At 46.5% G+C, this 69566-nt stretch overlaps 4 protein-coding genes across 6 annotated transcripts; 1 reads left to right on the top strand and 3 right to left on the bottom strand.

Annotated features, from left to right (window-relative positions):
* Positions 1 to 14513: 14513 nt before the first annotated feature.
* NDFIP1 (Nedd4 family interacting protein 1) lies at positions 14514 to 32048 on the bottom strand. The gene is made up of 8 exons (XM_027902105.1): positions 31909 to 32048; positions 22292 to 22379; positions 21435 to 21565; positions 20506 to 20593; positions 20210 to 20334; positions 18511 to 18577; positions 17819 to 17924; positions 14514 to 15942 (listed from the first exon to the last, which is right to left on the bottom strand). The coding sequence occupies exons 1-7, from the start codon at positions 31951 to 31953 to the stop codon at positions 17821 to 17823; spliced, it is 648 nt and encodes a 215-aa protein (XP_027757906.1). The 5' UTR covers positions 31954 to 32048; the 3' UTR covers positions 14514 to 15942; positions 17819 to 17820.
* Positions 32049 to 38260: 6212 nt separating this feature from the next.
* On the top strand, positions 38261 to 41356 carry GNPDA1 (glucosamine-6-phosphate deaminase 1). The gene is made up of 6 exons (XM_027902093.1): positions 38261 to 38505; positions 38582 to 38683; positions 39876 to 40058; positions 40479 to 40663; positions 40770 to 40944; positions 41214 to 41356. Exons 1-6 carry the CDS (start codon positions 38382 to 38384, stop codon positions 41309 to 41311), a joined length of 867 nt encoding a protein of 288 aa, XP_027757894.1. The 5' UTR covers positions 38261 to 38381; the 3' UTR covers positions 41312 to 41356.
* A 3448-nt stretch (positions 41357 to 44804) lies between these two features.
* Positions 44805 to 51663, bottom strand: RNF14 (ring finger protein 14). 3 transcript variants are annotated; one of them, XM_027902074.1, is made up of 8 exons: positions 51249 to 51663; positions 50561 to 50742; positions 49898 to 50055; positions 49043 to 49570; positions 47652 to 47880; positions 46885 to 47057; positions 46174 to 46304; positions 44805 to 44907 (listed from the first exon to the last, which is right to left on the bottom strand). In XM_027902074.1, exons 2-8 carry the CDS (start codon positions 50712 to 50714, stop codon positions 44844 to 44846), a joined length of 1437 nt encoding a protein of 478 aa, XP_027757875.1. In that variant the 5' UTR covers positions 50715 to 50742; positions 51249 to 51663; the 3' UTR covers positions 44805 to 44843. The 3 variants fall into 3 exon arrangements, with proteins under 3 accessions (XP_027757875.1, XP_027757866.1, XP_027757884.1); XM_027902065.1 differs by having other exon boundaries at positions 50561 to 50723; XM_027902083.1 differs by lacking the exon at positions 51249 to 51663 and having other exon boundaries at positions 50568 to 50679.
* A 772-nt stretch (positions 51664 to 52435) lies between these two features.
* HSPA4 (heat shock protein family A (Hsp70) member 4) lies at positions 52436 to 69050 on the bottom strand. Its single transcript, XM_027902054.1, has 19 exons — positions 68893 to 69050; positions 65182 to 65239; positions 63367 to 63507; positions 63046 to 63168; positions 62487 to 62586; positions 61957 to 62090; positions 60370 to 60614; positions 59918 to 59994; positions 59494 to 59645; positions 58696 to 58802; positions 58223 to 58356; positions 57578 to 57759; positions 57099 to 57185; positions 56447 to 56599; positions 55852 to 55977; positions 54807 to 54914; positions 54377 to 54496; positions 53829 to 53990; positions 52436 to 53614 (listed from the first exon to the last, which is right to left on the bottom strand). The coding sequence occupies exons 1-19, from the start codon at positions 68997 to 68999 to the stop codon at positions 53417 to 53419; spliced, it is 2514 nt and encodes an 837-aa protein (XP_027757855.1). The 5' UTR covers positions 69000 to 69050; the 3' UTR covers positions 52436 to 53416.
* Between the last annotated feature and the right edge of the window lie 516 nt (positions 69051 to 69566).

Below are 69566 nucleotides of genomic sequence, written 5' to 3'. Positions count from 1 at the left end.
ATCCCTCCCACCCATCCTTGCTGTCCCATGATCCACATGTCAGGATGTGGCACCAAAGGGAGCCCTCAAGGCTTTCCACTGGCTGCTTTTTTATTTTTCTGAGCCCAGCCGTCAGGCAGACAACGTTGCTCCTGTGTGGGAACCACACACAAAGTGTCCTGACAAAATGATGGCATCGTCTAAAACACACAAACATGCTCAAAAGAAGGAAAACCATGAAATTAAGGATAACAAACAACAAAGAGAAACTCATACACAGAATCTGTTAGTGTTTATGAGTCACTAAGGCCTTCCTGTCTCCTCTTATAAATTGTGGGAATCCGCTGTGGTCCATCCTCTCCTTGAAAACCACAGAGGTGCTATTTTCCTCACAGCCCAGCACTGGGGGCAGGGGGAGTCGCTGCACAAATGAAATTTTTTTTTTTCTTTTTTCTCTTTTTTTTTTTCTTTTGCCTTCTTATTTTTTTCTTCAAAGTAGGAAACCAAATCTGAGGAGCAAATGCTGTGAGGCGCGTAAACAGAGGCGACTGCAGAAGCCTTGGCGATGAGATCATCGAGCGCCTTGGCCCGGCGCTGTTTTCCGACAGCAAAGGGCTTAACAATGGAATGGATGGGAAATGCCAGGAAAAGTTAAAGAGCTTTGGACACGAGGTCTTTGTAAAAGCTCATTCTTTATTATTTAACAAACAGCTTCTCCCCATCCTTCTTCCTGTCTCCCTTCAGCAAATGAAGATTTTCTTTCTTAAGTCTGTTTTTTTTTTTCCCTTATATTTTTAACCTCTCCCAGCATATCTGTCCTGCTACACATAGGCGGCCACACCATGATGGGATGCTGGGATGCCAACCACTGCATCACACCTTCATGACCATCATCACCTAGTGGAAGGTGTCCCTGTCCATGGCAGGGAGTTGGAGGATTTTTAAGGTCCCTTCCAACCCAAACCGTTCTGTGATTCTTTGATCAGCCTGAGTTGTGCTCTGACGTCAGAGCCAAGATTTCCCTGCTGGGGGGTTCCAAGAGGGAACAGTCCCACCCTTGGGCAGGGCAGGTACTGAAGCACCCACGTGTTCCCAGAAGGAAAGACCATCACATCTCGGTCAGGCAGAGCCCATGCAAACACTTTCTGTATCCTGAGGGAAGGATGCTCAGCCCCTGCTTCCTGGCTAAAACTGGAATGCACAAACTGGAACCAGGAACAGCTAGCTTTTGTGGATTTTTATGTGAAAACCTCACACAACAGGATCTCAGCTTCAAGAGAAGCCACCCAGGCTCACTCAAACCAGGGCCAGCCTTGAACAGCTCATCCAAGCTGCAAGTAGAGCACTGGCTAAACACATGGGCACATTTAGGGACTCTCAGAACCAACTTCACATGTAGATATAAAAATATAGACAGGATTATAAGATTAGGACGAAATTCTTCCCTGGGATGGTGGTGAGCCACTGGCACAGGTTGCTCAGAGAAGCTGTGGATGCTTCCCTGGAAGTGTTCAAGGCCAGGTTGGATGGAATTTGGAACAACTCAGTCTAGTGGAAGGTGTTGGGAGCACTCAGCAACACACCTCCACTGACATGTGCACAGATCAGTGCACATGATCCCTTCTGTCAGCTCAGAAAACACTTCTGCTCCCTCTGGATTCCTTGGTTTCCACACCACAAGCACTGGAAATAAAATTATTATAATAATGATTATGCTCCAACAAAAAGGTTACCCCCAAAATTACATACTTCAGAAGGAACAAGGGAGTTAAAAACCCTGAAATGTCAGCTGCAAGTGTTCTAATTTTATGTTTGCACTAACTAGAGGACATGTCTCAGCAGCCCCTTTCAGCACCAATAACCTCCCTGCCAGAGCAGCCCCAAGCCGGGGGACAGGCAGGGACCCTGCTGCCAACAAAGCTAAAAACATCAACAAAAAAGAGAATTCAGGACTAAAAATCTAAGAGATGGAGTGGAACCAAAGAAGGATTTTACAGCTACTTTGTACTGCTGCAAGTGGCTGCAACAGGAGCAGAGCATCTTGTGGGTACACCCAAAGAGAAGATGGTGTCTGTGCAACACAGGGGCCTGGAGGTGGATTTTCCTGTTCAGACTGAATCATTCTTGACATGAAGGGAACAACTTTTTCACTCCTATCTTCGCTGTAAAGCTCCTTGGTGGGTACCATTGCCTACAAAGGCAGCCTCAGCATCAACTGGTATCCAAACAGTCCAAGCAGCTCTGCAGCTGTGGACACACATCTAGCCAAGACACAGCAGCCCTGCTTGGAGTGTTCAGCTTCACAGAGAATGTCAGTCATTTGGAAATGTGATGGAAATCTCCCCATTTCCTCAGGAATATTAAAGAGATACTTCAGGCAAAACCACAATGTAAATTTTTTCAGCATCCAGGAGTTAAGGGTTTGGGGTGCTGGAACAGGCACATTTCAATATCAGGTTTTTTCAATATATGATTCACTTGTACACAATTGAGAACAGAGCCAGGGAGCCTGATCCTGTAACCCTGCCCCCAACTCCAGCTGCCCCCAGCACCCACACCCATGGTGAGCCAGCCACACTCAGAAGCCCTGATTGTGGCCACGTGCATCAGACATCAGAATAGAACTTGGGCAGGGGCTCCTCACCTCCTGCCTGGCACCCAGCACCAGTCTCAGCACCAGCTCCTCTCACCTCCACCTACTTTCGGGCTGGAGTAACAAAATCACTCCCTTTTCTGCCTCAGTCAGAGGCAGGGATGCTGGAGCACTGCTCATACACAAAATAACCCTCTTCCTCCTCTTCTAGTTTTTATTTGCTTCTTCATATTTCCTACAAAGTTGGCCATACGTTGTTCAGTGCCTGGAAACTCATCCACTGGCAAACACATCTCCTGTTTCCTTGGCAAGCAAGAGGATGGGACAGACACAAGGGTGACGTTGCTGGGGACCCTCACCCAAGGTGCTGAGCTTGTGCTGCTTATCCCATCCTTGAGCCAGCCTGAAATCCTGGCCATGCCCCCAGGCCATGCTGGCCCTGCCAAAATGGCTCCTAAGTCCCAGATTTACATAAGACCCAGTGGAAAAACCCTGGTGTGGGACCCCTGGGATCTGCTGGTGTCCCAAACTCCCTCTCACACGCGGCATCAGACACATCCTCATGTCAGTACCTCCAGACCATGTGGCAGGCACTGGAAAGGCAGTGCTGACAGAGACCAGGAATAAAACAATAGGTACCACTCATCGCCCTGAGGGCTTCCTCATTCTGGGACCCGATTTCCCTGGAAAACAAAGAACAATTCCCTGCATCATGTATTGATGGGTCTTGGATTTGGTCCGCAGTACGAACACACACACACAATTTCTTCTTTTACATTTTTGCCTGATGATTTGCATGACAAGCCTAATAAAAGCAGAGACAAATAACCCAAAACACACAAAAATGTGATACTGTTTCATATTAACATCCAAAGCACTTCAGTGACTGTGGGAAGGAACTGCACTAAAACATCAGAACAAAAAATTTAAAAGAGAATTTTAAAGATAAACCATGCATGGAAAAAAATATATACGTAAAAGGGGATTGTATACATATATATGTGGTAGGATAACGTGGTGCTGCCAGGGCTGCTCCATGTGGGCAGCCTCAGCCCCAGCCACCTCAGCACATCTGAGATCTATCCCTGCCTTTGAAACCACCACAACAGGACCCTGGAAAGGCACAGGGTCCCCATGATGGGGCTTGGGGCTGTCGCTCCTCATCCTGGGGTGCCCACAAGGTACTGGGCAGTGAGGGCAATGACGGTGAAATGGGTCCTTCCAGCATAGCCCTGCACATCCCAATGAACCTTCTGTGGCTCATCCCCTCCTGCCCCATGGTCAGGGCCACCACCCCTTCCTGACCCACAGCCTGTCACTGTGACCTATCAGAGAAGTCAATTTTCGGGAGCTGCTCCCCAGGGCATCATCCCAGCAGTTTCCAGCAGCAAGAGGCTGTTACAGCTGTAGCCCCACCAACACAGAGCAGCAGCGTGGCCTCGAGGAGCAGGAGCCATCCCTGTCCCCAACCCGGGGCCAGCCCTCGCTGAAAAATAACCCCAGTGCTGTGAGGGAGAGCAGGGCCACGGTGGGGTGAAAACCATCCGGCCTCAGCAGAGCAGAGAGGATGTTCTGGAGAGGTTTTTCTTGGCAGGAGTGATGGGGCTCTCGCTTCCTGCCTGGCGGGGGGACATCCCCCCCCAGGGACCCCGAGGCTGCGGGGACGGAACATCCCATTCATGTCCTGCCTCTCGGCCTCACTCGACTCCAGCCCAGCCGGAGGAGAACAGGCTCTACCCTCCAGCTGCATGGGTGTGCTGTCCAAAAAAACAAAAAAACCCAAAAACTACCAAAAACTGCCAACAAAACATCCCTACTGTAAAGGGAACACAAACAGCACGCGTGCTTTAAGCCAGGAGGGCTCTTCTCTTCCCTCTCAAGTATATTGATGATCTACCTGTGGGTCTGGCAGGCTTTTTATTATCAAATTACCCCGATGGCTGTGGGAAACAGGCATCAAAATTTAAAACTGTGATCTATACACGAACGGCTTCATATAGAAGTGGGAACAGCTCTTCCAGAAGCTGATAGTGGACTGAAAACAACCTTTTCCAACTGCGATTGTGCCAAGCAGCTGCAAGAAAGAAATACCGGCAGGAATGGAAAAATGTTTCCACGTATTTTCCTAGGCCAGCTGCCACGGCAGAGCCCGGCACAGGGGCACAGTGAGCCCCCCCACAGGTGTTTGCAGTGGTCAGGGGTAAATGTTTAAGGCATCTTGCTGCAAAGAGCAGCCACCGGCAGAGCCAGGACAACCGGAGCTGGGCGAGTGGAAACTGGCCCCTGCTTTGCGACGCAGAATCCAGTAGCTCAACTTGAAACCACTTCCTCTACCTCCCAACAATGCACAGAGGAATTTCCACAAATCCCAAGGCTGCCCTGACTTCCATTTCTAAACTTGGAAAAAGAAATACCAGGACATTCCTTTGTTGTTCCAGCTCACTCACTGTTTGATCTGGGGTTTTTGCTCCAGCTGAGCCAATTAAAGAATCCCAATTTCCCCTGGAAAAAAAAAAAAAAAAAGCACAAACCAGTAACAAACAATGCATTTGCCTCTTTGATTTTTAGCTAATTGTTTTTGAGTTGAACTGAAACCTGCCACCTCATTTGGGTCCATGTGGTTTGATGCTTAAATAGCATTTTGGCCAGAGAGATGAGCATGATAGAGGCATTTCCAGCTGCATTCCTGCCCCCTGGAAGGAAGCAGTCCAGTTCTGCATTTATTGAACATGGCTATTTGGGATCACAGGAGCAGCTTGAAATATAAACATCCCCCACCCCAAAACCACAGCCAGTCCCCACCACTGCCAGCACAGTCCAACAGTGCCTCACTAGCTGCCAGGGCAGAAACTCCTCAGCACTTCCACACTCCTTGGAAACATTTCTATTCTTATTTTCTATATATTTTCCACATTTATAAAAATTCTATTTCTTTTTTATTTTATTCACTTGTGTTTTCAATGGATTTGCCTTTTCCCCCTGCTGTGCCACCCCTCCTGATCCCTGCTGCCTGGGTCTTCCCTTGCCATGCCCCAAGAACCCTCCACCGTCCCCAGGGGTGTTTGGATGGAAAATACCATTTCCTTGAACTTACAAAGGATCTGTCAGTATAAATCACTGCACTGAAAAACAAGATACAAGCTCCAAGGTGAAGCTCTATCCTGCAGGATGCTCCAGGAGTTCTGAATGGCCCCTAGAGAACATCAAAGGAGTTTCAGCAGCACCGAGGGCCAGATGCAGGTGCCAAAGCTGATCAGGGATGAACATCTAAAGTGTTCAAAAAAACATGTAGATGTGGCACTTGGGGACATGGATTAGTTATGGCCTTGGCAGTGCTGGGGTAACAGTTGGACTTGATGATGTCAGAGGGCTTTTCCAGCCTAAATGATTCCATGATTCTACCTTGACTCGCAGAGAATATAGCTGCTGATCACAAACCTTCCCACCAAAAATAATTCCAGCAGCCTCCTAACCACAAAAACTGCAAAGCTGGTAGGGTGACTCTTGCCTGAAGTGCAAGGAAACATCTATTCTCCTGACAGGAAGAACAAGAGAGACAAACCTTGAACTTGAGGAGGAAGGACCAGGTTCCTGTTGTTCAGCTGGAGCAATTAATTGCATGTGTACCAAGAGAGGCCAAACAGGGAAACACACGCGTGCTGGTTGTGGAAAGCCAGTACAGAGCCAGTGCCACTGGCCGGGATTGGTGGGACAGCCTCAGAGAGAGGAGGTGACTCCATCCCCTCCATCACTGAGCAAAGCTGGTGGCTGCAGACCATGGCTATGGCCCAAATCCCTCTGTGAAGCCCAGAAAACAGCTGGAATGAGCCTCCAAGCATGGATGCAGCGTGGACAACACACCATCAAGCCCCCAGCAGGCTGGGACCCCAGTAAATCATAAGGAAGATGTTGCAGTGCAGCATCAAAGTGATGTTGGGCATCATTAGGGAAATTTTCTTCTCACGCTGCAATAGAAGCAAAGCTCAGACTTCTGTCTTTTGCCTTTTTTTTTTTTTTTTGTAGTATCTTATCATGCAAGAGCTCATTAGCAAGGAATTCCTCATGCTGTTTATTTTCCATTTGCCCATATGTTCCCCACAAGCTCAGCATCATCACTGTTTTAAGTTTATACTTAGCAGCAGTAATTGGAAGGGATGAACAAAGGCATGAAGGAAAGCAACACACGCACAGACAAACTGCCCAGATGTTTTGGATTCCTGCATTTCCCCAAGAAGCAGGATCTTTACTGTTTTGATCATGTCATCACAGTACAGAGCTGCAGTACCAAACTCAGCTGGCTCCTCTCTCCTGACTCCTGGCCACAGAGACAGGAATTCAAGCCACCATGAGTGACACAAACCCACTCATAACACAACTGAAAGTGAAAACCTGGGATGTGCCTGTTCAGCACCAGTGCCTGCAGTGGGCTTGTCCCAGGGATGGATTCACTTCAGACTTCAAAAATGCAGGACAAAGGCCAAACTCCTCAATTCACACAACCTGACCCTAAAGCAGACCAAGAGCTCACCTGACTCTGTAGCATCATTTGAGCGTTTTGTTATTTCACGTCCTTGTTTCTCTGAAGTTTTATGTACATTAGAAATCAATTTCAACTTAACCAAATTAAATCAGCTTTAGTAATTACAAGAAGAAGGTGAATGGTCTTAAAATGAAAGAAAATAAGGTAGATTTACATGAGGTGTTAGGAAGAAATTCTTCCCTGTGATGGTGGTGAGGCCCTGGCTCAGGTTGCCCAGAGAAGCTGTGGCTGCCCCATCCCTGGGAGTGTTCAAGGCTGGATTGGATGGAGCTCTGAGCAACCTGGCCTAGTGGAGGGTGTTCCTGCCCATGGCATGGGGGTAGAACAAGATGAGATTTCAAGTCTCTTACAGCCCCAGCCAGTCTGTGATTCTACTTAACATGAAACATGGCTTTGCACTAGTTAAGTTAAAGCGGTGTTTGTTTGCTCATAGATAAGGCCTTGGTTTTCAACACAGTTATTGCAACTCTTAGATACTCTACAGAATGAAAGGAATTAAAAAGAGAATATTCTGGCAGTTGTGCAGGGCCCAAGGAGCTGTGGACGGCGAGAGCTGATGAACAAGGGGATGGGCATTGACATTCCAGTTCCCCGTCTTCCCTTCCATTCAGAACATGGCAGCAAGAACAGGAGGGAAGATTAATGAGAGGAAGAACTGTGACCACAGCAAATAGAATGACTCATGCCCACTCCACGGTCTTCATTTCTAATCTGGAACAGTAATTTTCTGCTGGACCGGATTAAATATATTTCCCCTCCTACTGAACCCATGGCCACAGGGATCCAGCAGCCCACACTCAGAGCACCAACCACTGCCTGGGTGAAGCCAGCCCCAGAATTATCCCAGTTCTGCCTCAGCCATGCACCAGGAACACAGGCTGGGGACAGGGGAAAGGAAAGTACTGCAAAGAAATCCCTCCTGTTCCCTTTGGTTCCAAAAGGCAACAGTCTCCTCCAAACACCACTGCTGCAGGACGGCAAGAATCAGCAGGATATGCGGAATTCATTAAAGGGAGAGCACTAAAAGCAGACTAAAGACTGGAAATCATGTTCTAAAGCACAACTCACATTAAGATCGGAAGGGGAACTTCCCAATTTGATGGCAGAAAGCAATTTACTTCAATTAGCAGGGACATAACCAGAGCACTCGCTTAATAGGAGTATTGCATCTCCAAAAAAAAAAAGCAGCTCCCTTAATTGCATCCCTTGGCACTTCTGTGCTTCCACAGCCCATTTTAGGAGAGATAAGGGGTGAAAGAATCCCTTAAATCCCTTACTCCTTTCCTTTCAAATCTCCAGGGATCTGAGCCCTGTCCCAATGAGGAGGACACACGCTGGGCCGAAGAGGAGATGGCTGAAGGGAAAGGCAGCAGGAAGAGCCTTTCTCTGCCTCCTCCTCCTCCTCCTCCCAGCAGAGCCCTGCCTGCTCTCTCCTGCTGTCAGCTGGCTCAGCCTCTGCTAACATATGGATGAGTCATTCCCAGCAGCTTCGGGAGGTTTGGGGTGATAGATCCGGATTGCCTGATCAAAGCCTGTCTATAAACCAGCAGTGCCAAGGACAAGGGGCTCAGACACCACCCCCACCCTGCTCCCCACATCACCCTGGCCCCGGGTTTTTCCTGGGTGCTTTGGGGCCACTTTATGTCCTTTGAGCAGCAGATTGAGAAGGCTGTAAAATTCCTCCAAGAAATCAGGAGCTTTTTCTCTAAACAAACTAAAACCAGCAAGATGACGACACCAGCATAAACATCCACAAAAGGCAGGAATCAAGCACAAGGAGCTCATCCAGAAGTGCCAATAGAGAGTTCTGCATCCCACACCATGGGAAACCATTCCCTAGTAGACGTTTAAAATTGAAACACCTGCCCATGCCAAGGAACAGCCCCACGGTGACCAGGTAACTCCTTCGGGACAGGGCAGCCCCTGCCCAGGGCTCACTGCCCAACCACCAAACCACCCTGGCACCAGCCAGCAGCACCAGGATCTTTGCTCTGCAACCCCAATGCCCTGTAAGTACTGGGCCATGGTAGCAGTGGCTGGACAAGGTGGGACTGTCTCTGCCTCTCTGTGCCAGCACTTCTGCTCATGCATCAGCTCCTTGCCCTAGAGAACAGCCAGGATACAACGCCCTGAGATGTGCTTCCCACTCTCTAATAAAAGTGCTCCAACATATTGGACTAAGTCACTTTACCCAGTCAGTGCAAGATCCAACTCATCTCTCTCCTCTGACAACTGGAAGAGAATTTACCCTTCCCAGCTTTGCTGTTCTCCTGTGGCCAGTCCTAGGCCTGACCCTGAAGCCAAGGGCTAGTTTGAGGAGGCACCAGCCCAGTCCCATCAAAAGCTCCACCACCCAAACAAGTTCCCACACAAAGGGACAAATCCCACAGTGCTCTATGTCAGTTCGAGGATTTTGTGCTGCTCTCACTTACCTCTGTGCAAGGTGCAGAAATCAAGCAGTAACTCAGGCACGTCCTTACACAAAACAGGAACACATCCTATGGCAAAGAATGGTGCTGATGCAGGTTCCAGCTTATTTGAAGTCCCAGAGGAGGGCTGGGGCATAGGGGAGAGGGTATCCCCCCGAGTAAGGCTCCTACAACCTGTTGAAAGCCCAGAAGCCCCAGAACAAACAGCCCCCAACTATGGCCGGTGCTTTTGCCCCCACCCTGTGGGAGGGGTGATTGCAGATACATCACACCTGCCCACGGGCCCGGGCTCTGGCCAGAGCTGCTGCCCTGGGAGCACTGTGGGGCTCAGGTGCAGTGCCTGCAGCTGATGCCTTTCAGCTGTGACACAACACGGCCTCACAGGGCATCCTGCAGCATGGCATGGCATGGCACGGCACAGCACAGCACTGCACAGCACCCTGCAGCACGGCACAGTCCCCCACACACTGCGTGGCCTCGTGTGGCAGCACCACTCTCACACTCTCTCCATTTTTGCCCCATCCCTGGAAGTGTTCAAGGCCAGGTTGGACACGGCTTGGAACAAACTGCTCTAGTGGAAGGTGTCCCTGCCCACGGCAGGGGGTGGAATGAAATGGGCTCTAAGGTCACTCCCAATCCAAGTCATTCTGGGATTCTATGAATTTTTAGCTGCTCCATGTTCCCACTGGAAGTGTCAAAGCCAGTGGCAGGTGTCACATCTGCTGCTGCAGCGCTGCCCACCAGCCCCTGCACCACACTGTTCTCCTTTTGGCACCAGAGCCTCCCTCAAAGGGGCAGCGGGAGGGCACCCTCAGCTCCTCCGTTCCCTGACACCCACAGCAGGATCAGCTGTTGTGGGGCAGGACGATGCTGCACAGGGGACAATGTCACAACCCCGATGGAGCAGCTGGGGCAGCAGCTGCCTCACTGCCAGCCCAGGACCTGGTGTGTCCATCCCAGGCAGGAGTGTTTGGTAAATGACCACTGCGGCAACCTCAGGGCAGCCCCAACTTCCAGCTGGCCACAGCACAGGGGCTGCCTTGGCATGGAAGCAAATCCTCCAAGTGAAACCCAGGGCACAGCACAGTAACCCACCCAGACCCCTTGAATCGGTACAACGTGTGGGAGTGGGATGGCAGAGAGAGGAGCAGGAACAAAGATCCCAAAAATACTAAAATGGCACAGTCTGTAGGCAAAAGTTACCAGAGGCACTGTGATGAGGACGGGCAGCCTGTGGCAGGGAGGGACGGCCCCACACCCGCTGCATCCCGGGGCTGTTGCACATCTGCAACCCCTTTGCTTTCCTTTTTTCTTTTTTTTTTTTTTTTCCTCCTCCCAGATCACTTTAAAGGTCCAGCTTAGGGCATAATTAGCAAAGCAGTTAAAGTGGCGACCTGGCGAGGGCAGTGACCTTCAGCGGTGGCAGGAAGCGGCAGCGGTGGGTGGGCTGGGGGGGGGCACAACACCGGCCAGGCGCCCAGGAATCAGCACTGGGTTGTTAAAAGCTCCTTCTCCAACCCCCATCACAGCCTCGGTGCCTTCATCTGCTCGAAGAAAATGGGCATTTTGGTGAAATCGTGATGCTGAGCACCCGTCCCACAGGCTGCACCGGCATCACTCGCTCATGAGCACGATGCCCCATCCTCTCTCCATCCCCACCTGGGCAGCACCAGGGACAAACCATCACCCACAGCCAGGAGCTTCCCCACTATCAGTTGTCCCCCAGCACCAGCACGAGCCCATTGTGTCCCTGTTGTCCCTCAGCACGGGCTGTTGGGCCCATGGGACCGTGTTCCCACTCAGGGCTGTCTGCGGCCGCCGCGCTCCCTTATCACCACGGCGACCTTTGCTGGTCGCAGATTAGGGGCTGGAGCCGGTTGGATTTGTTTGATTTCTGTTGATGGTTATTAGGCAGAGGAAGTGCCAGAAGGGATTTTGACCTCGAGTTTAAACCTATTCCAATTAGAGCCACTGAGCCTTTAATTACTGCGCTCCGGCCACTTCAGTTAAAGCAACAACAAAAACAAACACAAAATCTAGTCAAAGATGGGTTTTTCTTCCCATTGTTCTCCAATCTGCCACCTACTTTGTCCATGTGCTGTGCGACTGTGGTATGGAGCATTTTGGTTTTTGCCCACCAAGCCCCTCATGCTGCCCTCCAGATCCAGCAGTGACACCACTCCAGGACGATGCCCAGAGCCAGGAGTCACTGCCCTCACCTACCCCCTCACCCACCACCTACCAGTGCCCAAAGGATGCTCCAAGAACAATCTCCTGGTGCCCAGGTGGCTCCAGTGAAAAACACCTGAGGTTACAGCTCAGTGGCCCATTAAAGCTCACCGAGAGGTGATGGATATTTTGCAAACACCGATTTCCTACTTGGCATAGCCTCTGTTAAGTCAATTTTTTTTAAAAAAAGCAAGTCCACAGCACTGTTGTACTTTGCTGCACTTGGCCCTGGGACATGGACTGTGTTTCACTCCCTGGGACACTGCACACTTCGACTTCTGGCACAGACTCTTCCTGACACTCCAGAGCCTGGGCAGAAATCCCTGCCTTTTGCTTAATTGTTATATCCATTGCTATGAGGTTTTATTAACATATTTTAAGTTTAGCAAAAGGGGGCCTATGTCCACGTAAGTCCTAGGATTCGAAATTAGTTTCTAGGATACATTCTGCGATCGATTTGTTACGTACAGTGACTAAGCCCTTGTGTTATGGTAATTCCCTTCCCTGATGGGCTTTTGTCCATTCCCCAAAAATTTTGGGAAAAAAAGGTAGAATGGAAATCCTTATTGTGACCAGCACAGCACCTCTGTCCTGAGCTGAAATGGGATGGGGTAACAGCCCAGTTGAGCAACCAGTTGGAGCAATGAATGGATTTGGGCATTCAGAGGACCCAGGGGGGAGCACAACGACCCTGCCAGTACCTACTGAGTTGTGTTTTATTTGATTAATAACAGGTATCACCACTAAAACAGCCCTTGTAAACGTTCCATGTTCAAGGAGTTTTTAAATAGGTTCCTTAATCCAACTGCTACTGGTTTTGGAATATTGTATGTATTTTCAAACACATTTGTTTCTCTTTCCTTCTCATGAAAGCAATGCCATCTTTTAAACATGAGGCAATGAAAACAACAGTAGGTACTATGAAAACTTTATCATGTAAAGAGACAGCAGCGATTCCCACGGTCCCCCTGGGCATGGGTTGAGCTTCTGACCGAAGTTTCCTGGCCCGCTCAGGTGTTTGCCACCAGCCCCTGCTCCAGGATGTCCGGCTGTCCCCTCGGCCATCACATGGATGTGAGAGGAGCAGAGTGCATCAACCTCGAGGAGAGGTCAAGGCAATCCAGCCCGTGAATCACTTCCACTAACGAAGCCACTGAACGTGAGTCAGTCCTTGGCTTTGTGTGGCCAAGGCACAAAGTGTTTAATTCATTGGAGCATTTCTCTTGTGAGAAACAACTTCTGCAGTAAAGCCTAACGGTTTAGAGAAATCATTCCTAAATCCAGCAATACTTATCAACTTCTTGGAAATATAACTGTGTTATCTAGAGCAAGAGGAGAGGGGGAAATGTCTGTTTTAAGTAACTGGGAAGTCTCCCATGGACTGGTTTTATTTCTCAGCATAATCCTCTCTTTCACATGGATGACCTGGACAATTAGCACTGATATTTTTACTGGAACAGGTGGAAGAGCATCAACAACGGGCAGATCCCACTCCTTTCCTCTGTGGAGCTCCTACCTTCTCCATAGGCACATTTGATTTCCTCCAGCATGTGCTGTTCTCTCTTTAGCTGAGCCTTCTCCCTTTGGGTTGCTTTTTCTTCTTTCATAGGAACTGGAAATAAGATCTCAAAATGTGCTTCCTACTGATTTGGCTTGGAAATGACCTTAAGGCTCATCCAGTTTCAACTCCCTGCAAGGACACCTTCCACTACCCCAGGTTGCTCCAAGCCCTGTCCAACTGGCCTCGAACACTTCCAGGGATGGGGCAGCCACAGCTTCTCTGGTCAATCTGTGCCAGGGCCTCACCACCCTCACAGGGAAGGATTTCTACCCAATATCCCATCTGCACTCTGTCAGTTTAAAGCAGTTCCCCCTTGTCCTGTCACTCCAGGGCCTTGTCAAGAGCTTCATGGCTGGCTGAGCTCTCTTCCCACATGGCACAGTCGCTCCACAGGTGTGTCTGCCCTCAAAGCCTCCATCCCCCCACCCGGCTGACAAGGTGTGGGCAGGAAGGCCAAAGGCATTTACCTGGTCACTGCAGGTGACCACAGACCTGCCACTCAGGTGGTGTTAAGCAGCTGAGCTGTCACAGACCCAAAATAACTACTTGTGGCTTCTCCAGACCCCGCCACCCACCCATCTCTCCAGGTGCTCCCAGAACCACTGTCTGCAGAGGAACAACACGGCTTCAAGCCACCAAAGGAGGAGAAACAGGAATGCCAAATATTCCAGTTCTCTGAATATACAAGCCCAAATAAGGCCCAGATGCCAGGAGAGCAAACACAAGGCTGATCGACCAAGTTTGGGCAAATGTGATCCAGAGCTTCCCAGCGCTGCAGATTTTGCCTTGCAGGATAAAATTCCTAATTCTGTATTCACTTATTTCTGTTTGAAGAGAAATCTGTGGAACCTCCATCTGTCTCCGTCAGACCCAACTAACTGCTTGTTTGTGGGGACTGTGCATTTGAGACGTTCAGCCGTGAACCAAAACCAGAGTTTCACAAGGCAGGTAAGTCATGAAAATACTAAAAAATTCAAGAAACCCCCCAAAATGGAGTCACCGTTTCCTGACAGGCTGGCATTGCTTGGTTACAAAAAAGAAGATGGATACATTGATGTGGAGATCTGTATTACACTTCCTATGGAAAAGTGATGAAATTCCCCCAGATGATCTGCACTTGCCGTCGATAACCAGGTGTGATAACGCATCAAAAGTCAATTAAACACTGTTCTACAGCAAAAATTGCTACAGAAGAAGTGACATTTATTAATGTTCTGCTGTATTTACAGGTTGAACATAGTAAAATTCCAAAGTGAATTACCACTTGGCAGAAAGCACAGGAGTGCACATTAAATCTACATTTCGAACGCATCAGAGTCTCTGCTAACACAAATTATAAAAGCAGGAATTACAGGTATGTTAGGAATTGTCTCAAAAGTCCGGAGCCAAAGGGGAAAAAAGAAAAAAAAAGGCCTTTGTTTTGCAAGGTAATTTTTTATACAAAGTTGCAACGTGATCTTTCAGTTTTACACTACCAGACATGTTCCGTGAAAACCCCCGGATAGCCCAGAAAAAGTAGGTAGTGTGAAAGGAAAGTTTACTACAACACCGAGAACATAGACTGTTAAAAATTAATACTTGTACCACCTCTAAGTAATCCTCCTTCCTCTGACACCTCGGGACCTGGCCCCCTTTTCCTCCACGGGCAGCACAGGTGCTGCCGGATGGCAGGTGTGCAGCCACCGTGGGGCTGTCGCTTCAGCTTTTGAGATCATCCCTTTGCCACCGACTGGACAGGACAGGACAGGACACGGTGGGTGTGAGCTGGACAGGACCTGGGATGTGGGGGCTGTACAGGACAGGGTGTACGTGGGCTGGACAGGACAGGCTGTATGCAGGGTACGCGGACTGTACAGGACAGGACACTGCGTACACAGCTGTACAGGATGTGGTGCTGCATGGGCTGTACAGGACACGGTGTCACACAGCCTGTACAGGACACGGTGTACATGGGCTGTACAGGACATGGGTTTATGTGGGCTGTACAGGACACAACACACACGGCTGTACAGGCTGTGGCACCACGGGACTGTACAGGACACGGTGTTAAACGGGACACTCTGTACATGGGCTGTAAAGGACTCGGTGTGACACAGCCTGTACAGGACACGGTGTACATGGGCTGTACAGGACACAGTGTCACACAGCCTGCACAGGACGTGGTGTCACACAGCCTGCACAGGACACAGTGTACATGGGCTGCACAGCACACCCAGAGCCCAAGCAGCTCCCAAGCTGGAGGAGGAAATAAAGCAAGCCTGGCCCCTGCTGGCCCCGGGGACGGCTCATGCTACCAAATCACAACAAACTATCGCTGTAAGGCTTTATTAGCACGTCACAGACTCGACTGCAATAGCTGTTTCAAACATTAGCCACTAATGATTCAACAATTACAGAATTCTGCATTAATTATTAAAATTGTACACCTAAAAACAAATAGAAAGAAATGCTTCTCCTTTTTTTCTTTTTCCAACAGTACTTTTATTTATTTATTTTAAAGCAGGTGATTATTTTTTCTTCTGCTCCAGAGCCTTGATTCACTTCCTGCAGGTGTCCTGCTGCTTCTTGGGGGGGAATTCACTAATGCAGGAAGACATTTGCCAGAAAACATCTGTCGGAGAAGGATATTGAACACCGAAACTATAGTCAGAGTGTTATTTTGGAAAACAGAAGGATGTCGTTCACACAGAGCACAGGATGTCTAAAGACTTATGAAGTACCTCAGCACACAATGGCACGACTCCAGCAAAGTGCTCGGGAGTTTGTGCATATTTTACGGGATAATGCCAGGATCACATCCATTATTGCACACACAGGTGGAATAGCAAACACCAGCTTTCCACTGGATTCATTTCACCAGGCTGTATTTTATGGTTTGCAGTAGTTGCTCCTCTTCTAAGTTTCTAAAAATTATTCCTGCTCTAACATTAAAATGCTCATTCACCGTGCCCTTCTCATCGTGCCCTGCAGAGGAAATCTCATCTTAAGAACAGTAACACACTAAAAATCCAAGTCTTTCGCGGTTCCCTCACTCAGAATTTAGGATTAAAGATTTATTTTCAGGGGAATTGGGAAAGTTGTAATATTTGTTAATCATTCTGGACATTTATCTCAGTATATCGAAAGGAGAAAGTGCTTTTTGAAAGCTCTAAAATGACACATAAGAATTTAAACACTCTACACCTCCATCCTCACAAGCAAGGAATGAAGAAACATCTCAATAAATGGAAAATAAAGTTTTGGTAAAGAAGCAAAATTTTAAAAAAATTGTTCAGTGAGACAAACTATAGATGATAAAGCTGATTTGAAATGCTCACACTACATGACCATTGAACTGGGGCAAGTAAACGCTCTGGTGACTCAGCAGGAATCAGAAAGGATATTACAAATCCTGGAGGAGGTCATAAACCAGAACTTTGTTAAACAGAACTCAAACCTGTAAATAAATTGACTGAACTATTTTTACACACTATCACCAGTGGAAAATACTGCACAAAGGCTGTTTTGTGCTGCAGGTTCTCCTTACAGACTAGAAATGAAGCAGAATCTTAGGCAATTTGCAGTTCCTAATAAAAGGAAAGTGCATTTGGAAAATCAAGGCTCAGTTTTAAAACCTGAAGAATTTAATGACCCCCAATTTGAAGCGGGGGTTGGTTTGGTTTCTTCATACCACTGGCCCAGCTGCAATTGCTTCTGTCTTGGGCAAATTGGGAGTGTTATTATGATATTTCTAAAGGGAGCATCATGTTGCATTCCCCAGCTGGGAAGAAACCCATTCCAGGATTTCCTTCCCCTCAGGGAGGGACAGTTAATGCCAGGCCATTATCTGCTGTGAGCAGGAAATTATGCTACAAGGGTTCAGCTACTTAAGCCTCCTCCTTTAAAGCCCCATTAAGGCAGCAAGGCTGAGGTTCAGCATTAAAGCAAAAGACTTGCAGGCACTCAGCTTTCTGAAAGATGCTCAGGCAGGACAGTGTGTTCAGGTGGGAGGGGTTTTTGCAGAGCAAAGGTGTGCAAGAGTGTGATTTCTTCAGGAGCTTGGCAGCAATTTCAAACAGCAGGCAGAATTCAGACAAATTGCTCTTTCTGGGCCAAAAGCCAAAGGCACTGGCACATCCCTCTATCAACATTTTGTGACCTTTCCTCATGTTTAGGACACATCACGTGTTTCAAGCATGTGATTAATTCTGAAAGACACATTTGCCAAATACAGTGCAACACCAATGGGCAGAGATTGTTCTTGCAATAACTAGTCATGGAATCAAATGAATATACAATTCCTCACAGTAAAAACTCAGGGAGAAATGTCAAGTATTCCTCTGCTCCCCATCAAGTCATAGATACAAGAGCTGGGTACTGGATACCAGGAAACAACTGCTCCCTGCTGCCTTGTGTTCTAGAAATATTAAAGCAAAGTCTAGCCTAAAAGAGTTTCTAAACAGAGGTAAAAACAAAGCAGAACAAATTCAGGAAAACAGAAAGTTTACCTTTAGTAAATAAAGAGAACTCTGGTTCTGGGGAGAGTGGAAAAAGTGTCTGGCATCTTCCTAACCTTTGCATAATTAATAAATCCTCTGAGAAACAGCAGAAAACCTGGAGGGAAGAGACATTTGTCCAGTTAACACAGGTGCCGCTTCTTCAGTGAGAGAGGGAGCAGCTGAACTGCCCACTACAAGTACAGAGGGACTTCATCACCGGGATGCACAAGAGCTGATTACATACAACAATTATTTTTGGTAGCAATGACACCTAATCTTTTCATTTCAGGCAATTTCAAACCCAAACTTTCCCTGGGCAATCACAAATTTTTTGACTACAAATGAGATCCAGGCACTTCCAAAGCATAAAGGATATCCAAAGGATAAAGAAAATAAAACCAGGAAAGCAACAACCTACTCTTCCATTTAAGATGTAAAACAGATACAACATCAGTTACAAGCACTGTTCCTTTCTTTACTTCTTCTGGATGATAATCAGGATGCTGCCACCAAGAAATGGCAGCAGAGGGACAGTGTTTACTTGCCCTTAAAACCTGAAGGCATTTAGTAAGATGAGTATGAGGGTGACATTTCAGCTGTACATCTACACACACACATATTTAGCAGCCAGGAAAGCTGTGCTCACAAAATCCTGACTGGACTTACGGAATTTTTAAGCATCTTCACCTCCAAACACTCACCTAGTACAAGGAAGACCCACCAAAGCCAATACTGACCATCAAAGTAACCAGGAAAATAGGTGGAGAACTGAAAAACAAACAAACAAAAAAGATACGGGTTAGATCACATGGAAATTTCTGAATCCAAATCTATTCCCATTAATTTCAGCAATAACCAGATCAACACTGCACACAGGAGACCTCATGGAATGCTGCATTTCACCAGCTACACAGACTGCAGGGAATGAGTTACCTCCACAAACTGTTATTTATTGGTTTTCCATACACATCACACCGACTCTGACAAGGGGAACAGGACAGATTCAATACCCAGCCATAAACTCTGGCAATCAGTGGAGCACAAGGGCACTACTGGGCAAATATTCCTGTTTTATCTCGTGTCCTTGATCCTCATAAACCACAGTTGCAATTTCTGAAAGGGAAGACCGGGCTTGCAGCAGTGCCCCATGTTCATTACACTGTAAGGCTGGATGGTGTAGCCATTGAAAACAAAATCCCAGATCTGTGCAACCCTCTGACATGATTTTCTATTGGGAAAATTACTGCCTATTGAATGAAAGGCACCAGCACTATTACAGCACTGAGGCTCACTGCGCCAGTGGAAAATACAGTATAATTTCTTTCTTATTATTCTATTCAAGTTTAAGAACCTAACAAAATATAAACTTGTTATCAAAGTTTAAATCAAATCCAGAGTTAATGTCACCTCTTTCTGTAACATCTTTTAATCCACCAAACAGTTCTTAACACCACTGTTAAAAGATGTCCCCAAAAAGCTTCACTGACGACAGATAAAGTTAATAGATGCTATATTTACAAATTAGAATTCCCAGCCCCAAAAGATGAGGTATGAATTGACAGCCTAACACTAATGCCCTCTACTTCTACTTATGCACAGGTAACGAGATTCTTTGCTTGAAATTCAGCCTTTCAGCCTGGGATGTCTGCGTGCCATCATTTCATGGACTCCAAGTAACTTCCTGATGGAAATATTTTCTCCCAATCCCTCCAAAACCACTCATTTGAACAGAACAGCAGCTTCCTCCTGGTTCCCTCCTCTTGTGCCGCAGGGACGCTGCACCAGAGGGCACCAGAGGGCTTCTCCCACTGCGACTCTCCTCATCAGCCATCCCATCTTTTAGAGAATTTCGTTTATTTCCACAGGAAAGCCTAAGGAACATGAGACTGGAGAGGCACATCCCTGTGCCGATGGCAGGGCTGGCTTTACCTGGGTAAAGGTCTTACACAGATCAGATGATTGCTGCTGCTCAACACACCCCACATCCAGTACAGTGGCTCTGTCAGAGAAAGCCACATCTAGAACGAATCTCAGAATGGTTTGGGTTGGAAGGGACCTTAAAGCTCATCTCTTCCCACCCCCCTGCCACGGGCAGAGACACCTTCCACTTAGTCAGGTCACTCCAAGCCCTCTTCAGCCTGACCTTGAACACTTCCAGGGATGGAGCATCCACAACACACACCTGGGTGTGCAATCTGTATTTTCTTTACTGCTATAATAATTTCAGCATAGAAACAGGACAGAACTATGAAAAAGCTCTGTTCTTAGTGAATAAGTGGCTCAAAACTTATTTCACTTTTAAAAGCTAAATTTATCACTAACTTCAACATAAGGGAGATAAAAGTCTGGCTGAAAAGAGTATCAGTGTCTGGGCATGTTGTTTTGTACCACATAACTTACCCTGACAATAAGGATCCACTTAATAAGAGACAAACCAAACCCAGAAATGGCCCCATATCGTCCTGCAGCTGAAGTAGTCAGACAGAAAGACAAGAAAAATCCAATCCAGTTGAAGAGGAATGCCACTGAAAAAGCAGGAGAAAAGCAGCAGGTCAAGCCAATTTTATATTCCAAGAGAAAAAAAAAAATCATAAATCCCTTGCACACAGTTTTTTCCTGGTGCTACATAAACTAAGTGTGACCCAAACTATTTTGGGTCACTGCTTGAAAAGAAGTTCATTCCATCATGTACTTACTGAAGAAGGTGAGCATGAAAATGCCATCATTTCCTATCCTCAGCTGGTCAGTGTCATCAAAGTCATCCCGTGTCACAAAGTCATCATCCTGCAAATCAGAACGAAACACCACCATGGGGGCATTCAAGTCAGTCCCATCCATGCAGCAACCCCCGTTGTGCATGTGGCTTTTCAAAAAAGGGCTGGAATCCTAAATCTCAAAAGGCTACAAATACAAGCAGAAAAAAATTCCTGCTTCTCATCCTCAGATGATGCAGGGCATGAAATGTTATCTACATAACATGAAATTTATTTTTAACTTAGTCCAAGATGCAGCATGTCCTTCTCACTGTAAAGAATTCCTCTACTCATCAAAAAATTATCATATCAGCAAGGAATTTGGCTTCTATGAAGAACTATAATGAGCAGTGGACATGTAATGCTAGCAGGGGTGGAGGAAAGGGCTGAACAAGAGATAATGTTGAAAAAGCAAAAAGAAATAATTCTGACAGAATGGTTTTATCATCCTTGTATCAGCTACACTGACCTCCAGAAAAGTCAACCAAGTAAACAGCAGGAGTGTCAAGGGTAGATATGCCAGACAGCTGAAGAATTAATCCTAAATCGTTTTAAAAACAGAAAACCAAAACCCAGTGACAGAGCATAGGACTACAGTACAGTCCCTCTGTCAGCTTGCCAAGCTAATCTGGATAGCACATGCTGGTATTACTGAGATGTCTGACATCATCACAGCGCTCAGAGGAAAATTAAAAAGAAAAAAAAATAGCCACAGAACTCTCAGGAGTGTGTAATGACACCGCCTCAGAAAGCTTAAAAAACACACAAAAAAAACCCCAACACAAAAGACAAAAAAGTCATGGTATGTGATGGGCAGGAGTTAAAACAAGAAATTCTACCCTAGAAATGCTGGGACAGCCAGGTGCACTCACCCTCCCAGGAACCAAGGGAATGGTGGCCTCAGCCTTGGTTCTCTCTGCCTCGTCGTAACTGGGCAGGGTGGTGGCCACGTTGTACGATGGCGGCTTTGGGAATCCTGACTCATCCTTGTAGTCAAAATAAGCTGCACAAAAAACAGTTACAGAGAAAGCAACTTGTCAGTTCCTTAAAAACACCATGTTGGGAATGAGAAGTGTTCCAGGTGACTTCAAACAACTCAGTGCCTCTCCTGTGCCCTCCCCACCCTTCCAGCCTCTTGCCACCCTAAAACATTAGGTGAAAAGCATGGGAGCACCTTATGTGGTGTCAAGCAATTCACAGAACACTACCTGAACATGCTTGACTGTATTTATGTTTAAAACAACACCATTTGCTCTGTCTCTCCTGACTTGGATACTCAGAAATAGTTGTATTTCCAGATCCAAGTACTTATTAAGTGGTTATTAAAGTTATTAGTGGCATGTCAGGAGGATAATTCTTATGACCGAGTCCTTAGTGAAAAGTTCAGGAAGAGTGAATTCTCTAAAGGTTTTTAAGTAACAAGTCCTTTTGGGAAGGGACACAGTATCATCCAAATGCCAAATAATGAGAGGAGAACCACAAATCCTCACAGCACTTTGATTTTTAACTGTCTTCAATTTACAGAGAACACTGTGAACTGTAACTTGAACACCACTTGATGGGATGACATCAGATGAACACAGCCAAAATGCATCTCCTAAACCACAAGTACCAACAAGGCTCTCTGGATCAATTCTGATCCCTGCAGCTTGGGAAGTGCCAGCCATCGACGAGGAGAGCAGTGAACAAGAGCAGAGCAAGCCCAGCCCTTTCCCTGCAGGGCAGTTACCTGTGCTCTCCGCAGAAATGCTGCTGTAGGGCGGAGGGGCATCGCTCACCACCGGTGCAGTCTCACCCGGCTCCTCTTCATTCTGCAGCTGAACAGACCCAACACAGGAGGTTAAGGGGGGCTCTCGAGTGCTGTCACATCACCCCTGCAGCTTTAATTGCACACAACAGAGTCCTCTGGAAGGAGACTGTTCTGCAGCACCACGGGACACTGAGCAGCTGCTCCGCCTCCCTTCGAAGCACTCCCACTTGGAATGGTCAATATGCCATCTCAGTTTTAATGTGTTTTTAAATCCTCTCCTCACACACCTGGACTCCAACAAAGCACAGCACACAGCTTTCCAGTACCTTTCCATTTCCCTGGCACTTCCTCAGCTCCCACTGCTTAGGAGCAGCAGTTGCATGTGTTTCAGTCAAAGAAATACTGTGAGATACCCAACAAAAGACTCCATTGCTGCCTGTGACTTTGCTAAGGAAGTGTTTTTCCATGGATACATTACATAATGATGCACGTAAGTATGAATCTTGCCATTTCCCTTCAACCTTTCACACTGCATGACTGAAAAGGAGATGGTTTATTTTGTGCACTGTGCTTCCCACAGGCTCTATATAAATAACCACAGAGCTATCACGGGTACAGTGTCACTCGCACGAGGCAGGTGTGCCAGGCCGGCTTTGATCAAGGAAGCAGCAGTAGCAGGCCAACAATTCAAAGCAGAACACACTAGAAATGAGGCTACAGATGCCATCTCATTTTTAACTTCTTTCCATTTCCCACCATCTCAGCAGCAAAGTTGCTGAGGTTGTCTGCAGAATGACAACTCACCTCAAAAAAGCACCTTGGGACTGAACTGCTGCCCTGAGCAGGAGGTATTGCCCTTGTTTGCAATCAGCACTGAACAACATCTCCTTGAGCTTTCCCTCCTGACACCCAGCCAATGCTCCTGAAGCCATCCATGACATTCTGCCTTCTTTCCTTTGGACAAACATGTTGCTATTCAAGTCCTTCCAGACCTAACGCAGGGGTTGAGGGAGTGGGGTTGTGTTCTTATTTCACTTGTACGTCTAATCAGGGGAAAAAAACCCAAGCAACTCCCACTTCTAAAGGCAGACTTTGGATACACAACTGTGTTTTGGGTTTCTATTCCTTTTGCCACCTAAGATCAAAGATTACAGAATCCCAGGATTGTTTGGGTGGGAAGGGACCATAAAGCTCATCTCACTCCACCCCCCTGCCATGGGCAGGGACACCTTCCACTATCCCAGGTTGCTCCAAGCCCTGTCCAACCTGGCCTTGGACACTTCCAGGGATGGGGCAGCCACAGCTTCTCTGGGCGACCTGTGCCAGTGAAAGTCTATAATCTATAGCCTGTTCCAGATCAGACCATATCTATGTCCTCTGTGAAAATCCTGACTGGGCTTAGCAGGTGACAACACGAGTGATTCTCTTGGCAGGTCCAAGGGGTTGCCCGAGAGGGGAAAAGGGGAGGAAATAATACTGGGAAGTGCTGGGAAAAAAAAATCAGGAGCATTGTCCAGCTGTATCAAATCAACAGAGCATCACAGCCCTGAACTCTGATTCACCATCAGCTGGAGCTCACCCTGCTCGTCTGACAGCAAGCCACCAGCCTCTCCCCATTCACGATTTCCAAACAGAAGAGGTAGGAAAAAATAAGAGTACTGATCAGCCCCAAGCTTTCTGGGTAAGAACTCCTCACATGACACAAAGCTGAGCCACTTCCTTGAAGAAGGAGAAATTCAGTGATCCGGATGAAAATTTAATCCGTGTTATGCCAGGAGCAGCTGTGGCTCTGGGAGACATCCGAAACACTGGTCCCTGGCCAGATGTGAACCACAGCAAATAATCCCTCCCTGTGCCCTGGCAGTGAGGCCACGGGGCGTGAAGGTGGCAGGACCTGCCTCACCTGCAGCTTTAATGAGCCCCAGGGCACAAAGCAATGGCAGCAACTCCCACCACAGCAATGCATCTTCATCTTCTCAAACCAGCTCACTCAGCATGAGCCCTTTCCAGGAAACAAAAATGCCTTATTTTATAAACCCCATGGCACTCAGCCATTAGAAGAAAATGCAAGCTAACTTGTGAAGTAATTGCCTATCAAAATATGCTTTAAAAATTAAAAAAAAAGAGACAGCACTACTGCAGAAATCCAAAACCAGCCTGCACAGAGCACGAAGGGCAACTAAAGGGACAGAGCAACACACAGCCAAACTACTTGGTTCAGTCTCTGCCCAGAGAAGCTTTGAGTGCCAAATCCCTGGAAGTGTTCAAGGTTGGGTTAGATGGGGCATAGAGCAACCTGGGATAGTGGAAGGAACAGGATGAGCTTTAAGGTCATAGCTTTAAGGTTCCTTCCAACTCAAACCATTCTGTGACCCTCTCAGCTTTGTAGTCTATGAATTCTCAGAAAATGCTCCACTATGCTTATTGTCAGTCTATCCATGAAAATCCCACACATCTACCCTTTTTAACTTCTGCCTAGGCAGGACCCAGTCTGTTTACAGAGGAGGAAAGGCTCTGGCACACCTGGGACACTCTGGATACCACATGCCCTGTGTTAGCTGCTCTCCAGGTTGAGGGGGTGGCAGAAATTAAACCCCTCATGTCTGTAAGAAAGAAGACATGTACAACCTTGAGAGCGCAATCACCAAGGAGGGGGAAGGAAAGCATTACATGTGACAACACTGGAAGAGATGAAACAAAAGAGGACGCAGATAATTGAGTGGAATATTAACTCCTACTACTGGTTCTTCTTTCAATAGTAAAAAGAAATATATGTTCTTCCACCAATGTCATGTGGGAGAAAGCAGCTGAATTCACTGCTGGCTTCAAACATCACTATTCAGGTAATGACACAAAAAATGCAGCTACTTTCTAAAGCAGAGCTCGAGGCTGTAGGAGGTTACAGTTATAAAAACCAGATTTTTCTTCTAATGGACAAGGTACACAAATGCCTTCCAGCCGTTTTAATGATTCCAGGCATCTAAAATTCAACTAAGTGCCTCTTAGCAGAGCAGGGAGGGTTCATGTGACAGGAAGAATGACTCATGAGGCCTCGCAGGGCCGGCAGTGCTGCGCTGCCCTGGCCTCCTGTGTCCCATCTGACCTGCACAGCTCCAGGTACGCTCTCAGCTCCCAGGAATTCTCCTCTGGGCCACCCCGGAGGCTTCAGAACCTGGAAAACCTGGTTAAAGCAGTGTTTGACTTCAGTCTGTTTGGCTGAGGCTGTGGGGTAATTCTTTCCTTGATTCACTGATGGATTTTAGCTTTTAAAGCAAGATTCTGGTATTTGTGGCAATAAGGCAGTCTTTACAGCCATGCACACAGTTATTAAAAAACAGTTTGGCTGTGACAGCTAAAACAACAGAAAGCTGCCTGACAGAACACCCAGGGATATTTATTTTCCAAAAACCAGAATCAGAAGCCTGGCACTGAGCAGGACATCACCTCTGGCTGCCACTTCCCCCTGACCGAGACACATCCTGAGTAAATACACACAGCACAGCAGCATGAAAGTTCAAACTGTTTGGAAATATTTCCATGTAGACTTTGAAGAAAGCATTTCCAATAAATATACTCGTTAATTCTTCCAAATTTCCTAAACTCAGCATAAGGGCTGCTGACACGGTTTTGGATCTTTAAATTCCCCTTCCCCAAGTCCTGCATGTAAATATTTTTACTTTAAATCAGCATTACTACAAGCTTGGCCTTAGCAATATATCACAGTAATGTGCTAAGTCAGCCATTTATCATCAATGTTTACTGTGTTCCAGTTCTTATTTTACGTTCTGGCAGACTGGACAGAACTGCACAGAAATGCCACAGAGGAATTCTAGAGTGAAGATAACCCTCACCATGTCTCGGTTTTGTTGTTACTATGGTTTCTCCTGAGATTATTAAAAAGGCAGATATTTTGGCTAATGATAGAAAGAAAATCAATTTTTTTTTTTAAAAGGTGACAGGAATGATTTTTTCCAGAACTATGAAATCATAAGCTTTGCAAGCCAAACATTAAAATAAATAAATACCTAGAAATATGTATTGCTACTAAACTTGAGAGTATTCCAGCAAGGCACCAGCCTGCCCACAAAAAGGATTACACTCATTCCCATCTCAACAACCCTGACTCTTCTCCTTCCATATCCCTGGCCTTTTGGAAGCAAATTAAAGTTGCTGTCAACTCTGAAGAGAACTATTTTATTGACTTATGCTTCACTTTAAATGCATCCCACTTTGAAATCCTGACTTTTGCCCGATGCTGTTGCAGATTCCTATAACTTAATATCAGCTTATTAATCAGCAGGAATAATGATAAGCTACTAGACAAGCCAACCCACACCCATCAGCCCTCTCCTTGATGAGCAAATAACTGTTTTCTCCCCCAGGCACTTCCAGCTGATTTCCTGGAGCATTGCCAGCCCTGAGGAGCGTGTCTGCCCCAGCTCCCTGCACCCAGCACGAAGTGTGCTGAGCACTTCTTAGGTGACACATTTGGCAGCTGTGCTAAGCCATCCCTCCCCTGACTTCTCCCTGCCCCCGGGAGATGCCAACGCTCCTGCCCGGGCCATGCTGGGAAACCGTTTCTCCCCACGGCCCTGAGCAGAGCCTGGATCCGGGAGTGGCCTCCAAGGCCTGTGCCAGCCTGAGATTTTCTTCATGGAAAGGGTTGTCAGACATTGGAAGGGGCTGCCCAGGGAGCTGGTGGAGTCACTGTCCCTGGAGGGGTTCAAGGAATGCCTGGACGTGGCACTCAGTGCTCTGGTCTAGTTGACAAGGTGGGGATCGGTCACAGGATGGACTCGATTTTGGAAGAGTTTTCCAACCTCGATGGTTCTGTGATTCTGAAATACTCCTCCATTTTAATAAAGGACTGAAAACTGTGCCTCCACTCCCTCTCCCACCTTTCACCTCTTTTTCCCCAGCTGGACCAGCTCCCTGCCACACAGCAAGAACACATGGAGCAGAAACCAGCAGGAGCATCCCCCTGAGGGGACATTTGCAATGACCCCGGGAGCCACCAAGGTAAAAACACAAACCAAAACGTATTTTACGTCCGTCAAAATACAATCTGTGCTCACAAGGATGCTCTTCTTCTCTGACTCACTGCAGCCAAGGGCCTCACAACAAAGAAATACTCCTCAGTCCTGGGAAACACACTAATGTAATTCCCTCTTTTCTGTTCAAACAGGGAATTAGACTGGTCTGGACAGACTGTAAACAAGCACTTGGGCCAGCACAAACCTGCACCCACAGACTGGTCTTAAGCTTGAGTGTTCAAGATCTTAATATGGAAGAAGTAGGTTTTAATCCTAGATAGCTGTAATTAAATTTCTCCCACTTAACAAAGCATAAGGCCTTCTCATAAAAGTCAGGATCAGATTAATGTTTTTCAGGACATTAAGGCATCACAGAAAGAATTCTGAATCTTTTAAACATTTTAAAATATCACATTTTTAAAAACTGTCATATGAAGAAAGTTAAAAACATTTGATTGTGCCATCATATACCAAATTTGAATATTTCACCAGAGGAAGGAACAGAATGCTTGGATTCACCTTAAACCTGAATTTTTCTCACTAGTCCCAAGGACAAAGGATGACAGTTCACACACACGGAAGTTTTTATACTTGCTTTCTAAAAGGCTGCTTTTAGGACATGATGCCAAGCTCACCTAAAGAGGCACTACGTCCTCTGGGAGCCACTTAACAACCCAAAGCCCTCAGAGATTGTTCCTACAGCTGCTTCCCAAGGAGGTTACTGAGCCCCACTGAATTTCAGTGAAGAGAGAAAAGGCACCAAAGGAGCCCAGCTCAGAGTCCAACACAATCCTGACTCCCGAGATAATATTTTATTTAAAAGTGTGCATGCAAAGCTATTTTCTCCTGTTACACAAGCTGTGTGATGACACTGGACTGCTACTGTTTCCCTGCCTTTCCCACGTCCTTTGAGTTTTACAGATGGAATGTATTTTAGTTCTATAATTACTTCTTCACATAGAATCACTAAAACCTTGTGAACTCACCTGACAGGTAGTGTTGCCTACAGAGGTGGGTATTTCAGAAGAAAACAACCAGACTTTAGTCACAGCCTGGGCTGGACATGGGGCAGCTTCAACACAACCCAAGAGCAGCAGCTGCACAAGTGATTTTATGCTACAATTTTTTTTTTAATCTTAACTTTTTTTTTTATGTCAATGGACATCTCCTTTTCTACTTTAAATAAATAAATAAGAGTGTAAACAACCTATCCTGGAAGTTTTCTTACCATTGTTATTTTAGCTAGAACATATGCACACTAAAAGTACCTCACTGAGAAAACAGTCACTGACATCTCTAATTCGAACTGCTGACATTAAAAGATTTGGTACATTCTCATTTTTTAGCTTTGATATGTGTGCCCATTTCAGTTAAGAACTTAAATACAAGCTTAAGGTACCCACGAGGCAGCAACTGACACCTGCCTCCCTGTTCCACTCCAGCCTTCCCAGATATTAAGGAAGCATCATGGTCCTTTGTGGATTTAAATTCTATTCCCATTCTATCTTCAGGAATTCTACCTTCTACAGTTTCACTGAAAGAAAAACAAACAAATGGGAAAAATCTTTCTTCCCTATTTTTCCCATAGCCACCTCCCTTTATGGAATGATTCATGATCCATGTAAGCCTTCAACAAGTGGAACAGGAAGAAATGGCACTTAAAAAGGAATATGTCTTCATTATTTAACACTCCCACCATTTCCTAGGTGGGTTTACATTACTCATACACCTCACATTTATTTTCGAATGCTTCAAGTGAAAAGCAGACCTGGCTAACACAGAGTGTAAATAAACCTGTTAAAGCCAGGCTATTTTTTCCAGAATGGAGGATAATTTCTATTCCAAGGATGAAATACAGTTCTGCCACTGAACTCACAATCCAGGCACTATGCTCAAAAGGCTTTAAACCCCTAATCCCAACAACATCCCTGTGTAACTTTCCCAAAGGCAGGTCAAAATGACAACAGCCTCCCAGTGCCCCTTTTTGGGACACGGTGTACCTTTTTGGGACACAGCACTGCCTGGAACAACACTTCCAGGGCAGTCTGCAGCCCTCCTTCCTCCCAAACCTCTCCCACTCGGGCCTCCACAAGCACAGCCCTGGCATCCAGCCTGCAGAGGAGGATCCAAATCCCGCTGTCTGCCCCGGTCACCCTGCCCCAGCCTGGTTCCTCATGGAAGGGTCCAGGGAAGCTGAAATCCCTTCTCCAGAGTTTTAGCTTTATTCTGCACAGAGCTGCACTTCCTCAGTTCGTGAGCTCAGACTCGCATCGTCCAAAGCCACCACTGCAGGCTATTTTTTATCAGATTATCTCATGCCTGAACAAAGCCCAGGGTTAGAAAGTTGGCTTTGGAAAATAAATCAGTGAACAGCCCTTGAGCACTGCCCGCACTGGGGAACGGACACAGGCTGTAAGTTTGCAGGGAAGGGGCTGCTGAGGGGCACAGCCCACACTTCCACCTTCCCAGCTTCCATCCACAGGGCTGAGGAAGGGGTGGGTGAGGAAACACACAGGTTTCAAACTCGTTTATCTATTTCTGTTGTTCTCAGATCATCCTCATTAACTATCACTTTTTGTTCCTGAAAATACAGGCACTTGAGGAATCTTACATATTTGTACATGTTCAATAGTGCCCACTCCTCACCAGTGCTGCTCCTACACACATGTGGATACACCAGTAACCCTTCCTGGAGCAAGGATACAAATTCCCAGCATGTTTGGGCATTTACCTGTACAGGAACCACCTATGAGTGTAACCAACCCCACTAATCCATTACACCCATCAGCCGAAAAGAAAAAAGTTCTAAAATTCCTCCACTGCCTCATAATCCAATAATTTAAAGGATTAAATGAGTTTGTTCTGAATTTTTCCAGGCTACCCCCACTTACTTGGTACTCTAGCCCTTATCACTTCACTATCAGTCTGTCAACATTCATTATTGTACATTCACAAACACAGTAAGTTTCAAAACATGGAAGAAAAACAGACACATTCAATGCTAGAGAGACACTCCCACACTCTCATCTCCTCTTCATCTAAATCCCAACTCTGCATCTTTACAGCTTGCAGGGTTTCTCAGAGCAACACAAACATTAGGAGCCAGTTCAGCAATAGGACACTTCACAATAAGAATACCTGGTCCTGGCAGAGGGCGAGGAAAGCAAAGCAATTTCTAAAGAGCTACACAAAAGTGAATACATTTACATGTGAAAATCTGACTCTGCGCTCCAGTTACACCAGTCGCTTCACAGGCCTCCATTATCTGCTTGTCTTTAGCAGTGCAAATCCTCTGGCACAGCCTGGCTCCCTAATCTCCGCAGCACCATGCACGGCTACGCTCCACAGATGAGTCTGCTGTGTGTCTGTGAGGTGTGAGCAGGAGCTGGGCAAACAACAGCTTTACTCAGCCCTCTTTAAGGAAACCAGGAGTGCATTATCAGCCAGGAACAGGGTGACCAAAGACCAAGGCAACAGGGTCCTTCAGCAATTCTGTCACCTATCCCCATGAGCTCCAGGTGATGGGACACACTGCTAGATCCCTTGGGAAAAGGTTTTTGTGAAGACACTTTTCAGGGTCGACACCAACGGAAGGACTGCACCGAGAAGGGCGATTAGTGCAGAGACCTGGTTATTTATCCCTACCAGTTCCAAGAACAACACAAAGAGATTTGCCATTTTAAGTGAACACATCTGTTTAGCACAGAACAACCAAAAAGAAAAAAGAAAACACCTGAGTTTTACTTAATTTTCACATTGCCAGCACGTAATAACACAGAGACCTCCAGCTGTCAGATGAGACAAGTACTCCATCCCATGGGAGGGTGTATTTCGAACTCTTGACGAGAGCGAGCCTACCCACGCTGGAAAGGCTACCGAGGAAAAGTCACAACACAGCGATTTCCTGTGAGAACCCCGGTTCAGCAGGAGCGAGATGGGTGCTGCTCCGAGGGGTTTCTCCCTCACTTGTAGTAAGGATTTCTCCATGTCAGAAAGGCGCCGGCCAGAACTGGGTCACACCGAGGGGCCCAGCTGAGCCCCGACCCTTCCCGAGGGGCGGGCAGTGCTGACAAACGGGAGGCAGGGGAGGGAAGGACTACCCCGAATTCCCGAGGGAGCTCTGCAAGGCCAGCCCCCGGCCTGGGGGGGTTTCAGAGGAGCCTACACATGAAAGGTCGAATAAAACTAACGGTGACCTCAGGCCGATGCGGAACGAGCCCGTTCCCCGGGGGATTCGCTGACCCGCGGGGGGGAACGACAGGCGAGGACAGCGCCCTGCGCCAAGGTCGGGACCCGCCCCGGGACAGGGCAAACACCCGGCCCGGCGCACACACCGCCCCGGGACAGGGACAGCCGGCCCCGGGCACACCTGGCCCCGGGCACACCCGGCCCCGAGCCTGCGGGAAGCGGCTCCGCGGCCGAGCCCGGCCCGGCCCCACGGGGACCCGCGGCCTCCGCCCCGGGCGCCGCCGCCAGCCCAGGCCGCGGGCCCAGCCCCGCTCCCGGCCCCGCCGCCCCGGGAGCCGCCCGGCCCCGGCCCGGCCCGGCCCCGCCGCCCCTCACCTGCTGGTAGCGGCCGGTGCTGGGCTCGGCGGCCGCGGCCGCCATGGCGCTCCGGGCTCGGTGCGGGCGCTGCGCAGGCGGAGGCGGCGGCGGCCCGGTCGGTGCTCGCTGCGGGCTCCGCTCGCTCCCGCCCTCCCCGTCACGCTCGGCCGCGCCGCCTCCCGCCCCGCCCGCCGGAGCCGCCCGGGGCCGCGGGAGAACGGAGTTACAGGATCACGGAATCTTTGAGGCTGGGAAAGACCTCTGAGATCACAGAGTCCAACCTGTGACCCATCCCCACCTTGTCAACCAGACCAGAGCGCTGAGTGCCACGTCCGGTCGTTCCTTGGACACCTCCAGGGATGGGGACTCCACCACCTCCCTGGGCAGCCCCTTCAATGCCTGACAACCCTTTCCAAGACGAAACTCCTCCTGATGTCCAACCCGAACCTCCTCCGGCACAACTTGTGGCCATTTCCTCTTGTCCTGTCCCTTGTTCTCTGGGAGCAGAGCCCGACCCCCACTTGGCTCCCCCCTCCCGTCAGGGAGTTGCAGGGAGCAAGAAGGTCCCTCCTTGAGCCTCCTTTTCTCCAGGCTGAGCCCCCCAGCTCCCTCAGATGCTCCTCACATGACTGACTCTCCAGCCCCTTCCCCAGCTCTGTTGCCCTTCCCTGGACACACTCCAGCTTCTTAATGCCTTTTTTCTGTGAGGGGCCCAGAACTAGACATGGAGTCAGAAAATCGATGTCAACCCGTGGTGACAAACACCGCCACCTCGATAGCAACACACCAGGACCAGCGCTCAGAAACCAGCACCATAGGAGCCATCCTGACCAAGCCCTGGTCCTACATCCCCCCCCACCTATCCCTGTCCCACCGCCACTTCGCGGTGCCGACGTGTGCCCGTGCAGGCAGGGAAGAGGCAGCGACTGCTGCACCACAGCTGAGCCAAACACAAGATGTTGGCCAACTCCTCCGAAAGCGCCGTCAGCTCTTCCATATCCACATGAAGCAGATGGTGTTGCAGCTTAGAAATTTCTTTCCAAAAGGAGCACGTGCAGGAAACCACGCAGCGAGACAAGTTGGTTTATTCAGGGAGTTTTTGCGTTGTTACATTGGCTAGGAGACTTTCCAACTTGTGTAACCTTTATTTTCTACATGCACAGTTCAGCTGTAGTCAGGCTTGCACAAAATTACCCACATCAATCCCTAAGGTTGATGAGATTTAAATATATCAGCTTTAGGATGAGGAAGGCTGAATCAGCCCCTCTGGGATTCCAAGCTGCAAATTCAGAGTTGCAAGCGTTTAAGCCCAAGGACATGGGTTTGAACTGCAACTCAGTCATAAATACATGCCTCGATGCTCATTATTCAGTGCCATAATCAGGTTGGATTCTTTTTTCCCTATATTTTGCCTTTGAGGCGTAGGTAGTTCATCGATGTCTTAGTGAGATGAATGAACATCCCAGTTCTCATGCTGAAGGAGAGGCAGGAACCGTGAGGGATTTTAGCCAGGAATAACCTCAAAGAGTGACTCCTGAGAAATTGCTGGAGAAGGCAAGTTTCCTGCAACACAGGTGCCTTTGAAGGAGCTGGAACAGGAGCTGCAGGCACTGATAGACTCTGGTTTCACCTTTCCACCAGATTCACAATTTGCACTGAGAAATTTTGCTGCAGTAAGGAACTGTCCTGATGACATGCATGGATTTACTTGCCGCTGAGGTGGGATTACATCCCTAAGTAAGGCTGTAGCCACAGTGGTAATTAGCTGCACAGTGATTGACTTGGACAACACATAGATTAAAATAAGATGCAACCTGTATACATCCCCAGAGAAGATGCTGGAATGTATCCTGGAGAACTGGTGAAAACGTTTGTGTCAAAGCCGTTTTGGGGCCAGTGGAGGCAAATCACTGCCTAATTAGTCCATCCAGTCTCAGCATGACTGATTCCGCAGGGGTAATGGCAATTTCTTTCAGCTGTTTTATTTTATTTTCTTAGGTGGGGAAGCTCTGTAGAAAGATGATGCTGTGGTTACAGCACATGACTGGTTCTGCTTTCATTTCCCTCCTGGTTTTAAGCAAATCGCTTCATGCCTCTGTGTTTTTTTGACTTTTCCTCCAGTGCAAAATGTCTTTTCTCCCAAGAGACACTTGGAGCTCAAAGTCATTTCTTTTAGTGACTTCCGCACGGGATGTGCTGTGAAAGCATTTGAAAGCAATTGAAAATATGACAGAATTGTAATGGAGTGAGTCCTCTGAAATCCTAGCACTGTACATGTGTTCCTTTAATTATTGTGTAGGACTGAGCAATAAAGGAAAACTTTTAATCTCCACTTTGTAATAAATATTGAACATTAAAGGCGAAATAATAAAAGTCAAAGGCAGGGTGTGTTAAAGCTAGATTAGTAAGACATAAGCAGGACTTTAAAACTAGATCTTTCTTTTAATCTTTTAGTGCTAAATTACCCAATTAAGAAAAAAGTGAAGACAAAATATTCACATGACACAAACTTTTTGTCATCACTATAAAGTATTCCTGTGTCCCTGAAGGCAGAAGCCCTTCATGTGCAAGAAATGGAATCACAGGCATTGAATATACATAAATGCCATGTCTTGTTTTCCCATTGTGGAATAATATCCTGAATTAGAGTTGTATAATTAGGCTGCAGAGATTTATTAAGGATTAATAAATGCTGTATAATAGATGTTCCTCCCCAGAACATCACAGAAGACTTATGGAACAGTGAAAAGATAAAAGCAGGACAGGGAACAGGAGGTGGGTTTAGATGAGATATACGGAATAAATTCTTCCCTGTGAGGGTGGTGAGGCCCTGGCACAGGTTGCCCAGAGAAGCTGTGGCTGCTCCATCCTTGGAAGTGTTCAAGGCAAGGTTGGATGGGGCTTGGAACAACCTGGTCTAGTGGAAGGTGCTCCTCCCCAGGGCACGGCAGTTGGAATGGGATTATCTTTAAGGTCCCTTCTAGCTCAAAACATTTTGGGATTCTATTACAGCCCCTGCCCAAGGAAGCTGCCCCACAGCTCGACCAGCCTGGGCAGTGGCAGGTTCCTGGCACGGCAGACACAGCTGTGGGGTCCATACACAGCTTTAGATACTCAGAGAGCTGCAATTTTCGGTGAGTGCTTGTTGTAACAACAAAAGCCACTCGGTCACATCGGGTCTGCTGGAACGAGGAGAGCCCCAGTGAGCACAGCCACACGTCCTGCAGCCCAGGCAGAGTCAGGCGTAAGCAGAGCCTGGTTTACTGTTGCGGAAAATTATGCCCCAATAAGCCCCGAGTATTGTAAGGAGGAGGAATGAAAACAACAGCAGCACTGAGGTGGAAGACTTTCCCAACGGGACTTTTCTCCTGAAATCCAGCAGCAGAACCGAGGGGCAGTTACGGAGTGATCCAGCTGAGTTGTGCCAACATGACGGATGGTGCACAGGGCAAGGCAGGGCTGAGTTCCAAATTGCCTCCACCTGGCACAGCCAGCTCCGTCCAGCCTGGTTTTGGGGGCCCCAACTCACTGATTTCACCAGTGTCCTTTGTCGCTCCATTATTTCTTCAGCCTACTGGAGAAATCACAATTAACCACTGGTTAATTTAATCTTGCTGTCCAGATTAACTCCCTTGCTGCTTAGGCTGGCAGTTTTTAACCTGGTGAGGAGCAAAGCCCTGTCAGCTTTCCCATGGGAGCCTTGTCAGCAAAATGGGAAGGCACTGGCATGTATGTGTGCTCTCTGGAGTTGCCTGCTCATGCATTGCCCTACAAATTGGCTCCCTGCTCATGCATTGCCCTACAAAAACCTCCTACCTGGGATTTGAGGTATTGCTGTGAGCAGGGCTTGCAGAAAAGAGATCTGTCCCCTCCAGATCTATCCAATTTGGGATGTTGTTTCTCCTTTTCTTATAAATTGGGTTGAGAAGGTAAGTGGAACATGCTGAAGCAGGAAGAGATGACTGACTGTGGATATTAAAAAGACTCTTTAATTACAGGATTTGAAGAGTGAGTCCTTCATGGAGATATTTTTTAATCATTTCTTTTTCCGGGCAAAAAATCCCAGTGCTTCCAAGGAGTTCCCAGTAGCAAAAGTCCTGGAATGGGATTATCTTTAAGCATTATCTGAGCATTGTTGACTCTGATCCCTTCAAGATGGGGCGAAAGAAAATGCTGTGCTTGTTAGAACTTTCCTGTTCAACTTCTCCTGCAGAGAAGTGTTTGTTTCCTTCCATCTGCTGCTTTCGCAAGGAAGGAAAATCAGCCTGTTCAGACACCAGGAAGTTCTTCAGCATCAGAACAGCAAGCTGGAAACGCAGGAACAATAATGGGCCGAAATTATTATACCTAAAAATACTCTGCATGCGAGTCACAAGCATGACCCAGCCCCAGAGCAACTCAGATAACGCAGACAGCAGGGAGTGGATCCGTGGGATGTGGGGTGGCACAGGGGCACGTGCCTGGCTCTTCTGCACCGTTGCAGCTTTTTCTCTCACCAAAGCACGTTTTGCTTTTACTGGGAGCTGCCGGCTGCCTCCCGTGTCTTTGTGCTCTGTATCTGCCCAAGCCGCTCGCTCGGGAGATGAAAGCAAGAACCAGACCCTCTGCAGGCAGAGCCCCACAGCTCTTGGATCTAAACCGAGCCCATCCCCACACCGGGATTGTTTAAGGCCAGTCCTCAAAGGCAGCAGCTCTCCACACCTCCGAGGGGGCGCAGGGCGGGTGAGGTGGGAGGCAAAGGGTAGGGTGGCACTGCCCACAGGCTGCTCCGATGGCAGACAAACCACACAACCTGCAAGTCACCCCAGGGGGGACACGGTTCTTGCCCTACAGCTACCGCAGTGGGAAGTCTACGGTGTCTCCTGCAATCAATTCCTACGCGGGCTGGGCCTTCAGTATTTGCTTTTCCTAAGTCTCCGAGCCCTCGCCGCGTTTCCATGGTAACGCGGAGGGATCCGATGTGGGTTATTTGCAGACTCTAGGTTCTGATAGAGAGAGCATCTCCCTCTGCTGAGCCCTGCAGCAGTTTTGGCTTTGTACACCAGAAGCTGCTGTTGTGCTGCAACAGCGATGATGTGGAAACTCCCACGTGTGTGCAGGTCAGGAGTGCACTCACCTTCGGTCCAGCAGCACCTGGAGAATGGAGTGAAGCAGCCCCAGGATGGGAATGGTTCAGATCTCAGCCAGGTCCATCCCAGCAGAGGCACAGACCTGCTTAGCCCAGCACCTTGATCCTGTGCCTGTGAACCCAGGGATGATGTGATTCCCACCAGTGCCCACAGGACCAATGGGTCTGTCACACTGATATGATCTCAATGGGACAAGTGGAAGAGCTGTATCACACAAAACCAAAGCGCAGGCTGCCCTGCACTGCAGGACAGCCGGGAATGCTGCTGCTGTGAGCTCCTCACCCAGCACCAGCCACCAAGAGACCTGCCTGCCTGCTGGCTGACCACTGCTCATGGAAGCACATGGGGCTTGGAACTGATTTAGTCTCTGTGGCTTAAAACCCTTCCCGTGTCTGACCACAGCCATCTGGCTACAGCCTGCCACACCCATCGTTCCCTATCCAAATGCTAACCGAGGTCTTTCCACGATGAGACAATATCAGGAGCACTGGTTCTAGCCAGGTCATTTAAATTATTAAAATGAGAAGGAACTGCTCGGGCTGGATCCCAGCAAAGCAATTTGTCTCTTATTCTTTCTTCTAACTTTGAAGTAAGGGCTTTGCATCCCAACAACGATCCAAACCTGGGGAAGGAGAGGTCGGGCACGTTCCCATCAGAGCTCGAAGGCAGCCAGAGCAACAGCAGGAGGGTGTTTTGGGAATACCACTGTGCCAGGAGAAGTGCGGGCACCTGCGGATCATGGTCTCTCCATCCCGCAGAACGACCCCAACACGCCCTGAAGCGGGTCCCTGTGGAATCGTTCAAGCGTGAGAGCGGCTTGTTACGATGTGACGAGGCTGGGGGCTTTGATTTAGGGACGAAAGGCTGGAGGACGGAGTCAGGTGGATCCCTGCTGTGACGGTGGCACCGCAGCAGAATCACACTGAAATATTTGCTGAAATATTTTTAATAATGTTTTAATAATGTATTCGGTTCCCAAAGCTTTGTCTGGACAACAGGCGCTCTCGCGGCGCTGGTGACTGCCTCATTCGGACAGCCGGGCGGCAGCCGCGGCGCATCATTCCCGGGTGGATTTCACCGCTTCCCTGAATTCTGCCACCAAACCGCGGCCCTGCCACCTCCCGGTTCCTCGGGGCCGGGCCTGGCGGGGCCGTGGGGGCCGGGCCGGGCTCTCACCGCCCACCGACGGGGCGGTGCGGGGGGCGGCCCGCGGAAGCGATCCGGGGAGGAGGCGGCGATCCCGGGCGGCGGGCGGGGGATCCCGGGCGGAAGCGATTCCCGGGCCAAGGCGGCGATTCCCGGGCGGAGGCGACCCCGGGCGGCTGATCCCGGGCGGGGGAAGCGATCCCGGGCGGCCCCACCATGAAGCTCATCATCCTGGAGACGTACTCCCAGGCCAGCGAGTGGGCGGCCAAGTACATCCGCAACCGCATCGTCCAGTTCGGGCCGGGCCCCGGGCGGTTCTTCACGCTGGGGCTGCCCACAGGTGGGTGCCGGGGGGTGGGAGCGGGGCCGGGGTCCAGCCCGGCCCCTGCCCCGGCTGAGGCGGCGGCTCCCCGCAGGCAGCACCCCGCTGGGATGCTACAAGAAGCTGGTGGAGTATTACCGGAACGGGGACCTCTCCTTCAAGTACGTGAAGACCTTCAACATGGACGAGTACGTGGGTGAGTGCCCGCAGCCAGCGCTCCTGGCTCTCCTGCCCTGCCCTGCCCTGCGCTGCCGGGGCTGTTTGTCTCGGCCCTTGCGCTGGTGCCGCAGCGAGACAGCCCATCAGTGCGTGGTGGGGCAAGAAATTCCACCTGCAAAGGGCTCCAGGTAAGATGGAACGACATTTCATAGAAAGGCGGGATTCACTGAATCAATTAGGATGGAAAAGACCCCTGAGATCATCGAGTCCAACCTATGACCAAACACCATCTCAACCAGACTGTAGCACTGGAGTGCCACGTCCAGTCTTTTCTTAAACACCTCCAGGGAATTAGCCAAGGGAATGACAGGGACAATTAAATAACCTATGGAAGAAATCCGAAGTTTTTTCCATAAGTTTGAAAACCTATGGAAAAAAAAGCCAGACACTGAAGGGTATCGGGTGTTGGCTGTATTACACACACTTTTACAGACACTGCTGCATTTTACCTCCACTCAGGTGCTGGCCACGTAAGGAACCAGCTTATCATTGCAAGCTCAGATAGTGTGCAGTGTTAACTACCACCTTTGCTCTGGGACTATAAAGGTCACTGTAGCTCAGGTCCCTTACTCAGTGTGTTGCCTGAGTGCCCTTCAGTAACTCCTGCTAAGATAGCAGGGGACTGTTTCTTTTCTGAAGCCGTGGTGAAAGAGCCTCTTCGGAAGAAAGAGAGATCCAAAGGTGAAAAACATGCAGGCTAAATATTTGCTAATGCTAATTTTACCCTGGTCAAGATTTTTTTCTGTGAACAATCCTAACTAAGCAGCATTAGGGAATAAGCAGTCCAGTGTGGGTTTTTAGCATTCAAAGGGAAAAAATGTGCAATAATGATATAATTATTATTTCTCTAGCTTTTGCACTTTTTTAAAATCACAGTTGCTAATATGAACTGGGAGGAAGGCTGAAAAGGTACTGACAGATGAGGCACACTACACACCTGCTTTTCTGAGAGTCTGCTGCATTTTACTAAGGGCACACGTCTTATAGGAGCTGTTGTGATTGACTTTAATTCTGCTATTTAGGAAAATAAAAACAACTTGTGAAAGCTGAGTGAGTGACAAAGGACAGGTAGAGCAGTGTTCCATTACCAAAGCCACTCCAAGGGTATAGAAGTGCTTTACGTTATATTTTTCCAGTTGGTCTTAGTGCTGCACGTGCTCTGTTATTAGGTCTCCCGAGGGATCACCCAGAAAGTTACCATTCCTTCATGTGGAATAACTTCTTTAAGCACATTGACATCTCACCAGAGAATGTCCACATTTTGGATGGAAATGCACCTGATCTCCAGGCAGAGTGTGATGCATTTGAGGAGAAAATCAAAGCAGCTGGAGGAATTGAACTCTTTGTTGGAGGTGAGAATTGCCAGGATTGTTCACTTCCAGTGTTTTTCAGTCCACTACCCTGGGCACTGATGTTCGCTGGCAGCCTTGTCTCCCAGTGTACTGCTACCACAGTTTTCTGTCTTTCAATCCAGTCAGTCAATCGTTCAGGAAATGATTAGCAGGAGAAATGGGAAAAGCTAGAATTGTACAAATACAAAATGTATTACAGTTGCCAGTGCTGACAGCAAAGTCCTGAGAGTGGTTAGAGTCCTCTGAGCCAAGGGGCCTTTTGCTGTCATTCCTACCAGACACAAATTTGAGCTTGACCAGAAGAACTGCAGGTGTTTTTCTCAGATCTGTGTTTCTGGAAGCACCGACTGTCCTTCCCATGGTAGAGCTGTTGGCCCTGCTCCTACAGCTGACTCTCTTCTCCCGCTGTCTCTGTCCCAGGGATCGGCCCGGATGGTCACATTGCCTTCAACGAGCCGGGATCAAGTTTGGTGTCCAGGACACGAGTGAAGACCTTGGCCATGGACACCATATTGGCTAATGCCAGGTTCTTTGATGGTGACCTCTCCAAAGTCCCCACAATGGCCTTGACAGTCGGAGTAGGCACTGTCATGGATGCCAGAGAGGTTAGGACAAAAGCAGTGGCTTCCCACAGTATCTCTGGAGCTGATAAAAGTTAACCTGTTTTGGAGCAACAACCCTGACTGCCCTTCTCTGTGTCTTGGGGTGCAGGTGATGATTCTGATCACAGGAGCCCACAAAGCCTTCGCTTTGTACAAAGCCATAGAGGAAGGTGTCAACCACATGTGGACAGTGTCTGCCTTCCAGCAGCACCCCAACACCGTGTTCGTGTGTGACGAGGATGCCACGCTGGAGCTCAAAGTCAAGACGGTGAAATACTTTAAAGGTGAGTGTTTGACCAGGCCAGGCAGCTGGTTTGTTAGTTTTTAAGTGGCAGGAGCCATGCTTTGCATTAGATGTTTCCCTTTAATCAAATCCCAAGGGAGTATATTCCTTAAATATACTACAATAATCCATGTGAAGGTAAATGCTTAAGTGCTTGGGTGTAAGGGCAAAGGAACAAGGACCAGTAATGTCTGATTTCATCAGCATCCAGTGAATGAGAATTTTGCTTTATTATGTCTACTTAAATCATCTTTTTACTTTCTCCATCAGGTTTAATGCTGGTTCACAACAAGCTCGTGGAGCCCTTGTACAGCATGAAGGAGACAGGAGCAGAGAGGAGCCAGTCTAAGAAGCCGTACAGCGACTGATCTGCTCGGGGTAGTGCTGAACCAGCTGATGAAACCAGCTGGGAATTTCTACAAAAACTGGTCTCATATTTGTTCTTAAATTAGCAGAATGATCATATGGTTGCTTCTCTCCATTAAAGGGACAGATGCCAAACACCTGCCTTAATTAACCAAATGGATGGATCCAGTGCACTGTGTTCCACAAAATTCTGTCACTATCTCATTCTCTGAAGGTAAAGTCAGTGAAGGATGAGTTGTTTGATCTGTGAACTGACCGTAATCTTGGACTGAAGGCTGCAAAACTGAAATGTGAGGATAAGTGAAAGTACAACACAAACCGAGTGGGTAATCACTTTGGGGTGTATTCCTTGCAATTAGGACGAGTACCTCCTGGGTCATTCCTTCTCCATGAAACACTCCTGCATTAGAATAATGGAAAATGGGAAGTGAACTTGTCCAGCTGGAGAAGGGAAAGCTTCACATGGCCTCAGAGCAGCCCCACAGCCAGGAAGGGGTCAGCGAGAAGAAGCCAGGAGGAAGATGAGAAGAGAGAGTGGGACCTGACCGGAGACACAATGCTCAGACTGGATAGAAAGAGAAAACCTCCCCATGGGGACAGCCAAGCAATTGGGCAGATTCCCCAGAAGCTGTGCAGGCTCTGTCCTTAGGAGGTTTCCAAAATCTGACTGGATAGAGCCCTGGCTGAGCCCTGCTTTAAGCTAGATGTTGGACTTGCGATCACCTCAGCACAAGAGGCTACAGCAGGAGTCACCCACACGGGGTTAATCATGCACTTTAGGCATCTGAGAATGTTACTGGTGTCACACAAGAAGTCCTTCATGTTCAGTCCCAGGGTATAATTTTCTATGCTCTGGTGCTTTACAAAGTACTCAGGAGGGTAGATTTGTTCAGATGAAGCAGCAGTGACCTCTCTGTGCTCAGCACTGTTCACTGTAACAGTGCAGAGCCTGAAGCAATGTTCTCTCTCTCCACTCCAGAACTTTCCATTGCTCTGAGGAAATGCCAAACCAGCCTCCAAGGAAATGCTCTGTTCCCACTGGCTTCAGCCTCTCTTTAATAACAGAAGTCCCACATGGGTGGACAACAGCCCGTACTGGCAAGACCCCACTAATTCTGAAATGTGATTCCTGGGATTCCTGTCCAGTGCTACCACAGGAGGGGCAAGAAAACTGGGCAGCATTTATTTTCTTTATGCAGAAATTTTGTAAGCTGTTGATCTGTAATGCAACTTTCCACACTAAACATCTTTAATTTTTTCTAAATGGCAGAATTGACTGTATGTGTGTTTGTGAAACCAAAGCTGAGCTGGAAGCAGTTTGGTAGGAACAGCTCCTGCTGCTCCCTACTGCCTTGCCCAGCATTTGCTGGCAGGTTTCCATCAGACACCTGCTATGGTTCTGTCCTGCCAGGCAGCAGGCATGCCACATGAAAAAGTGGGGGCCTTTAGAGGAGAAAGAGGAGGCCACAGCTCTACCTGGTACCACAAAGTGTTTGTAAATAATTTAATTGCATGCACAGAAACGGTGACAGTGAGGTTTTCAAGAGGGGAAAAGACAGAGGGAGAAAATCTGCACCCTGTTGACAGAGCTGCTGCTCTGCTTTCTCTACAGGTTGCTTTTAGCTGTCCTGCCTTTGCAGCACCAGCTGATTGTCCTACATGTGCAGTCATCTGCTTGTCCCCTCCCCAGGGAGTCTGTCCTCCTCTGCCTCGCTGCAGGATCCGGAAACTCCAGCCCAGGGGTCCCCGAATTTATAGACAGGGTGGTGGCTACATCACTGCACCTTCTCCCTCCCCACAAAGGCCTTGAAAGCTGAGGTGGTTCATTGCTACATCATCCAGTACTTCACTACTTGTGCTCTGGTACATCCCCAGCCACGGATCTTCATCCCAATGTACCCTTTGGCATCCCAGCCCTGCCCTCAGCCCACCTCTGCCCAAAATTCCATGAGCAGAGCACATCCTGTGCCAGCTTCATTTGGGAGCTCTGAGCCCAACTCTGGGTTGTCTCATTCCACAGCCCCATGGCCAGTGGCCACCTGTGCTGCCAAATCCATGCCAGAACGAAGACAAACATGGAGACAACTGTGTTTGCCATCTTAAAGTGAATTTAGTGCATGTGAAAGGTGCAGGAAATGCAATTCAAACCATACACAAAGTAAACTTTTCCTACACACTGACCTACAGCCTAAACCATGGTGAGATTCACTCTTACCATCTCACCTTTTTAATCTCTGCCTCTTCTGACAGTATAGACTCTCATCCTCTGGGACAGGAACTGAAGCAGCACTCATTTTGGCCACATATCCCAGTATAAATTTATTAACTATCAGTCAAAACTGAGTGAGAGGTGATCACTTTGAGTTTCTGAAGAGTCTTCCATCTCCTGACCTATCCCTCCATGCCCTGTTACTTCTGAACACAGCACACTTTGATTTCCAAATAAACTTTTAGACTGTTCTGCAAGTGGAAAAACCTGTAAAAAGTTAGTGGTTCCCTCTGGTTACCTTCATGCTTATAAAAGTATTTGCTGAAATTTTAGAGCAAACAATTTAGTTTCTGAGTAATTTGAAGTGCAAAACTAGTGGAAATAAGGGATCTAGTCCAGAAGCAAAAGTATCAACTAATCAAATTTTGTATGTGAAGAGTTAGTAAAAAATAAATTACTTCTTCATCTGAGAATACAAGGTAGTTGTCAGTATCTTGAAGAATCATCTTTGCCTGGTACTTTTCACCCTCTCACATCCTCAGCTCACTGCCTTAACACTCATCACTGGAAAAGCAAGGAGAGGCAATGGGAGTGAATCCAACAGGAACACCAGGATGAGTCACCAACCTGACAGAAATTTCTGGAAAAGGCTGTTGGTCATTTTCTGCCCAAGCACTCAGGGATGCAAAGGCCCAGGCACAACAGCCAGCGAGAAGGGGGTTCAGGATAATCAGCTTTAATGTCATTAGAAAGTACCAGTGACAGAGCCATGAGCTGCTTTTCAGAGAAACACGTCAGGAAATTCATAAAAGCAACAAACTTTGTTGCTAAATTTAGAAGAAATTTTCTGTACTGTGTCAGAAAACTTCCCCAGTCCAAGCAGCACCACTGAACAGCTCCAGAAACAGCTCCACAGCTCTAACAAACCGCCCAAAACCCCACAATATTCGTGATCCAAGAGTCTCCAAAGATCAGTCTCCCTAAAGAAACCCCCAAATCTTTCCATGATTTGAGGCTTCTGTTTGCTTTTAAAAAGGAAGCGTCTCTTGGTATACATTTTTCCAGTAATTTTCCAACTTCTGACTGGTTGTATTTAATGTGGTATGTCTTTAATAATCGATGGGATTAGGGTATTCCATGATGATCCTGACCCCAGGATGGGTAAAACGGTCTCCTTTGGCTTTGGCAACAGGCTCTGAGGTGTGAGTATCCTGCAGTGCAGGGTAGTTGCCACTCTTCTATCACACAATGGAAGTGAAAAGCAAACAAAGGACACAAAAAAAGCATCTGTCTCTGGTTTGTTCACCTTTTGTTGCTGGAGAAAGCTACTGGTCATCATCTTCAACTTCCCAGAACTCCCCATCATCAATGTGCATGGCTTGAAACAATCTGCAAGACAGACAATTAATGATAATAATGCTAAATATGTTAAAAACGATCTAATTGCAACAAAAAGTACAAAAACAGTAAGCTTCACTGGTTTTTTCAGTATCACAAACCACTCGTGCTGTCAGTGTCAATTAAAGTAAGGGACTCTGCATTTCTACAGCTCGTTACACCAGAGGGTTTGATGGTACCTTACACACATCATGTCCCAAGAAATCCCTGAAAATATTAATCATCCAAACCATATTAAAGTTACCCAGCAGGCTGCTGTTCCTGGGTGGTCTTTAGGCAGGATATAATCAGCAGCCAAACCTGCCTGCTCCAGACAACTCACAGTCTCACTGGACACATGGAATTGGGCAAATAAAACATATGAGCATCAGTTGGGGCACAGGGGGGACAAAAAGGCACTTGGGCAGTGCTAGGGTAATGGCTGGACTGGATGGTTTTAGGTCTTTTCCAACCTAAATGGTTCTATGAGTCCCTGATTCTAAATTATTCTTTATAAAGCACATGAGCTTAGTCAAGATGGGGGGAGGTTAAGCTAAACTAAAATAAAAAAGGACAACAGAAGAAAAAGAAAAAGGAAAACAGAGTAAGAAGTGAAAAAATACTGTTGGGAGAAGAGAGAATGCTGAAAAAGGGCTAAGTACAAGAAAAATCCTGTCAGCCACATGGCAGAATGGATGGTGAATTGAGAAGGTTATTGGGATTTTGACTTTAGATCCAGGCACTACCATCCCTGTGAGGGGCACATGTCCCTGTGGAATACACAAAGCCGAGAGGCTGCCACTGTCACATCTCTCTGAGCTGCCTTTCCCCTGTCCTGACAGCAGCAGCACCCTCTGTCCCTTGATCCTTCCCCACAGTGATGATGTGAGGCAAGCTGTTTAAAAGCAGCTTTCTGACCCAAAACCTTGTGCTGCACCTGAGCATCTCCATGGAAACACTTCCCTGCAGGCTTTGTGCCAGAGGCAGAGGCAGCACAGAAAGGATGGGGTCATGACCCTGACCAAAAATAAATCAGGAATATGCCCTGAAGACTCCTCCAGAATTTTGAAACAAAAATTCTTAAAAAGCAAAAGCACATCCTGAATCATTCCGGATTTTTACTGTTAGCGTTGGGTCCTTGTAAGGGTAAATATTTGGGAGAAAAAACTGTATCTTAAACTAAAGCAACAAATTCCAAGGTAAAAATCTGGGAGAGACTGTAAGAAAAAGTAGAGAGTAAGTGTTCCAGCACTAGAGGAAACACCTGTAAGCACAAACCTGTTAAAGCAGGGGGAAGAAGGGTCATTGAAGTGCCGGTAGGGGTTGGCCCTGGACAGAGAGCCCATGCAGATCCAGCAGAAGTACTGCATGCACCCTGTGCACGTCATTTTGTTACAGCCATCGAGCTTCTGGGGGCAAAAACCAAGAAACAGCAACATCAGCATCTTACTGTGTCAGGCTTCAGTCTCTCTATGATAACAGCCCTCAAAACTACACCAGCCAATTAGCACATTCAACCCCAACTCCATCATATACTGATTTTTTTTTTTTCACTGTTCAAAAGAACTGGGAGCTGGAATCCCAGCACTGTATATTGGCTATACTACTAAAAATATTGGAAATTAATATTTTTCTGAAGCTGGTTTTATTTCCTGGCTATAGTGTGAAGCAACAGTAACCTGAAACACGCAGGAAATGGAAGGATTCATACAAATCCATAGTCAACCTGGATCTGTTTAGTACTGGAGCCTGAACACCACCAATTGCTGGATGATCTTAAATCCCTGAGCTCCACAAACATCACCTCACCTCCTTTTCCACGTAACACAGACAGAAATGGAAAGTTCTCTTAATATTTCCTAGAAATTCCCCTTGCCTGGTGAAGCTGGAGGCTACAAACACACCTCTGTCCCAGCCTAAACACTGAACTGCCCTAATTTCTGCTTATTTCTGTTCCCATGATTTTCCAGCCTTTCCCTCCACGCTCACCTCTATATGAGTTCCACAGCAAGGACAAGACTTGGAGTTCTTTTCCAGCCATTCCTTACTTTCCATCTCCTCGAGGGCTTTCTGAATCACTCGCTTGCCATAGCGCTGTTCCAAAAATCTTTTAGTTGCCTCGTCTGCTTCCAAATAGCTGTTTCGTAAATCCATTAATTTCTCTGGGGAACAAACCCAAAGCAAACCAAACAGCTTTTGTGATAAATCATATCAAGAGGTCCAGCTAACTGCAGCATAAAGATTTTCAAAGGAAACTAACAGCGTTCATTAAAAAGAAAGAAAAATATAAACATCTCTGCCCCAAAATTCAAGTTTTACACTGTTTCATTATAGAAGAGACATGTCAATGAAATTAGGACAAGTCTACAATGTAAACTTTTGAAAATGGAATTTTCTCTGAATACACATTTAGTGAAACTTGGTCACAGGATTTTGAAGCCAAAGAGAGAAGCCTCCACCTGATTTCAGTATTAACTGACTACACAAAGTAGTGGATTACCATGAAAGGGTAAAAAAAATATATATATAAAATTATTCTTCCCTTCCTATGGCCTCTCAGCATTTGACAATCAGCAGTTTGGGGACCTCCTAAGCTCTGGAGTGTCATCAAAGGAATAATATTTAATTGCCAGCAACAGACAAAATGAATGTGTCTGGTCTCTGAAAAAGCTCACGGGGAGGAGTTTCCTTTCTCAATTTCTGACTATTTCATACAAGATTTAACTGCACCTTGGGGGAGGGTGGAGGGGCCTCACCTGCAGTGACTTTGCACGGAGACACCCCGTGGTAGGTCATCTTGCAGAGGGTGCAGAAGGCGTAGTTGCAGCAGGAGCAGATGCCCATGGTGCAGCCGGGCTCCTGCATCACGGGGGTCTGGCAGCCCGGGCGGGGGCAATAAACCACATCGGCCATCAGGTCCAGGCTGGACTGCAGGAGCAGTCGGTCATAGCGGGCAAACAGCTCCTCTCCAACCAGCTCCTTCACCTAAAGGCCACAGGAGATGTTAGGAAAAAATTCTTCCCTGTGGTGGTGGTGAGCCCCTGGCACAGGTTGCCCAGAGAAGCTGTGGCTGCCCCATCCCTGGAAGTGTCCAAGGCCAGGTTGGACGGGGCTTGGAGCAACCTGGGATAGTGGAAGGTGTCCCTGCCCATGGCAGGGGAGTGGAATGAGATGAGCTTTAAGGTCCCTTCCAATCCAAACTGTCCTGGGATTCTATGATTACCTGCATCTGAAATTCTGAGCCTCCTACCCTCAGCAAAACACAGTAAGTCAATGAAAAAATCCCTACAGTTGGGATGAATCCACTTAATTCTCTAACAGGTCATGAAATTGAAATGCTATTCTAATAATAATTAGGAAAAGCATGCAGTGTTAAATGGAATGGGAGGCTGCTGATCAATGCCAGTACTAATAAACTGGGAAAAATAGGTGCCAAGGGATACAGTTTTAACTCCAATGACTCTGTGTGCCTCAGAGCATGATGATGATGTCCCCACATATATTCCCTGGAAAATGTCCCCAGGAATCCTCCCTCTGTGCTGGGCACTACTGAAGCACCTCCAGTTCTCGGGTCAGTTCTGGGCCCCTCACAACAAGAAAGACATCGAGGGGCTGGAGCGTGTCCAGGGAAGGGCAACAGAGCTGGGGAAGGGAATGGAGCACAAGGAGCAGCTGAGGGAGCTGGAGGGGCTCAACCTGGAGAAGAGGAGGCTCAGGGGGAACCTTCTTGCTCTCTACAACTCCCTGACAGGAGGGGGGAGCCAAGTGGGGGTCGGGCTCTGCTCCCTGGGAACAAGGGACAGGACAACAGAAAAAGGCTTCAAGCTATGCCAGGGGAGATTCAGGTTGGACATCAGGAGGAGTTTTGTCTTGGAAAGGGTTTCAGTCATTGAAGGGGCTGCCCAGGGAGGTGATGGAGTCCCCACCATGCAAGGTGTTTAAGGAATGACTGGACATTACATTCAGTGCTCTGGTCTGGTTGACAAGGTGGGGATTGGTCACAGGTTGGACTCTGTGATCTCAGAGGTCTTTTCCAACCTCAGTGACTCTGACATTCCCAATGCTCACCATGCAGAGCCACACTCTGCCCCTGTAATTTGGGGTGAGTTAACAGGACCCTCCAGCCCTGTGTGCACACGTGTGTTACCTGGCCAGGAGTGGCGACAGAAGAACACTTGGGCTCGGGGCAGTTGAGGCAGTGGACCTGCCCGTCCCTGATTTGAATCTCAAAGTAGTCCTTCAGGCAGGCTTTGCAGTACACGTGGCTGCAGTCGGTGAAGTGCATGCACTCGCTGCCCAGCTTCTCACAGAAGCAGATATTGCACAAATACATCTTACTGTTAAAGCACTTTCTCCTCTGGGCCTGGTCAAAGTCCAAGATTTCCCTGATGAGACTTGACAAGGACTCCACGTCCTGCACAGCTCTGGCATCCATGATTTCCTCCTCAGCTGTGGCAGAGCCTGCTGCACCCCCACAGTCCTTCCCAGCATCGAGAGGCCCCAACTGCGTCCGGTTCTGTGCTTTCCCTTGAGGGCACATTTTTAGCTCATATGGGGATGAAATATTCAGGTAACTCAGTGTTTCTTCCTTCAGAAACTGCATCCAGGCAAACAGGACCACACAGCCTCGATTCTCTTCCCACACATTGTCCAAGTGTTTGCAAAGAGCGCTGAGCTGGAAAAGAGCAAACAATTCCTGATTTGGGTTAAGTTCAGACAACTCCTTAGTGGGTTCCTCTCCTCCCATGGTCCAAAGTGCATGCTTTGATTATAGATTCACTAGTTTTTAATCTACCCATAAAATGCATATGAAATAGTTCTCCTCAGTGCAAACTCTCCTTCCTCAGAATAGTGACCAAGTGAAAACAAGAAGACGACAAAAGAAGAGCCAACTGAAGAGCAATGCCATTATTTTTTTTTTAACTTTCATCAACATTCCCCATAACACTGTTAATTATTAACTTGCTCAGCTCTGTCAAAATGTTAAAAATCTTCTGCAAACCTGGGCCTGGGAGAGCCATTTCCCACTGAGGGTGAACACTGGTGGGGACGTCGATGGGTAGTCAGGTGGGAGCTCAAAATTCAGCACGAGGGGAGGCAGGAAGCACACGGAGTACTCGAACCCACTGCTCTGGAGGCTTTCTGTGGAACTGCCTGAACCTGAGACAACCGAGGCAGGTTGAGAAACAACAGGAAAATGAAAACTAATGAACTGTCGCTGTTTATGACAGCAGCCAATGTCTTTTAATTTGATACACTTCTGGGGTTAAAATTATCTGTTCAACCCTAAATAACAAAACTCAGTGCAGTAAAATGCCACAGGGGTTGTAGCTCTGTGATTAAAGCAGAACACCAGAACTGTGAAATGTTAGATCCTGCACAAACCAGGAACCTGGGAAGACATATCCTCAAGGGAATAAAAAAAACAGTAAGTGAACCTAATTATTCTGAAGAAATACTATTACTCATCTGTAATTCTAAAGTTTACTAAAGAAGTTGCGTGTATGAGGATTAAACTACTCAAATAAAAAGCCCAACACTACCACAAGCACAGCATAGGCTGAGCCATGGCTTTGTCCAGTCACTGCTCCTGCAGGACACTCCACAACCAGAAAACGAGCGTGGTAACACCTCCTTGGGGATAACACAAAACATCTCAACTCACCACTCACAAAAATTTTGAAGTCTTGAGGCAAGTCCAGACAAATTCTTGTTTCTCCTCCTTGGGCGGACTCAGCTCTCTTAAACTCATCTTCATCATAGATGCTGGCCAGAGCCAGCAGCTCATCCTCCTGAGCTTCCTTGTCCTCTGAAGACATTTAACTTTCCTGTGGAGTTACCACCACTCTGCAACATCAACCGAGTTAACACGTCCTATTCCAATGATTAATTTGGGATATCTACTTTACACTACTATGAGAGTTAGAAACCCAAGTAACAATGTGAAATATAATTAAGGAAGTTCCACAGGTTGAAAAAATATTGGTAGTGTTATAAAATAAAATAACCCAATAGAATATTGAGAAGTCAGAAAGTAAACTGTGTGTTAGTAGCCAAAGACAGATGAATAATGAAATACAGAGATGGCACAAGTGACACAAGGACATTTCATTGGTGTTTGAAAGAGAAAACAGACCCCCAAAAAAGGAATTAGTAACGGCAGCTCTTGTCCAGTGTTCTAAAGCAAACAAAGAAACGGGACGGGAAACAAGGGATGGGAAGCCGTATTTGTAATTAGTCAGTGAAGATATCGCTAAAAAGGTTCTAATGCTGCACAGGTATCTTGTAGAAGCGGCCCTAGGGCATCTCTCAGTTCCAAATTTGGGAAAATAAAGCCACATCTGATGGATTACCTTCAGACTCACAGCAGCGCGGTGGCAGGGCCGAGGTGCCGGTCCGTGACCATTCCTGTTTGGGGCCGGGGTCGGGCACTTCTCATGTAAGGCACGAACACGTCGGTGCTGTCTGCGGGAGGAACCTGCGGTTCTGGCAGCGGCTCTGGGGCTGCGGGCGGAGAAACAACAGGCGCTCAGGGGTTAAAGCCCTCTCCGCGCTCCCATCCCCAACACCCACGGCAGCGCAGCCGAGCGGGGGATGTTTATTCCCAGCTTGAGGAGCAGTGGCCGCGTTGCGCGTCCCGGGCTGTCCCAGGGGCCCCAGCACGGGGTGGGCACGACCCCAGGGGGATGGGAGGAACGGGAGTAGTTGAGGAATAACCCCCAAAGTCGAGGCCGAGCCTGGCGCCGGCGGCCCCGCCGTTGTTATGGCGGTTACAGCCGCTCCCACCGCTCCGCCTGACGCCGGGAGCGCCGCGGGAGCAGCGGGAGCACCCGCGGGGCTCGGGCCGGAGGGAGGCCCGGCCCGGCCCCGCCTCACCCGGTCGCTCACCCGGCCGTGCGGGCTCGGGGACGGCGAGGGGGGCCCGGCTGAGCCCCTGGTGGAGCAGCGGCAGGGAGGGAAAGGAAGGAAAGGGAAGGGAAGGGAAAGGACGGGAAGCGCTGCCGGGCGGAGGAGGCGCCGGCCCGGCCCAGCCCCGCAGCTCCCCCGGTGGCCGGGAGGGCCGGGCCGACCCAGCCCGAGGGTGCTCAGGGAACGGTCGCCCCTCCCCACCCCAGACAGGTCCCCGAGTCCCCCGAACCATCAGCGATACTTCTTTACATTCACACACTCAATCTCACCATGAAGAACCTCTTTCCCTGGAAGGTGGCAGAGCACTGGAACAGCTGCCCCAAGGAAAGTGCTGAGTCTCCCTATCTGCAGACATTCCAAACCCACCCGGACTCGTTCCTGTGTCTCCTGTTGCAGGTGATCCTGCCTGGGGAGAGGGGGTTGGACTCCAAAGGTCCCTCCCAACTCCAGCCATTTCGTGGTTCTGTGATTAGGGTGGGCTTGAACCGACACCCCTCACACCCCGCCAAACCCCTGCGGGCAGGGAAGCCCTGCAGAGCTCCCTGCACACTCCAGCAAGGAGGGACACAGCCCTTCCATCCACCCCGACACCGTCCTCTCCTCCATTGGAATCAACAGCTGAAGAAGGTGATCCAGTAGAATCCAGTGCATTTATTTCTTGCAATATCTGAATGGGTGTTTTTTTCAGCTTTGGATTTTAACACATACAAATTAATGTTTGCAAGTTTAATAACAATCAGTACTAGAAGCAAATCATTGTATAAAGCTCATAGAAAAAAAAAAAAAAAAAGCCAAATCCATCAGTTCTTGGTTTTCCTGGAAAAAAAAAAAAAACAAACCAAAAAACCAAGCATTCCAAATGAAGGCCTCGTGGAAGCAAGCATACCCCTGCCAGAAAAAATTAGGAACAAGTCAGAATCAACTATCAGCATAGGCAGCTGAAATACAAGAATTCACTCTTTCTACAAGCAGCTAACTTAACTAGAGACAAAGAGTTACAGGGCCTAATTAGCTGGGGAGTTTGCCAGAAACCCAATTCCATGTCCAGGAGCACATTCCGAGTCTGATTCGAAGTCTAAGCTAAGGAATAAAGGTGCTGATGAACCACCCCTCTGCTCTGCAAACCTTCTGTAACCATCAACTGCTCCAGTACAAATCAGAGTGAGTCCAGAGCAGGCATGAACACTAAAACACAGGCAATGGAAGACTCTATCTCGGGCTCTCCCCTTCCCTCCCTGCAGTCCCAGCTCCTGCAATCCCCAGGGAAAGGGAAGAGCAATATGAACATCAGACTTCAGGTGTTGCTGTCGCTGTCCTTCAAAGGAAGATTGGCTCACCCTGGACATTAAAAATGGAGAAGCAGGTTATGGCTGTTCCTATAGGGCTAATTAAACTACCAAAACTTCTAAATACAATCAATAACGGCAAACACTGCTGAGCTGAGCGAGTCCTTTGCTACCTCTGTGTTCTGACCTGCTGCCCTGCCCAAACCTCTCCAGGAGTTACCAAGAGCGCTGTGGGATTCTCTTGCTTCAGTTTGGATTCAGAACATACAAAGTTGACAACTTAAAGCTTTATTGTAGTTTGCAATAATATAAACAAGTGCTGAAATTCAGTCAATGTCCATTTCTGGAAGCTTCTTCTCGGTGGCTGTGGGGGCAGTGCCCTGCTCAGGGGCCTGGGCCCCGCTTCTGGCATCTCCCTGCCCGTCCACTGGTCCGTTCGGTTCCGTCGGCTTCTGCTCCTCCTTCGGCAGTTCCACCTTGGGTTTGGGTTTGTTGACTATGGGATTACAAATACTTGTCAATTCCTACAAAACACAGAAACAAACATCATGGGAAATGTTTTTAACCTCCCCACAGTTGTACTTAACTTTTGAGAGCACCACTGGGATATTCAAGTTGAGGGTTGATGTTCCCCAACACATTTGAGATTTCTCACCTCAGTGTTTTCTGAGCACAAAAAACTAGACCAATAAGCAGAAAAAATCATGGAAATACAGCGATTTACGTAGAAAAACTTACTTTAGTTTTAGCCTGGATGTCTTTCGCTTTTATAACTGGGTCCAAAGTAAGACTTCTCTTGTTCTGCAGATTGAGGTTATTGTTCATCCACTCCATGGCTTCATTCGCGTTCTTCTCTACCTTTGCCATGTCAGCTTCATCGAGGTGCTCGTACTGTTCATCCTAAAATAGCCAAAGCAGGAGCAGCTCTGTGAATGTTTGAGCACAAACCGCACCCTTATTTCTTCAGACTTTTAGCTTCAAAATACTAAAGACAACTGAGCCAGGAAGCTGCTCTGGTTAGCAGAGAACTGAGCTGATTACCAGCTCTGTAACCAGAGACCTGAAGTTCTACTGCTGCTGGCATTCTCCCTCCACAAGGAAATCAACACCTGATAAAAAAAGAGACTCAGGCCTGCAAGCCAACATCCACTTAGGAAAAATCTATTAAACGCTCATAAGCTCGCCAGGAAGTAGCACCAGCTTTTTGTCTGAAGCACCTTACCTAAAATTCAGGCAAGATCTGTACCATTTTCTTACATTTTCCAGAAATTAAAGTGTGGAAATACCTTTGCTTTGAATGCATGAACAGCTTTCATGTACTGTTGGATTTGCTTCCCCAGCTCCTCAAATGCTTTTGGTCTTTCCTCCGATTCTTGGAATCTTGCCTGAATAGGCTGACCCAGAGTCTGAAACAAAGCACAAAGGGTATCAAAATCCATGGAGCATTACTGTGGGATCCTGCAAGGTTTGATGGGATACACCAATGTTTCTAAACTCCTTGGAACTCTGACTCTTCTTTCCACTTACAGGGAAGACTGAGCCTCCCTCAACCCTGTGTTGTTACAGGTCTATTGAGAGCTGCCCCTTGCATAATTCAAAACCAAACCAAGCAGTTTGTCACCAGTGCTCACCTCCTCCAAACCAGCAGACCCCAGAGAGCTCCTCACTGCAACAACAGCTTCAGTAAATTCCCATGGGAATTTAAGAACCACTTACCTTCAGTTCTGTCAATTTATCAATGTATATTTGCTTGGGCTGGTCTTCACCATCTTCATAAAGCCAATTTTCTGTATCTTCCAGCTTCAGCGTGAAGCTATTCCGATCCTGAAGCAACGCACACAAAATAGATGGTGAGGGAATTTATTAGATGACAGATGGCATTAAATGATACTCGGAGCCTTTCTGGAAGAGTTATATTTTTAGAACCCAAAGAACTCCAGCTGAAACTCTTTATCCTAAAGAAACAAAATATTCTTCTGTATGGCTCTGTGGCGGAGATCAGGCTCAAGGAAGAACCATCTGTGACACTCACAGTTTAGAACAATTCTGTAACATAAAAGGCTTCTTTTTCCCTCCTTCCCATTTTCATCATCACTATATGAGCAAGTCTGAGAACAGAGTGAAACTTATCTTTAGCTAAGATGTCATAAATGTCTTCTGACATGTCCCAGTTTGGGCTCTGATGTGGGTACTGGGCTCTGCAGACACCTGGCTGGCAAGGCTCCACTGTAATCAATGGAGATCCAGTCAGGAGTCCAGAGTGATTCATCCCACTAGAATTATATTAAATACACACCCAGCTCGTTCAGTACAACTGGGAAAGCTGATTAATAATGCCAAGAGAGTTTCAGGCAACCAATCCAGATACAAATTTAGCCCACATTTAGTCAGACTAATCCCACCTAATATGTTCCTGGGTAGGGTTGCTCTGTCTTAATTTTTCTGATCTTAAAACTATCCTAAATACTGACAAAGAGCCAAGATAGAACAGGTTGTCCTAAAATGATTGTGCAAGTTCTCCTAGTCTGGAAACACACCCTGATACCATCTTAATTGCTGCAACTGATTTGGAAGAGAACCAGCGGTTTGTGCCTGAGCCACGTTAGCAGATTATCTTCAGAGCCAGAAAGTTACAAGTTATTTCTTCAAATTTAAAGTCTGAATATATAAGCAAGCACAGTGAGTGATACAGGTCAAAAGTTATTAACTACAAGTGCTCATTGTAACACAACATATCAAAGGACAATCCAGCAGTACTCACATCTTCACCAACGAACTTCTCATAAACACTGCAGAGTTTGTCCCTCATTTCATACACATACTCTTCCACTGCATTCTTGGCATCATTCCTCTCCTTTTCCAGCTTGTCCTGCATTATCATCTTACCCTGTGAACAAGTAGTCAAATTAGTTGGCTAAAAAGCAACTTATTTATTGTCAGGACACTTTGTGAGCAAAGGCTTAAGGTTGAAGGACATTTTGCAATATTGTAATTTATAGAACTGTTCTAACACAGCATATGAATAAAAATCAATTTGAGTTTTGGTGTGATATTCAAAACAGTACAGAAAAATCTTGCTCCAGCTGAGAAACTTTCACCCTGATGGGCCACCTGCACCCTGTAACTGCAGGTGATTTTGGAGGTTTCTGGCAGAACAGCTCTTCAGTGAGAGTTACAGCATCACTGAACAGGACGCATGTATTCTGCCTCCATGGGGCACTGTTGTTCACACCAGAATTTTAACTGCATGTTTTATTCCTTTTCCTTCCTTGACCAGCTTTAACCTTGTTTAATGAACACCAACATTTCTGGAGACCAATTTGTAACATTTTCAGCTTGGTCAAGTAAGAGTTTACCTCATTCTCAATGAATAAGTTGAGCATATCCTTCCCTATCTGCCACACCAACTGGTTCTCAATGGGAAGGTCCACTGTGGTCGTCTTCACTTTGGCCTTCTTGGCTTGAGGTGGCTGATCCACCTTCTTGTCTTTTGAGTCAGCCTGACAAGTCTGCAATGAAAAAATAAACTCATAGTAAAAACAACATCATCAGTCAGTTCAGATCGACCAGTCAAGACCTCTATTAGAAAAACTGTGACTGAGTTAGTGCACCTCAGCATCAGAACTAAGCGCTCCCTGTCATTCCAACAGCTCAACTGCTGAAGTCTCAGATAATGCAATCATTGACCTTTTTTGGGCACATCGTCTACATTCTTGGGTCACAGTGCTCATAGTATAACACTTTTCTAGTGTTTAAATTATTGAAAACTAGATGATTATTTCTTCTATGACCAGGAGAGTTCCCTCATTTTATCAGTACCAGGTCACCTGATGGATCTGCAGTTATCAGTGCCATTGATGGCCTTTCTAAAGCTCTAATCACAATAGATTACCAGTGCACTGAAATAAAAGTTCAGCTTCCAGAACTATGACAAAGGCAGCAGATATGCTCACACTCTGCATATTCTCAGGAATTTAATGAAAATAAAGTCTCAAATGCTCACATTACCTCCATTTCTTCAGACTCTGCCTTATTTTCAGGTTGGGTCTGCTGTTGTTCTTCAGCTTTTTGTTGCTCCTCATCTACTTGCATCTTCTGAAATTCAGAGCGATCCAATTTCACATATTAAACAAATGCAGATCACTGTTTCAGTTCCTAGGCTGATCACATCACTTACACCTCTAATGCTCTTTTGGGCAAAAGAAAAGACTGAAAACTCAAGTAGAGTCTTAAGGCATAAATTATAAGCTCCTAGTCTTTGCTTAGGCAAGTAACATCTCCATGATTAACAATTTCATCCACACCTCACAGTCCTGATTTAAAGAGATTTGTCACTGGTGTAACATGCTACAATTAGTACTTAATCTCATATTTTAGTTGCTGGACACATCTACTAGATCATTACACAAGTCTCAGACTCTCCCCAGAACTGGACCAGTTGTGTTTCACCAGGATTTTAAGAAGCTAAGAGCAATTAAGTCTGTTACCTCTTCCTCCTTTGTGTGCTGATCTGTCTCCATAGGCTCTTCGTTCTCATCAGATTTATGAACCTCCACTAAAGATGCACTTGAAACGCTGAAGATGCCGTGGATGTTTACTCTGACTTTGACTTTTACTTTGGAACTGGATCCATCTGTTTGAGGAGTGACCTTCTGAACCAAGAAGTGAGCTAAACAATCCCAGAGAAGAAAAAAAAACAACAAACAGATTTGATAAATATAAGTCCTGAAGGCAAAGTAAAACCTGCCTGTTGCTGACACAGCTCACTGCAATGCACTCAGGGGATATCAAATCCTACTCAAGTCAGACAATCCAGTTTTTACTTTGCAGTGCTGGCACACACAGCTATTAGGAATTCTCTAAGGTATGCTGTAAAAGCTGGTGTTACTTATAACACAGCAAAAGACTGCAAAACTCTCAGTGTTCCCCTTTCAGGTTTGCTCCAATATTAGGATGGTCCTCTTATCCATAAACTTCATGTTACTCCACTTATTTTACTGTAGATCCATTTGGAAGCATGTCCCTACAGAATCTGTAGTAGGGTGCACTTCCAGATTATATAATTAGACAGAAAATTCCTGACACATGGACAAGATTATGAATAAAGCTGAAAGCCACAGAGTGGTCCTAACCTATAGCACTATCTGGGTAAGGCAGGTCCTTGGGGGAACTGTAGTACGCCTCCAGAGTGAAGGGCTCCTTTCTGTAGAATGTGAGGACCTTGGAAAATGGAGCAGGATGGTTCTTGGGAAAGACCTCACAGTCACTGCAAGAGAAAACAGAGCATCTGTTCAATAGGTGGAACAATGCAGCTGGTAAGCCAACAACACATTTCTAGATACTCTTATATCTTAAGGAAAAGCTTCCTTATGAAGTGACAAAAGACTGTCCTGACCTCACCTTCCAGGTCAATTAAGGCCAACAGCCATGTAGGAAGTGCCAAACTGCCACTTGATTCTGTTTTCTACTGTCATTAACAACGTGTCAAAATTTGAAGTGTTAAGCGAGCACTATTCTAAGGGTATTTACTCCTACTGTGTTATTTAATCTAGTCATCACCACTTAGTTTTAAGCTGTAAATGCAAGAAGATTGAACTATTTTTACCTTAACCCTTCCTCTGCTGGGGAATTCCATCTCAAAGAAATAGGATACGGTATCAAATCTGTGATAGAAAACTCTCTCACTTTGAAAGCCGGGGACAGAATAGCACACTGCAAGAGCACAAGAGCCACATTACAAACGTTCAGACTTCAGATCAATGGCAATTTAATTCAGCAAGTAGCTATTTATGCTGCTAATATGTAGGTATTAGGCAGACTAATACTGATGGACTTAGGACCTGCATAACAAGCACTGGAAGCACTAAGAACCCTTCCTTCTCAGGCAGCTGTAACAATCTGCTCACTCTGAAAATGGAAATACACAAGTTTTACTTTAGAGTCGTTGTGTTTGGTTTGCTATCGTTGGACTACTGAATTTTCAGTGCCAATATAAGAAATCAGAGATTAAATTTAATTAAAGCTACTTTTCTAGAGTGACATAGGACCAGGACTTCTGCATACTAGAACACAAAGTTCTCTTCTTAAGCAGATTCCAACAGCTAGTTTATATCCCTGATGAAACAGAACTGTGAGCATGTGTTAGAGGTGATGAGAGCAAAATTCAGGTGCATTCAAGAGATGGCAGCACTAGTAACTACTGAGTATTTACTACTGCTTAAGCCATTCAACAGTGACCATGTCCAGAGCTCAGGACACAGATTTCCATTAGCAAGAACCTAAGCTTTGATTTCCACCCAAGCTTTGATTTCCACTCATGCCATTAAGCAACTGCCCTATCTCAAGTTTATCCATAGCGCTGTGGATTTCAATAAAAAAACAACTAAAACAAACCACTTTTTACCTGCAGTGCACAACCTCGTGCCACAGCCTCATCTGCATTCAGAGTCGTACTGACTTCTTTGCCAAAAAATTTACTGATCTTCTCTTTTACAGCAGGGATTCTTGTGGTACCACCAACTATCTCTACGGCATAAATATCCTCCTTCTTTAGCTCTAGAAAGGAGTCAGACAATGGGTTTTATAGACTAAATGCTTCTATTTCACATGAATAAATTAGAAGTTTTATTAGACCAACCATTACTTCAAGAATGTTCTCTAAGTTTCTAAGCAGTAAAAATTTCAGATCTTGGCTCGTGTTAAAAAGTTTTTAAAACTGCTAAAGCAAGAAACTGTTGCTGGGCTAAATCCATCTGTCCAACACCCAAAGAAGTTTGCCCTCTGGCTGTCTCTGTTCTGCATGCAGAACACAAGGCACACACACTTACTGGCCTGCTCCAGGACGCTGCGAAGGGGCGGCTCGACTCTCGCAAGGAGTCCGTCACACATCTCTAAAAATTTGCTTCTGTTGGAAGAAGCCATAAAACAAAGCTAAAACACACCATAAGCAATGCTGCGAACACAACAGGATGCAAAACTGAAGGAATGTCAATTGAACTGTGTACTGCAAATTTTTCTCTCCCCCAACCCTAGTTTTATACTTTAGTATATTCTCCCTCACCAAGTTGGTTCTAATAATCCAGGCACCCTTGCAACATTCACAGCCCTCCCTCCTAACTCCAGGCTACTGACCAGTCTCTAAACACTTCCATTTGGAGCAGCATTCCTGCACATGCTGTTTGTTGAGCTCCCACCTCTCGCCAGTCCAAAGAGCTACTTAATACCAACTTTTGACTGAAGGGCACTCTAAAGCTTGCCCTTCTAAAGGTTCAAACGTTACCTGTTCATCATTCCAGAGACATCTATGTCGTTCATGAAGCACTCGATGTTCATGGGCAGATCAGAGGCGTTGGCGCTCATCAGTTTTTTCAGCTTCTCACACTCCTGGTACAGCCTCAGCAGCGCCCGGATCTTGGACTTTATGTCTAGTTTATATTTCTTTCCAAATTCTTCACAAAAGTATTCAACTAACACCTCATCAAACTTCCTGCCTCCAAGTGTTGTATCAAATGCTGTAGCAAGAACCTTAAAGAAATGGAACCCTTCAGTAATAGTATAATGAGGCATTGCTCAGTGAAACTAATTAGCAGATAACATCAAAGCATTGCTTTGTTTCAAATATAGTTCAACTCTAAATCAAAGCAGGAATCACAACATTGGTATCTCAAATGCTAAACAGAAGCCTTGGCTCCCCTGCCCGGGCCCCCCTCCCCTCTTGGAATGAGGTGACAATTGCTTCTAAAAGAAATGTAGGAAGACAGTGCAAGGCTTATTAACACAATCTGTTCAGTAACTATTGCTGTGAGCAGACCATGTTTCCAAATTCTGCTTAGCCACTGTCAGTTTGAATCATATCCCAGTTTAATATTTGATGCCTCATAAGGGTGGAACATGCTTACACCAAGCTAAAAATAAAACAGGAGGAGAATAAATGATTTTAACTCTTCCAAATAGGTGGTTGTTTTTGACGGAAGAGTTACTTGCAAAGAACACCTGTAGCCCATCCACCTCACCTGATTCTGATCTGGGAACGTACTGGGAACTTATTTTATAAGGAACAGAAATCAGTGAAGTTACACATTACCCTCCATACACCCTCTACACTCTCTGATTGCCTTGCTGCCCAGCTCTCCAATCTAGACCCAAAAGCATCCCTTTCATACTGCCATGGCTTTCAAGTTTAAAAGACAGATCTGAGAGAAACAAAGAGTAGGTTATGTTTCCTCACTAAACAGAATTACTATGAAACGAATGTTCTCAGAACATTTCTCTGCATTTCACTACCCAATGCTTTAAAATCTGCATCTGCTTCTCTAGCCAATCAAGAGGACGTTACTGGAACTGCAAAGTTCAGAAAGCCATTAGGAAATGTTAGTATTTGCTGGAAAACACCAATGCTTTGGCAAAGTACACTCAGAAAGTACACTGTCACTTCCTTAGTTTCCACTGGCAGCTTACAGTAATTAAGAACGTTTTTACTCTTTTACATGACGTTAAAAAACATCTGTCACACCTTGTTCTGAGAATTCCTGCTTTAATGCTGGATCTTATGACTGAAAGGGAGTATTTTTTTAAAAGCAGCATGCAGTCAGATATGGTAATTTCTGAATAAACCATTTAATCCAGGTTTTTTTATTCTTTGCCAAAGTCTGCTGATTAAGGCATGTTTGCTTCCTCCACACACTGCTCAAAAGCTCTCTAGTTCCCTGCCCTACTTTTGCTCCAGACAAAGTGCAATTTTAGGAACATGAATTGAGCTGTCTGGACACACTTCTGTGAAGCCCGGCAGGCTTGCCTGCCACAGTCCCTGGATGTGCTGATGAATGTGCTACAGGTAATTAAAATGCATGTGTAACAGATTGTTTACTTTCAGTTTGCCTTTGTTGAATGCACAAACAGAAACTTGATATGCAGAATGCCCCATATCCACAAAAACAACGTTCCGTGGCTTCTCTTCCAAGGCAGGCAGGTCTTGCTTATAGATCCCGTATGCAAGGGCAACTACAGAAATAAAAGTATAGTTAGGACATTCAGTTTTGTAATTGCTCAAGAAATAAGTGGTACAAGGAAATATTAACCCTGTTTATTGGTGTAATTCTCAAGCTACAGACACTGATCTTATTAAACCAAATTCCCAGTGCTAAAGAAGCACAGAAGAACATTAAACAGTATCAGCCCTTCCTTTGGCTGCATTAAAAAAGATATTCAAGAAATATCTTTAAGCCTCTGTAAAGCAATGAGAAAAACAGATCAGAGGTTAAGAAAATTTATGATCAACTCATCTATTTTAAGCTTATAAAATGAGCTGTAATTCCAGAGAGCAAGGATCACTGGCAGGGAAAAAGCCCTTTTATCTAATAAAACTACAGCACTGAGTGAGGGAAACAAAAGAATTACCTGCAGTTGTTTCATTTATTAGTTTCAGACAGTTGAGACCAGCAATCTGTGTAGCATCCATCACAGACCTCCTTTCTGCATCTGTGTAGAAACAAGGAACCTGCAAGGTGACCATAGTGTCAATTCAATATTAACATTTCCCAGAGCCAACTTTAGTAAATAAGTGTGGACAGTGAGTTGGTAAAGCAGAGCTGAGGCATCATTCAAATTCAGTGTTCATTTCACTTGTAACAGAGAAAAAAGAAAAAGAAACATTACATGAAGACAAAGTTAATTTTAGTGAAACTTCTTCCATTCCATATCACAAGCTGCTCACTTTTGGAGCAAAGAACCAGATAGGTAACAAATATTATTTACGCTGCTAACTAGCAGCATAAATAAGACCATTAATGAAGTAAGCCTAGTTTTGAAGAAGAGATGTAAGATTTGGTTAAAACAGAAAAGGCAGATACCCAGATATTCAAGTTTAATGGGTAATTTAATCACAATTTAATGCTGCAACCATATCAGTTTATGATAGTAAATAAGTCTTACATATTTTGTTGTATCACATACTTACAGAAACAACACAGTCAACCACAGGCTTCTTGAGCGCATTCTCAGCGGTCTCCTTTAATTTGGTAAGAAGCATTCCTGTCACCTGCTCAATAGTAAAGTTTCTTTCTTCTTCCATATACATGGCCTTCAAACAAAAATTGTGCACACATATTACACTGCAGTAAAACCCAGGCACCATCCCCATTATTAGCCTTTCATTCCCTATTAAGACTTTTAATTCAAAAGAGAACAGAAACTACAGTGAGCAGATTTAAAATAAAGAGATAAAAGGAAACTTTATCAGTTTCTTCCTCTGGCTCTTTCTCAAACATGCCAGACTTACCTTGATGCCAGTTGAGCCTGTTGGCAGCTGGACAAGTTCATAGGCAAGGCTTGCTTTTTCAGCTTGAACAAAGGGATCTGAGAATGCACGACCATGAAATCTTTTAAAACTTTGTACTGTATTCTTTGCATTTGAAATAACCTAGAGGAAAAGAAATCTTTAATACAACATGGCAGGGGAACATCTGAATTTCAAACAGAAGACAAGAGTTTTGTTCTCATGCTTCTCTTGCCAGAATATTTTTGTCATTAGTATCTTAATAGTGTCAGGGCAGGTGCTGGGAGGCAACTTCCCTCTGGTTGCTCAAGGAACCTGCAGGAATTTGAGATGTAAAATAAATGTATGCTAAAAACTGAGCCAAGAGTCTATGAAATATTGATTACAGCAGCACTCAATTTTCCCAGTGTATGTGCAGTTCACTCTGCAGAACTGTTAGCAAAGCCTCTTTGCCATTTACCTGTTTCCTACCCCTGCCTTTCTAGTGCGCTGCAGTCAGTTATTTCCCAAACAAAACAAGCACACAGATGAAAACTCCAGCTCAGGTTCATCACGTGCACATGACAATCAACACAGATACTCTCACAAAACAGCTCAAGGACCTTGGCAGGAAGCTTTAAAAAGTCAGGAGGGCCCCAAGATGATACTGTCAACTTGATTTAACTGACAAAAGGTAGATTGTCTTTTATTAACAGCAGAGATAAGCACAAATGGAGAAGTGAAAAATCACCACAGCTCGTTTCATGTAGTGCAAATAAACTGAATTTTTTCACTGACATTAGAGCAAGGCACATACTGAAAACCACAGTAACTGAGAGCAGACAAGCACTGTTCCATACAGCATTTACCTGGGATTGGGTTCCAGTCAGGTGTCTATTTCCTAAGAAACCTGGGCTGGATGTTCTCTAGGTTTAGTTTCTGCAGGACATACCTCATCTCTACTGGGCTCTGTGCCAATGGATTTCATTAAGCTAAGCAGACACTCAATTCCAGAAAAAACAGCTGTGTTTGGTTCTAGTACAGTGGTGCTGTTCTTGAATAACATGGTTGTGTCCAGTGATTTTTTTTTTTTATTCTAGATAATGAATCTTCATTTATCTCTAGGCTTTTAAGCTAAGAAAACCCAACTGTTTGACTAGTCACTTCCTGTGGGAGACTTGAAAAAAATAAATCATTTTTATAGGAGTTTCACAGCAACATAAGATATGATAAAGCAGGACCTAAATATCACAAGCAAATCCAATCAGATTAATTTCTTCTCAGCCCTTAAATCATGTTTACCTACCTACAGCAACAGAAATTTAAACTATGGGCAAGAACACCCAAGAGGTGTAATTTAGAGGCTGTAATTCAACCACAAACAGTCAAGAAAGCTGTATTTACTCACACTCAAGTATGTCCCTTTTCTGCCAAAATCACGCACTCAATGGATTTCTACAGAATGTAGTCATATAATTAAAAGCCACCATAATGCAAAGGAAAGAGAAGAAGCTAAGGCAGGGTGAAACATCACTGCTTAGCTTTAGAATTTACATTTGCAACTTAAAAAAAATTAATTAGTATTTATCAGAATTTCTTAAGAGGCACAGATTTATTTTGCACATTTCATTATGTGCAGGGATCAACCCTGAGATTTCTATCCCAGATGACAAAGCAGCAGTACATGCTGAACAGCTGAAGGAAGCTCAGCTGTTCATTAGTTATGGAGACACCAGGACACTGGCTCAGAGACATCTGTTATCTGCAGTGATAAAACCCACACTCTGCTGAGCTGATTCTTGGCCGGTGACGCTGCTTTTACCCAAACTGTACGCTCACCTGGCTTTTAGCTGCAGCACCAATCGAGCGATTCTTGGGCCCAAAGGAAATACAGGATCTACAAGGACAAGAAAGAGTTCAGTCAGTGACTGGTACAGCTGCACTGCACGTTTTTTGGTAAAAAGTGTTGATACTGTTTAGAATATTACTGGTCCAATTAATATTATTTGGACCATTTAGAAAGTTGGTCCTTCACTGCAATATATGCATGGAGTGTTCTGTGGATTCTGGAAAAATCAGGCACTCTAATTCCAGTTAAAACAGCAATGCCCTCACTGCAGAACAGCACTAAATCCAAATTATTCATGCTCATTCAAGTTTTCCATCTCAGTACTGACTGGGCAGACAGCCTTTATCTCAGTAATCACCTGTGTATCTGAGCCACCCAAAGATAAGTTGGTCGCTAACAACACAGGAAACATTTGAGTGTTCAGAAGACAAACAGGAGGTAAATCAGATATTAAGGAAATCATTCCTACATGTCTGCTCCAGATGCTAACTAAGCTTTCCAGTTTTAAGGCAAACCCTTCGAGGGCAGGAAGAAAAAACCTGTAGAGAAAGACTGGTGCTTGAGAGTTTGATCTGTCCCCACTGAAATGATGTGGATTACAGAAAGGAAGATCGTGCTTTACTCCCCAGTGCTTTGTGGCAGCCACAGTTCTGCACAAAGAAATCCTCCTTTTTGGAGAAATTCCTAGGCTGATTAAGCCTCTTGATTTACATATTTAACAAACTGTAGGAGCCCTAACAAGATGAAATCCAGCCCTCTAATCCAAGTTCCTCATACCACTGAGGTAAACTTAGTGGGGGGAAACCTGCCATTAAGCAAGCAGATCTTTCCTATTCACACAACATCCTAACAGTGTAATTAAGCTGCTCTCCATACAGCAGGTCAAGAATCTGCTTTACAGCAGGGTGATGCCGTAGGGCTGCCACAAGAAACACATTCCAGCTCAGCCTGAGGTTTGGAATTGGGTGTTCTAAGCAGAAACTGTCAAAACCAGAACTGAAGACTGGGGTGATATAATTGCATTGGATTTATATCTTCTTCCAATTTATTAATAACATAATAAATGACGCAAGGCCTACCCTAAAGCATATGTTGCAACAGAATTAACATTTCGGAATAGATCTGTTGTTGTTTGAAACAACTATTTGAGTCAATAAAAACTGGGACGTTTATTCTCTGCAGACCCACAACAAGGGAACAGGTGAAAACCTAAGGAGCCCTGGAGCAGAAAGCTGATTATTAATTTACTGTGGTCTCCTGAAAGAAATTAAGACACGAACATAAATTATTGCCTTTCTCTTGGACAAAAAGAAAAAGCCCCACCCAGCTACTTCACTGCTAAATTCACAAACCAACAGCCCCTCACCAACACAAATCAAGCACTTCAGAGGAGCCTTGGGGAGCCCTGCAGGGACCCCGCAGAGAGATGAGTGAAACTGGGAAGGAGGGAGGGAGGGAATGAGGGAGGAAGGGAGGGAAGGAAGAATTTACAGACAGTCTTATTCCTCAAATCAGTTCACAGGAACCAGAGTTAACTCATTAAATACAAATTACACTATTACACAACTTCTGGAAGCTGAATAACTAACCACTGCATTATAAGGAGAAACAATTACAGTGAAGGTCATCAGAGGTCTAATGAAACACTTTAGAAAGTTAAAAATCTCTGCTTAACAGACCTGCAAGCACAACCTCACCCTCCCACCACTGTCACTTCCTGGAAAGATCCCCTGTCCCCTCATTTCCTCTGCACTGACAATCAGCACCAGCTCCAAGGGTCAGTCTCAGTGATTTCACTTCATCCAAGTCCCTTCATCCTTATGGAAACAATTAAACTATCTTATTTTCTCCTCTCTGTTTTCACTAGCTTTCTCTCTACCACTTTTCCACACCCAAAGACAAACATGTTTTTCTCAGCTTTGGGATGTTCAAGTTCAAATTTTGCAGGATTCTGGAAGAATCCAAGTACAAGAGCTGAGAGCAGATTCCATGAGTGTCATCTGTGCCACTGAAATCAGCACAACATACTCAGTGGGGTTTATTTTAATCACACAGATTATTACAGTAACTCATATCTGCTAAGCCTTCCCAAAATTTGGATGTCACTATAGAAAACACAATGTTTAACCCTGACCACGAGCCAGTTCCTTGGGAAGCCTGTCACAACACCTTGCATGATTTTCCCTACTCTAAAAACGCCTCAGCACTGACTTTTTGACCCAGGTTTCTGTTTCCAAGGCACTTAAAATATCATTTACAATTTCCTTTCATAGAAAGGTCTGCTTGCAGGATGGTTCTCTGCCTTCCTCAGAACAGTACCTGGAGATTAAATTCTGATAAAAACCCTCTCATTTTCATTATGCTCATTTCTTCCAATTTCACTCCAGCCTCCCATAACTGTATTATTTCCCAAGAGATTTCTGACACATTATGTCAGAAATTTTATTTAGCTTATCTCCTTTAATGAGAGATTTGTGCTCATATCACTAATATATATATATTTATCTGCAGATAGAGCCAAATACCTGGACTTATTGGAGGACAGCTTTGACATTCTCTACATTAAAGTTTTCCCAGCACATCCAACCTTTAAGTTTCCATATTATTGAGAACACAAAAGAGATTTCCAGATACTCGAGCACATGTGCTGAATTCAAAGTTTCCTTCTCCGTTTATTCATTGCTTAGAGACAAGAGCAAGCAAACAGAGTGAGGTATTGTCTAATGAGAAGCAAGGTCACTCTCTGCCTCTGGGCTTTTTTAAGTGATGTGAGGAATCTAAAAAAAAACCCCAAACATCCAAGACAATGCTATTGTCTTACCAAGACAGCAATTTACTTCAGTGTCTGCTTAAGCAAAGCCGTACTACAACACAGGGGAAGCTGCAGAAACACTTCTAAGACAGCCTTCCTGTTTCCCTCCAGGTTTGATGCACTGGAGGGTCTTTTCCCACCTTTATTTTGCAATTCATTCGTAGAAGAGTTTTATTCCAGTTCTCTCCTTCTCAGGAAGTTTTATTAAACAGAAGCAACACACACTCTCCTCGAGAAACGTGCGGGAAATGCTCATTACATGAGCAGGCTTTGAATATAGTGATCACATTGAGTCGTGGAATCCCAGAGTGGTTTGGGTTGGAAGGGACCTGAAAGCTCATCCTTTTCCAAGCACCTGCCATGGGCAGGGACACCTTCCACTAGACCAGATTGCTCCAATCCTCATCCAACCTGGCCCTGAACTTTCCCAGGGATGGGGCAGCCACAGCTTCTCCGGGCAACCTGTGGCAGGGGCTCCCCACCCTCACGGGGGAGAACTGCAGAGTCCCCACCCGGCTTCCCTGCAGGTCCCTTCAGACATTGGAAAGGGCTCTGTGGTCTCCACACAACCCTCTCTTCCCCAGGCTGAACAGCCCCAACTCTCTCAGCCTTTCCTATAGTGAAAGGAGTCCCTGCTCACGGCAGGGGGTGGAATTGGATGAGCTTTAAGGTCCATTCTAATCTCTTAATATTCTACAATTCTGTGATTCTACAAAAGGCAGGGAGCACGGCTGATTCACCGTATCTGCCGCGCTTTACCTCTTGTCTCTAAGCAATTTACCCCTCCGCTCCTCACGGCCCCGCCGGTTCCCTCCCTCCCCGGCCCCGCCACGCCGGGCCCCGCGGGCGCCTTCCCGCCGCCTCAGTGCGGCTCCCCGGCTTCACTCACGGCGTGCTGCGGTCGCTGTACTCGTTGGCGACGGTCTCGATGCCGCCGGCGCGGGCCACGGCCACGTAGCAGCTCTGGAAGCCCAGGTCGATGCCCACCACGGACATGGCGGCGGCGCTGAGGGGGGAGCGCGGGGCCGGCAATTCTCGAAAGATCCCGTCGGGCCGCGGCCGCGCCGGCGCTGAGGGTGGCGCAGATCTCGCGAGAGCGCGGGAAGCGCGCCGGGGGCTGAGCGGGTGGGAGGGGCTCTGAGGGGGCGAAGGGGGGGGGGGTGAGATGTCTGAGGGGGTGCTGGAGCGCCGCCCTTCTCCTTTGCAAGTTGTTTTCTCGCGAAATATTCCAGGAATGGGAGAAAAAAGGCGATTAAGTCACAACTTGGCAGCACTGCAGAGGTTGCTGAGTTATTTCCCTCTGGGTGCGAGGCTGTTGGTGTCACAGAAAAGCCGTTCAGTGAAACTTTTTCGCCCGTGTGATGTAACGACCTGAGGGGTTAGGGATGAGGATGGATGGAAACAGCTCGCCATGAGATTTTATAATAGTTAAATTACAGTTTCTAGAAACAGTTTTTGCAGAAAAGGACCTAAACTCCTCCTGAGCAATTATGTTTTGTGGTTCAGATAAGTGTTCAAGGCCAGGTTGGATGGGGCTTGGAGCAACCTGGTTTAGTGCCCATG

This window comes from Empidonax traillii, unplaced genomic scaffold (assembly GCF_003031625.1).
Source record: "Empidonax traillii isolate 1590-97213 ecotype Southwest subspecies unplaced genomic scaffold, ASM303162v1 scaffold22:size5013007, whole genome shotgun sequence".
Taxonomy (NCBI): Eukaryota; Metazoa; Chordata; class Aves; order Passeriformes; family Tyrannidae; genus Empidonax; species Empidonax traillii.
Note: the sequence above shows the minus strand (reverse complement) of the source record. Positions and strands in the feature narration are given on the sequence as shown.

What these genes read in the sequence shown, in the direction of transcription:
- HSPA4 (XM_027902054.1), bottom strand. Translation starts at nt 68,999, where the DNA reads ATGTCCGTGGTGGGCATCGACCTGGGCTTCCAGAGCTGCTACGTGGCC. An exon ending in CCAGCAGAGGAAGGGTTAAG is followed by an intron (nt 58,357 to 58,695) that starts GTAAAAATAGTT and finishes TTTCTCTTGCAG; the next exon opens with TGACTGTGAGGTCTTTCCCA. An exon ending in AGCACACAAAGGAGGAAGAG is followed by an intron (nt 57,186 to 57,577) that starts GTAACAGACTTA and finishes TCTGAATTTCAG; the next exon opens with AAGATGCAAGTAGATGAGGA.
- GNPDA1 (XM_027902093.1), top strand. Translation starts at nt 38,382, where the DNA reads ATGAAGCTCATCATCCTGGAGACGTACTCCCAGGCCAGCGAGTGGGCG. An exon ending in CTGTCATGGATGCCAGAGAG is followed by an intron (nt 40,664 to 40,769) that starts GTTAGGACAAAA and finishes CTTGGGGTGCAG; the next exon opens with GTGATGATTCTGATCACAGG. An exon ending in GACGGTGAAATACTTTAAAG is followed by an intron (nt 40,945 to 41,213) that starts GTGAGTGTTTGA and finishes TTTCTCCATCAG; the next exon opens with GTTTAATGCTGGTTCACAAC.
- RNF14 (XM_027902074.1), bottom strand. Translation starts at nt 50,714, where the DNA reads ATGTCTTCAGAGGACAAGGAAGCTCAGGAGGATGAGCTGCTGGCTCTG. An exon ending in AATGGCTCTCCCAGGCCCAG is followed by an intron (nt 49,571 to 49,897) that starts GTTTGCAGAAGA and finishes GCTCTTTTCCAG; the next exon opens with CTCAGCGCTCTTTGCAAACA. An exon ending in TCTTCCCCCTGCTTTAACAG is followed by an intron (nt 44,908 to 46,173) that starts GTTTGTGCTTAC and finishes TCTGTCTTGCAG; the next exon opens with ATTGTTTCAAGCCATGCACA.
- NDFIP1 (XM_027902105.1), bottom strand. Translation starts at nt 31,953, where the DNA reads ATGGCGGCCGCGGCCGCCGAGCCCAGCACCGGCCGCTACCAGCAG. An exon ending in GCACCGGCCGCTACCAGCAG is followed by an intron (nt 22,380 to 31,908) that starts GTGAGGGGCGGC and finishes GGGTCTGTTCAG; the next exon opens with CTGCAGAATGAAGAGGAGCC. An exon ending in TTTCATGCTCACCTTCTTCA is followed by an intron (nt 20,335 to 20,505) that starts GTAAGTACATGA and finishes CTGCTTTTTCAG; the next exon opens with TGGCATTCCTCTTCAACTGG.